At 34.8% G+C, this 72089-nt stretch overlaps 1 protein-coding gene across 1 annotated transcript; it reads right to left on the bottom strand.

Annotated features, from left to right (window-relative positions):
- Positions 1–30038: 30038 nt before the first annotated feature.
- On the bottom strand, positions 30039–32861 carry LOC149193308 (laccase-12-like). Its single transcript, XM_089406568.1, has 6 exons — positions 32575–32861; positions 32235–32386; positions 31894–32138; positions 31653–31781; positions 30630–31547; positions 30039–30447 (listed from the first exon to the last, which is right to left on the bottom strand). Exons 1-6 carry the CDS (start codon positions 32710–32712, stop codon positions 30263–30265), a joined length of 1767 nt encoding a protein of 588 aa, XP_089262694.1. The 5' UTR covers positions 32713–32861; the 3' UTR covers positions 30039–30262.
- Positions 32862–72089: the final 39228 nt, after the last annotated feature.

Genomic DNA, 72089 nt, shown 5'->3' with positions numbered 1-72089 from the left:
GAGAATAAAGGTAATCCTTACATCCATACTTCAAGGCCTGAAATTGAGTAGTACGTTAATCAGTTGGAATGGAAATAAAACACCTTGCAAGAAGCTAACGAATAAATCTTTTCTACTTCTCGTTTGTAGACTCCAGCTCCTCAAGAAAATCAAGCAAAATACAAAGGGAGGAAGGAACATCATCAACAACAGTAGGTGAAGCCAAAGATTTTAGAATCAGTTACAGTAAGAGGGAAAATTTGACTCCTATGATAGATGTGGACAAATAAAAAGAAGAGCATGCTACTATCATAATCAAATATTCACTAGCTACAACCATCAAATTTACAACATATCCTACTGGACCTTCATCATCACAAGGTCAGAAGGAAACTGAGCTAGAGTCAGAGAATGTGCAAACAGAAAAGGAGAAGATAGTTTTTGATAGGTACAGGGAGATTAAGCTTAGAAATGAGATTCTCAAAAACAGTACTTATTGTCAGTTTTGGAAGCAGACCTCCATCTCACAGAGCAGATTTTTGTCAGTGTTTGACACAAAGCATGGAAAAATGCAGATGGCCTTCCTTGAGGCCCAAATTCCACAGCCAAAAACAACAACAGAATATAAGAGCACCACATTTGAGTTTAGCACCAAAGACATTCATCCCATTGATCAAGTGGAGAAGCACAACCAAACTAGTGAAATGATATCTTGTACAGGTTAACTAACACTACTATGTCATTGTATAAGTTTCAAGTTTCATTTGCCAATGTTCAATGAAATTTGAAAATGGAGAAGATATCCTCCCAAGCAAATATAATAGGATCAAATCTTTGGAAGACTTGGTGCTAAAGATATGATATGATCGCAAAGATGTCAATGTTGTAGAGGAGATTATTGAAAAGAAGAACCTAGACATTGCAGCCTTGAGAAAACAGCTTAAGATTCCAGCCACAGAGGACCCATTAAGCAAGGAGATCGAAGAAAATGAAGCACAGAAAGCTGACATGATGAAGATGATCATAGAGCAGAACATATAAATTAGACAGATGGAGGAAGAGATGGAGAAAATGATAAAGGACAAAGAAGAGAGTCAGAGGATGGCCATTGTCCCCCCTCGATGCCATACCCATTTCTCAACTTCCAGCAACATGAACAACCACTACAGCCACTTCTTCCAATCATACTGCAAGTGTTGAACAGGTGACCAAGACACTGGAGAACATGTCACTCCAGTCAAAAGAGATCAAGACTTTGTAGGATCAACTCAAAGCTTTAGAATTACAAAAGGACAAAGTTGAAGCTTCTCAGGTTACTGAAATGCAGAAATCACAGATATTGTTGGAGAAGTTGCAGAAGGTAAAAATGGATACCTCATTTGGTTATACCTTGGACCAAGCCAAGGAAACCATTTGGATGAATATACTAGACTTTATGAATGAGATTTGGCCTTCTATCCAAATCATCTTTGAGCAAAAGGAGCTGATAAAAAAGCCATAGAAACCATTGTGTAGGGAAGGGAGAAGCTTTGATAAATGCCCATAGAAGCCTCCAATATTATAATATTCTTGAATTCTAAGTCAAAATATGAGCTTGAATAATTAGGAATTGGTGACAGAACTACCACTGTTTTAGAAGTGAAGAAAGTTTTGACCAAAAGAAACCTTATTGATCAGTTGGAAGAAAGATGTGAAACATTGGAGTTGCAAGTAAACAGGTTTACTAACAGAATTATAGCATGGATCCAGAAAGGACTACCTAGCATTTATGTAATAAATGAAAAATTGATCACTTAGGAATTCTATGTCCTAAAGATGAAAGAAATGGCCAAAAGTAGCATCAAATTAAGTGGGATTAAGGGAAACATGATGACAAAGGTGTTTTTGGAAACTATGTCAAATAATTTCTACATACAGAATGAGGTAAACCACATTTTTACAATCAAACCAACTTCTGCTAAATACACAAAGGTAGATGAAATTTACCAGAGGATAATAAAATTGACTGTACCAGATGAAAAGACATGGGAAGAACTGATCGATTTATTATAATAAAAAGGTAATTCAGGAGCAGTCAAACAATGGCCAGCACATCAACCAGCACGACAGCGAGTACACCAACGCAACACAATTTCAAGTTGACTCAACAACCGCATCCATTAAAAAAAAGCCACCTTCCCTTCCAGATGTCTACATGGCCTATTTTTCTGCCATATATAAATCATACTCTTTTTAATTAGGCTAATAATACATTGTGAGTTTGACAACGATTTTGTAAATGATTTTTGTAATTATCAGTATAAATACTTCACTGTTTCAAGTATTAAGGGTTGATTTCTGAATGTAATTTCTTTTGCATATTGTAATTTTCAAAGTGCTGGAGCATCAATAATAAAAGGACCTTTCACAAGATTCATGTCGTGTACCAAAGGGTGATGTTTTCCTTCTGCTTATTTGATTAAACATTGTTTTCCTTTCTATGTTATTCTAAATATCTGAATTACTTAACAGAAATTGTGATAAATAAGATTTATTACTTAGAGCACCCTATTTTGCTCGTTGGTAATTTTAATGTTTTCCACTTATGTCAAATCAAGGAACTCTTATTGCTCCTTGATTTCTACTGAAACTTACACTTCTGCTATTTCACAATTCATCTAATTTCTGAAAAGATCCAAATAGTGCAACTTAGCTTTCCCTGTGATAACTCCTCTAAAAAATGATGCAAAATCCAATTTAATTTATAGAATCCATGGCCCAATGGAATTATAACACTTAAATCAACCAAACCAATCAAATGGAAACAAATAAGTACAATCATAACTAGCCTAAAATTTACATAAAATAAAGCTAAATTTTATAGAGAGATCCCTCTCTGAAGCTGGCAGGGCTAGATCCCAGCTTCCAAAGTGGTTTTTTTTTTGTCCTATGTGTTTACTCCCTCAACCTAAAAAATACATAATGACAACAAATCCAAACTACTGCAAATCTGTATTGAGGTCACAAAACCATATAGTCTTCAACGCTACACACCCATGTGCAATTTTTCATATGTGAATAAATGGTGTCGATGTCGAACATAAGCAAGAATCATTGGATTACTGACCATTGAGGAGGTTGTTAACCAATGCGAGATATCCCACCTTTGATGTCAATGGGAATCAAGGAACTAAGTACATTCTACCAGCCATGAATGGATTTGTCGAAGTTGAATGGACTACAGAATTCATCCACCAAGAAACATCGATGTATTTCCTTAGAAGATGACAAGGATACCTACCATTAAGGCATGCAGGCTCCCAAGTACCTTATTTAACCCTAACTTTCGTCCTAGATGATTTGTTGATGTCGATGGGACAAGGCTTGTTGAAGGTGGGCCTTAAGGGATCCGACATCAACCAACACGAGTACAAGACATAATGACTTGAAATATACATGATTTGAAGAACTCATACGAATTTACAAACTTTATTGGGAACTTTTCCCACTAGTTACCTAGTTTTCAAGCAAAGTCCTTGTCGAGTTGTGCCAAACAAGATGGTTTTCACAAAAGGACTTATTTTTCTCTTTACTATTCTATTTATTTATTACAGTGTAAACTTTCCTTCTCTACTCTATAAAAGAAGCCCTCCTTTAAGTGAAAGAGTACTTTCAATGAAGCCATGTACAGATCAAGTAAGAAAATATATTCATGCCTAGATTTAACATATAAACTTTAGAAGGTACATGAGCATGAAAAATCAACAATTTTGAAAGATGTCATACAACGAGTATCTGAGGACGAGAGTGGTACTTTGACAGGATTATGATTTGGAACTAATGCTTGATATAATTGTGATGGTATTGGCACATTTATTCATTTGGACCACTCTAAAATCCCTTCTCGGTCATGCCAGGAAAAATTGGATAATTGGTCTCCGTAATGCATACGAGGCTTGTCGTTGGGCATGGTGAAAGTTCCTCGATCTCAGGTTCAACACGATTCTCCTCATCAGATTTGGTAAATGATTTCTCAATGTCCTTGGTAGATAGGAAAGAGGAATCAAGGGAGACTTCCAAATCCTTTTCTGACGGTGGAGAGATAGATAATTCCCAGAATGTGGTCAAGATGAACTCTTTGTGAGAGGGAGATATCCCAGCTACCGCTAGGATTTGAGAAGGTACTTCAAGGTACATTCTTCAAACTCTCAATCACTCCTAAATTTATCTTGTTGGTTGATGATCCATGTCTCGCAACATGAATTAGTACACAGGGGTTATTACAGCACCCAAAAAATGTTTTATCTTTAAAGAGATTGAAATTTTAATCTAAATGAATAAAAAATGCTAATTGTAATCAAACTTACCAAACTTGAACTTCTCGCTTACTTGGACAACCATACTTTGGAGTGACCCCAAACCTTATCTCCACCCTCTAGTTGCCCTATAACTAAGATCACACCAAAAGCTTGTGAAAGAAACTATTCTCTAAACCCTTTAGCACTTCCCTGGCAATGACGCCAAAAATGTTGGGTAAATTATATGTGTTATAACTGCAACATTAAATTATCAATCCGAAGTAGTAAGACTTATAGGCACAAGCGTAGGTAATGTAGGATCAGAGCATCTAGCCTAAACTAACATCATGAAATCTAAAATCTACTCCTAAATTAAGTACATAATTTCTATTCTTGAATTAAGTACGGAATACGAATCATTGAACAATTTTAATCTCAATCCAAGTAAACATAATCTCAATCCAACCAAAATTTAATTTCAATCCAAGTAAAACTTAATTTCAATCCCTGGGGTATATGTGAAAATCTAAAGAATCGATTCTTTGATCCCATCTAGCTCACACAATTACTTTTGAAGAACCTCAAAAGAAACTAAAAGACAAATTAAATCAATGTTCTCATGATTTAACACGCTCATATTTAAAACACTTTGAAGATCAATGTTTATATTCTAACTCGAAATCATTCCAAATAAACTGGGAAAGTCTATTCTATGCAAGCATCCTTTTATGAAATGAGTGATAACCTATAATCTCAACAAAACTTCACTACAGTCCTATGGAATATTGGGGCTATGTTATAACTCTCAATCACAAAATCTTCATTAATGAATAATGTTTTGCTTGGTTGTTTATGGATACTTCCTCGTAAAACACAACATTCAAGAACCCTGCGTTGTTGATAAGTGCACATAATTAACATGAAAAGACCATATTTAATTTGGATCAACAGGTTAATTTCACAATGTAGTTGTCCTGTTCAGAATTCATTGAGATTAAAAAGACATTCCTTTAAGTATTTTGAACCGAAGAAGTATGATGAAGGAATCATTCATACATAAGAAACACTAAGCATCAACATTCCTATGTTCGCAAGACTTAAGGGAATAACACTCTTCCAAATCCAAGGCAACCAAAACAAGTAATTTAAGTGTAGAATGTGAAATAGTAAATCTAAGATCTATTTGGAAAACGACTTTAAATCGAAATGAAAATCTTCTCTCTGTCTGTTGAATCAACATTTACCTGATTATAGCCTGAAAAACCATCAAGCATAGAAATTCGTTGTGCTCCTCAAACCATTTGAATTAACTGATCCATTTTAAGAAAAGGATAGTTATCCTTTAATGAAGCTTTGTTCAAATTTCTAATGTCCACTCAGAGTCTAATTTCTCCATTCTTATTTCTAACAGGAACTAAATTTGCAACCCAATTAGAATATCTAAGAGGGAGAATGATTTGGGCATCTATAATTTTCTTAATTTCCTTTTCTACAGTTGGTAGAAGAGCTGGATTGATCCTCCTAAGTTTCTGTTGATAAGAAACTACTTCTGGCTTTAAAGGAACCTTATGTTGTATTAATGAAGTATCATAGGTTTTTATATCAGCATAGGTCCATGCAAAAACATCCTTATAATTTTGAAGTAACTTAAGATATTGAGCTTTGATCTCAGGATCTAGAGATGCACATATTTTGATGTTTTTAATATCATCATTTGTTCCAATATTAATTTCTTCTATGTCATCTTGTGAAGAAATGGACTGAGGGTTTCGGTGGACATCATTTTGATCAAACAATTTTTCTAAAGGAAGGAGGCCTTTGGGAATAAAATTGTTAGACAATTGAATAATGTCATGATCAGCAATTTTTGAATTGAAATTTGAAGTACCATTTCCATTTGTATTTTCATTTATTTTTGTTCTATCTTCATCAATTTGTAGAACTGAAAATTCATCTATAACTTGCAGAAAAGATTTCAAATATTCATCATCTTCAAATATCTGCCAGTGTTTTAGATTGTCTGGGATGGATGGTCTGCACTTGACTTGTATTTGATAGAGTACATTGGTCTGACAGGAATTTTAAATGAAATAGCAGAAACAGCTAAGGCATATGCATGAATATTCTGATTTCTCGGAATATAAGTCAAATTAAAAGCATCAAATAAGCTTTCGACTGAATCCGCAACTTCATTTCGATAAGACCTAAGTCTAGGATGCTTAGTCTAGCAAATATTTCGCACTTGTTTGACAATACGTTCTAAATCAGTAAAAACACTTAATTTTTGAACCTTTAAGCTTTTGGCTAATTGCAGTCCCAAAAGTAAAGCTTCATATTCAACCACATTATTTGTAACTTCGAAGTCGAGTTTGCATGATTGGGTGGTATTTTCTTTTTTCTAGTGAAATTAAAACTACCCCATCTCCTGCTCCATGTTTTGTACAAGAACCGTCAAAAAATAGTTTCCATACATCAGTTTGATTTGGTACAGGACTTTCAGTTACATCTTCTATTTTAACTTGAGTATCATGTATTTGGTTTGAAGAGAGTTGAAAGCAACCAAAATCCTGATAAATTGCATAAATGGGATGGTTCCTTGGTTGGTCTTTTTTTCAAATAGTGTGCACAAATATTACCTCTCTGTATAGCCTTAGTTGTTCTCCCCCATAAACTAGAACAGTGGCATAAGACATATCCATCTGAAGAGTTCCCCATAATTTGGCACAACAAGACCTAGAAAGGAACATTCCAAATTTGGGAGGAATATATGTGATAACTATATCAAGCACTACACTTTTCACTAGAATTTGGGCAAGGGTGACTACTAAATCCTTAATCAATCCTAAGCAGGGCACCCTTTAGAATCAAAGGTGTACAAGTCATGATAGGATCTAGGTATGTCAAGTTTCAAATGGTCCATGATAGTTTTCGGCATGAGGCTATGTGATGCTCCAGAATCAAGCATACAATTATATAACATGGAATCATTTGTCTTAAGAGTTACATAGAAAGGAGGCACTATTTCATCTATCATATCTGAGCTAGGACCAAAGACAACTAGTGGTTTTTCATCTTGCAAACTAATGATATCACTTTCAGCATCAACCGAGGTGTTTTGTATCCATTTGGAGACATGATTTTTATACCCAGGGTTTTTGGAAAGTTTTGAAAGTGGAATTGGGATTTTAACTCTTTCTAACTCTTTTTCAACATAAATGTAGTCAAAGCATTTTTATCGTTTTGAGCAGTATTAGTTCACTGATTTAATGGTCGAATAACGATTTTTTGAGTTTTAGCAGCTTTGGTACGAGGTTTAATTATTGGATTTTCCTTAGGAGGTCTTCCAGGGATGAGTCTAGGCCTTAGATCATATCTCTTGTTCAACTCTGCAATTAAAAATTCAGAGAAGGCATGGTATTTAGAAACCTGTGAGGATTCTTGATCTTCTTGAACCTGATTTTGTTGTGGAGGAGGAATAATAACTGTTTAATTAGAAGAAGTATCCATGTTATTGATATCTTCAGTAATAGTCATAGTATTTTCATCGGGTTGCTGGTCATCTATCAGTAAAGGAGTGGGAACCTACTGACCATTACTAGGTCTCTGAAGAATTTGTAATTATGGATTATTTTTATACTAATCTTTATTTTGATTTTGGGGTCTAGTAACTGTTTGTCGAACTTTCCTAGGTTGAGTCTCAATCTTGGAAATTCTATTAGATAGATTTCTAAGAAGAAAAGTTATTTCATCTATTTTAGAATCTTCTACTTTAGTCTTAGAAGAACTAGAGGAACTAGAGGCCTCTTGAATATATTTGAGCTTTCTTTGGGCCTTTTCCTATTTAGCTTTCAAGGATGTCGAAGCAGCCCTATTTTCTTCCACCTCTATAACATTTGTTTTCATATCTTCAAGAGTCCTTGAAGTTCTCTATCTTAGCATTATAGCAAAATCATCGTCAAAGGCTTTAGAAAACCTAGACTTAGCTACTACTATAGGGTGTTTATAATCAGGGGGCATCTTATGATAAAGTTTATTGAACCTTTTGATAAAATCTGATACAGGTTCACCAAAATTTCTTTTAAGTTCTTCAAACTCGGTCAGAAAGTAAAGAGGATCTTTCTTTACACCCCATTGATTTTTAAATATGTTTGTAATCTCTTCCCAATTTCTAATGGAATTTATAGGTAATTGCCTAAACCAGATTCTTACATTTCCTTCAAGTGACTGTACAAACAATCTCCTGTAAACATTTTCTTGTTCAATATTCATGTTGTCTACAAAGTCTAGAAAATCTTAAAGATGGTCCTCAGCTGAGGGACGAGTTTCTAAATTATACATGGGAAGTTATTTCAAGTACCCAGCTGGGAATGCATCGAGGTTAGCAGGTAAGACTAAAGCTTCATATCTAGCCTGTACAATAGGTCGGAATGCCATAGGAGAAGGTGGTGTATGAGATGTTTGTGTAGATGAAGAAGAAGAATATGAAGAAGAGGTAGAAGAAGGTGATTGAGGGGGTGTGTGACTATGTGGAGGTGAAGAAGGAGGGGATCTCCTGAATAAATTTAAAGGAGTCTTAAGAACTAACTTTTGGACCTATGAATGAATACCGTCTTTTGTTTCAAAGAGTGGATTTGAATATACAAAGAGGGTTTGTTCAGGTTGTTCAGAAATAGAAGCTTCAGGTCGTTTAGAAGTGGAAGGGAATGAATAAATGGTAGGGGATATGAAATATGTGGGTTTGTATTCAAGTAAATGAACACCCAAGTCAGACTCAGTTTTAGGTGATCCTGGTGGTAATTGGGGTTCTGGATGCATTTCAAAAGAACGAATGAGGAAATTTGAATCTAAATCAACTCCCCTATCTAATAGTTCAGAAACCCTAGGAGGTATTTGTGTCCAATCAGGATCGGATGGAATATTACTAAAAGGATCAAATGATACTAAATCTTCAGACTGCAAGGCTGAAGAAGAAGAAGATGATGGTTGACGACTCCTTTTAGAACTGGATTTTCTAAATAAAAAATTCAAGATCTGACATAGGATTAACTAAGCCAGATTTTGAATGAGATCTGGTGTGCTTAAAAGGTGCCAATTTGGGCTAGTGGAGTCACTAGGTGAAGGATTTTAACCTTTTGAGACCTTTAATCACCTTAAAGGAATAGAATAAATATCATTGCCCCATGAAAACTTAATGAAATTTGAATCCCCAGCGACGGCGTCAGATTGATGTTGTATCTCTGAGATGATAATGGTTATCTATCATGCCGGAGCATCTAAGATAATTGTTTTGGGGGTTTTGTTTTAATTTGGAGGACCAATGAACGAAACAGATGTAACACTGTAATGCCTAAACTTTTGAATAATATTAATATCAAAGCAAAAGGCTTCTATAAAATTTCACACAGTGAAATAGCTTGTATGGTGGTGAGCAGAAACAAAAAATAATATGATTATCACAGTTTTCAAATCGAAAATTAAATAATTATAAGTATGAAAACCTCTGACCTATGTTCAAAAGGTTTAAGAGAATATGCTTAAGCTTACAAAAGATGCTGATGATTTATTGATTTAGAGGGAATTAATTAAACAGACAGACCATTAATTCATTCTCTTTATAGATTATCACTTTAGAAACGTATAGGAATAGATTGAAACACAATTATTCCTACCTGGTTTTCTCTGTAAGACATAAGAATATGAAGAAAAACATAATGAGTAATACTAGAAAAACTTACAGGAAACACAAACTGTGTAAAACAGAATTCATAATCCTTTTCTTTGTATTAAGGTTCCAGAAAAGTCAAGTACATCAAATGTTTAGAAATGCTTCATCAAGGGTGCAACCCATAATAACTCATGAAGAGAGTTATTTATACAACAGTAGAACTAAGAAAATATCCTAAACTGTTTTTACACAAATAGATTATTATAAAATCAAAATAATGGCTACTAGTTGATCTGGCACTATTTTGACGTTGAGCTGTTGGTGACTATTGCTAAAAAAACTAAAAATTGTGGAAGTTGGCTAACAGTTCCTCCAAAAGTTTAATGTTGTTTGATTTTCACGGTGGATGTCATATTTACTTATGACCTTTCATATAATACATTTCATCTGTTTGCCTTTCATCTGTATTTCTTTTTCTCCCTCCTCTGTTTTAGTCTTTTAACTGTATGTTTTGTCACATGTTTTTACTTTTACCAGTCACAGACTGTGTAAATTGTTTCTTTCTACTTTGTCTCTAGTTTAAACTTGATTTTCTGTTTGTACACAAAAATTCTACTAAATGAAGCCTTTGAATAGATTTCCTGAATATCTTGGAGTAAACAGGTTTTATAACTAGTATCAAAACTGTTTATCCAGTCTCCTGGTCTTCTAATCACCTGCAAAATTAAACAATTTATTAAAAAACACAGGTTGACAAGGAGGTGATAAATGGCTTCATTTGAGCTGAGAGGTCTGTGGACGGAGTCCTGGAAGTGTTTGGAAGGTAATCGAAGGTCAAATTGGGTTTCAGAGGTTTAGGGTGGCGCAAGAAGGGTTAGGTAGGTTTCACTGTGTAAATGGGCGAAAAGAGCGAAAACGAGGGTCTTTGGCATTTTAATAGGTAAAGTTTAAAATTTGCCATGGAATTCGATAAGTGAACAGTGGATGGTTTCGGCCTACGCAGTGAGGTGGTTTCGGAGGCCATTGCGCCGCTTTTGAGTGAAGGGTGGTATTTTTTGGAGAGCATGCGAGTTAACATAAAGCTGCCATGTAACCACAAGGGGCCCGAGAAAAACCATGAATCTCACGTGCTCTCGGGCTGGTAAAGGTTAGAGACCAGGAGCGCGCGATATGGCTGTGGGTCATTAGATCTGGGGGTGAAATATCTAACGGTTATCGCGCGGTGAAGCTGCATGGAGGGAAATCGCGCGGAGATTAGCAGGACCCGGGGGATAATTTCAAGTGATTTGTAATTAATTTAATGAATAAAGTGCATGTTGAAAATATAATAAGCAGGTTTAATATAGCGGAACCAGGGTTAAAAATTAGTGGGATTTGTTTAACCGCACCAAGGGTGGTTTAAAAGGTCTTATATTGGGAAAATGGTGAATATAGCGGAGTTGATTAAAATAAAGTGGGGGGAGACAAAACTTAAGCTAAAGGGTCTTTATGGGATTTTTAGGCATTTTGTTGGGAAAAACATGAGTGGCGGAGTTTAATTAAATAAAGCAGAGGGGGGATAAAAGTTAGGATAAGGGGTATTTATGGGTTTTTTAAGAAAAATAGGGAAATTAATAAGGGGAAAGTGATTTTTTCAAGGGGAAAGAGTTTCACACTAGGAAAAATGGGTTTTTAGGTAGGGGAATGAGTTTGGAGGGTAATTTGCTAGGAAAATGTGTGAAACCAAGGGGAAAAGTGAAAATGAAGGAAAAATGGTATTTTCATAAGAAATGATGGGATAATGGGAAATTAGTAAGTATGTAGTGGGGGATGAAATAAAATGAGGGGAAGTTAACCAAATCAACTTGTGAACATCTTTTCACTTTCATAACTGCTCCTGCACACTAAAACATTGGATTAAGCATGATAAATGTGCTTATGCTTCAATCAAATTTATACTTCTGCAACCTTTCTTCTACCTACTTGTCCTAACATTTTTTCTTCACTTAACTGGGTGCATTTAGGCTAGCAAACCCTTTTTTTCCTTTTTCTTTTGAAAAGCAAACTATCTAATTCTAACCTTATAACATCCAAGGGCTCAAATTAAACTGATGAGCTCCTTATTATTCTCTGCCTAACTACTGGTCTACCAAGATTAAACAGTTTGGCTAGATATTTATTCTCTAACTATAAACATGAAATTTAAAGCATGAACTAGTCAAGATTAAACTATTTGACTATCGTGGGTTGTGGCATTTATGAAAAGATGCACACAACCATTATTTTGCATAATAAAATAAAAAGTAGTGGCACTTGGACTTGCACACTTTCATGATCTGTTTTTTTCTTTTTGCTTTTCTCTCTAACCTAACATTTTATTTTTGCCTTCATTTTTTAGGGCATTTATTCTAACATTTTCTTTGATATGGACATATTTATCAAAATATTTCCTAACATTTTTATTCAATATTCTTTTTGTTCATATCCTAGCTTAACATTTTTTTTAAAATATTTTCATTTTGTGGACTAATTTATTTTAACTTATCAAAACCAAAAAGTGCTACAACAAATCCTAGCAATAGAACTCTTAACTATAAATGCTAATATTAATATTATAAACCCAAAGATTAATATATTAAACCCCAGGATTATAAATCATAATATTAAAATTATAAACCCAAGGATTCGTATTATAAACCCTAATATTAAACACTAATTTTGTAATGTCGCAATGTGGCGTTGAATAAATTATGATGTAATGTAGTATTATGACAATGGTTGACAGATGAATTGTTACATTGGGGAAATTATTGTCATAATGTGATTTTGGATAGGCTTATGTACCATTCCAATGTCACAGCGTTAAACCTTAATATTAAACCAAATATTAGAAACCCTAACATTATAAATCCTAATAATAAAAGCCACAAGGCCATAAACCCTACAATTAATATATTAAACCCTATGTTTAGTATATTAAAACCTAGGATTATAAACCCTAAGCTTAATGTATTAAATCCTAACCCTAAGATTTATATTATAAACCCTATTACTAATGTTATAAACTCTAAATTTAATATGATATACCCTTATATTAATATTTTAAAACTTAGGGATTATAAACCCTAGGATTTATATTAAATTAATCATCATCATTAACAATGGTTGACCATGGTCACCATAGATAACTGTGATTGACAATGGTTGAACATGGCGACCATAATTAACTATGGTGAATCATAGTCAACCATGGTGATCATAGTTGATGATCATTGACTTTGGTCAAACTATTGTTGACAATGTGTGACTATAGTCAAACATCACTGATTATGTTTTCAATATGGTTAAAAATTGTTTAATTATAGTTGTCCATGTTTACTGTAGAAATGTTGAATATATCTGATTGTCATCATGTTCACTATTATTATATATGGTAAATATAGGGTTGACAAAGTTTGATCATGGTTAACTATTTAAACATTGACTATCATTGTTAACTATAAAACTTTGAATATATTTATCTAATGTGATTAACTATATCTAACCTATATGGTTCAACATGGTGGTCATCTTGACTATTGTTTATTGTGATGTTGATATTGACTATAATTGACCATATCAACAATAGTGCGCCATAATAAACATGTATTAATGTTTAAATTATTTATAGTGACGACATTATAAATTTATACAGTAATGTATTATTAATATGTCATTAATGTTATATTAAATTCTTATTAAATACTAAAAACATATTTAAATATTATTATTTTTATTAATTAAATAGTTTAATAAATAAAAGTTTTAATTAATATGCATACTAAATACTTAATTTACCCTTCACTTAAAAACATATATTAAGATTATTTTTAAAAATATATAGAAAATCAAATTATTATTTTAAATAAAATAAAAAATTTAATGATAAGAAGTATATTAAAAAGTATATAATAAAGTATATAAGATTATTTCTTGCTAGGACCAAAATCAAGATCCAAAATGTTCCTCACATTTTGGAAAATGTTCCTAGCATGCTTTGTTTGTCTGGATTCAGAGATTCCTCACATAAATGGCTTGATTGAGGATTTAGGAAACCCTCGATCGAGCTAGTTGAATTTAAAATTCAAGCACTTAATTGAGCGTTTTAAGTGCTCGATCGAGTTTTTGAGGTCTTAAAAACCACAATTTTAGCTTCCCTTCTGAAAATTTTTCTGCAACACCATTTTGTACCCTAGCAGACATAGGAAAAAATTTGTACTTAGGTAGTAGAGGTGTTCATGTTGGATTCATGAATGAATCTCTATCCAATGGAATATGAGTTTGACATTTTCAAATTCACATGATATTTTTCGTCTAATTTATTTTAAACATAATGCCTGAATTTATTTTGAACAATTTTAAAGAGGCTGAATAAAAAATCAATAACATAAAATATACACAACTAAAAAATTTCATAAAGTACCACTATATGTGTTTACGAGTCCTCTATAAAAGGGTACTCCTGGTTTTCCAATTTATTTAAATAGTTGAAAAAACTCTTAAGCAGACATATATGTCTGCAAAATGCATTAAATATTACTTCACCAACTTTGAAAAATAAAAAATATATATATAATTTTGCATAAAAATTAGTTTTTTAATATGAAAAACTTAGTTCTCTGTGTAGATCATGCTTATATATATATATATATATATATATATATATATATATATATATATATATATATATATATATATATATATATTAAATTACACATTTACACTAAGTTATGCTACATGAACACACGCATACCTCATAAGATGTGCAAAAAATTGCAAGGACACGTATCACATTTAATGAAAAATTGAGAGATTTTATGACACTAAATTTTTTTTGCAAAAAATACCATTAAGACAACAACATAATTCTCCACATATTATATTTTTACTTCGAAACAAAATTCACAATGGTTATATGAATTTTGAGGTCTTCAATTCTAAAAAAAAAAAGAAATTGAAATTTCGTGGTTACATTTGGCCAAAAAGTATAACCCATCTCAATACATTTGACCCTATATAATAAAATATTAAAAATTATATAATTTCTACTTAAAATATATATATAATAAAATCAAATTAATTATTTTAATTATCAAAATTCTAATGTTAATTTGTTTTAAGAATAAACACAAATTTCTCATAAAATTATATTATAGGTTAATAAATTTATACGATTTCGCCAAGGACTTAGCACGCCAATTAAGGGGCATTTAGGAACTCTCTTCATTGAATATGACAGTTGCATTTAATAGTAAATGGCATTGTAATATGTAAATAAATTATATTTTATTATTTAAAAAAACCTATGCCTATATTGTTTTAAGTAATTTTGAATTGCTAGTTGCGCTGAAATTGGAGGAATTGAAATCAATGAAGATGATTTTGCAGAAAATGTATGATTCCAGTGAGATCTAGTTCACTACCCCTATGAACAATCAGCGACTACCTTTATATATTGAGAGGCTATGGATACAGGTCCTCCTTCCATTGATTACAGTAGAATTTCTCCTCCTCCTTCCACATTCACACTGATTGAGCTATAACACGATATACCGCATATGAAAACAAAATGAACTCTGTATGTTAAAACGATACTTTAAAGAGTGTTTTTTATTAATTTTGAATATATTTAGATAGTTAAAAGTTTGGCTAGCTTTCTCGATTGGTACAAATTTTGATAACATGTATTATGATATGCGTACGTTCACAATTTATGTTACCCTATGACCAATAAATTTAATGTCTCAACGCTAATATTTAAACCCCCATTCAATGGTTACGTTATTAAACACATCGAGCATGTATTTGGACCATAAGATAAAAAGAATTATAATTTAAAAACCGGATTCCTGCAAATGTTCATAACAATAAATTATGATTAAAAAATCAAATTCAACAACATGCAATAAGTATTCTCAGATCGCAAATGCAGATGCCACATACATTTTATAGACAGATTGCAGATGCCACATACGTGAACACACATCACTAAGTACACAACCCTTCACTTAAAAAACACCATTGATCGAATGCAAAGGCCATATCCATTTGGATGCCTGCAAAAATTTATAAAAAAATTGGTGGCTATTCAATATTGTGTGACAGTCAGTTTGTAGGTAGGGATTTGTTGTGCGAAGAATTAATAAATGAAATTGTGAGCAGAAGAATATAATTACCAACTTCACGCTCTCTCTAGCAGCAAATGCGAGGATATCTGTACAAGAAACAATGTTTAGGCAAACGTTTTATAATCTTTATAACCAGAGAAAAATAAGACTGAACACAAACACACAACGCTTACTCATTCGATTATCAAAAAGGGTTTTTTATACACAATGGAGAAGCTTCTCGATCTCTTAGACCATCGGTGGCGATGGCTTATTCAAGAAGCTAAATAAATATCCAGAAGCTCGGAGATGGATGGGCATTTAATATGTTAGGTGTTGGAATAACTGTTTATCCAACACTCCCCTTAATTCCAACCATATGACAAACACACGAAATACACTATAGCACAATACATGCGACACATATATATTCTTAATTGACATGCCTATTGGTCTAAGTCTCAACTAGGCTTACAACATAATCTAGATTTTTTATAACACATAACTTACTTCTAGAAAACTCAAATTTTTCCTTCCCAAGAGGCTTAGTGAATATGTCAACTACATTCTCATTTGTATTACAATATGTTACGGAAATTTCTTATGATTGGACCTTTTCTCTTACAAAATGATATTGTGTGTCTATATGCTTTGACTATATGTTACAGAAAGTTTGATGATGCTTTGATTATCACATCTGATCACTGTAGGTTCTTGATGACTTTCACCAGCATCTTCAAGTATTCTTCTAAGCCATATAGTTTCACATGTGGCACTACATAATGCTTTATACTCTGCTTCAGTTGATGACAAGGAAATTGTTGCATGTTTCTTACTGCTCCTGATCCTATATTGAAGCCATATCCAGTGGTGGATTTCCTCTCATCTGGATTTTCAGTCCAGTCAGAGTCAGAATCACCTATCAATTCAACATTACAAGCATTAGTATATTCAATACCAAAATTGATAGTTCTCTTTAAATATCAAAGGACCCTTTTTGCAGCTATCTAATGGCTTTCATGAGGCTTAGCCATGAATTGACTAAGTATGCCTACTGCATAAGTAATGTTTGGGCTAGTGGTAGTGAGATAATTCAGACTTCCCACTAATTGTCAATACAATGTTCCATTCACATCTTTTGTTTCATCTTCACTTCTCAACTTGATATTTTGTTCCAATGGAGTACTCACCGCTTTACATCCATTCATATGAAATCTCTTTAGTACTTCATTTGCATATTTTCTTTGTGTGATTAAAGTCCTTCTAGCGTCTCTCCATACTTCAAGACCTTGACAATAGTGCATCTGACCAAGATCCTTCATCTCAAATTCCTGTGATAACTTATATCTTTAATTAGTTTATCAACACTCCCTGTTATTGTTAGATCATCAACATATATAGAGAGTAATACTATATCCCCATTTATATATGTCTTGACATATAAATTAGGATCATTTTTGCTTTTGTTAAATCCTTGTTGAAAGAAGAATTTGTCGATTTTCTCATACCAAGATCTCAGTGCCTATTTTAGTCCATATAAGGCCTTTTTTAACTTGCATACAAGATGTTCTTGTCCCTTCTTTACAAATCCTTCTCATTGAACAAGAAAAATATCTTATTTTAAGTCACCATTTAGAAAAGCTAACTTCACATCTAATTGATGTAGCTTCCAATCATTTTTAGTTTCCAATGCTATCATTATTCTAATTGTATTCATTTTTGCAACCGAGGCAAATGTATCTTCATAATCTATACCTTCTTTTTGCGAATAACCTTTTGCAACCAATCTTGCCTTATACTTGTCTATGCTACCATCAGCGTTAAATTTTTTCTTGTACAACCATTTTGATCCTATAGGAACCTTATTTTCAAGTAATTCTATTAATTTCCAAGTTCCATTTTTCATTATAGAGTCGTATTCTTCTTTCATAGCTTCCATACATTCTTTATGATTTTTAGCTTGCTCATAATTTAAAGGCTAAAAAACAGTCATTACTTGAGACATTAAAGCATAATCTTTATACTTGATAGGGGCTTGAATCTATCTTGTTGACATTCTTAGAGGTTCATTACACTGTGGAGTACCTTCTCCTCTTCTTCTTCTCTGTGGACTGCCTTCATCAGTTCTTTGTGGATTTTGACTCCTTGACATGTCTTTTGGAATGTCCATGTGTTCTTTAGCTTGAGTTGATTCCACAACTTCTTCTTCTTCCTTAAATTTGTCTTAAGGAGGTTGTCATACATTATGTTCATCTTCTTTTATTTGTTTATCTTCATGCTCATGAAATATAACATCTCTACTTGCAAATATCTTGTGAGTACTTGGATCATACATTTTATATGCTTTTTTATCAGTGCAGTATCCAATAAAAACGCATTTGATGGATTTAGCATCTAACTTTCTCCTATGCTCTTTAGGAATATGAGAAAAGACCTTGCATCCAAATATCCTTAAATGACTAACTTTAGGTTTAAACCCATAAAATTCTTCAAATGGTGTTTTGTGCTCAAGATAATCAGTAGGGCTTCTATTTTTAAGATATACAGTTGTATTAATCGCTTCAGCCCAAAAACTATTAGAAAGTATTTTACTTTTTAGCATACTACGAGCACATTCAACTAATGTTCTATTATTTCTCTCAACTACTCCATTTTGTTGAGGTGTATGTGGTACTGTAAATTGTTGCATAATTCCATTTTGTTTGCAATATTTGATAAAATCTCCTGAAGGGTACTCACCAGGTCTTTATCTGATCAAAGAGTTTTAATGCTATTTCCTATTTTCTTTTCAACCATACTCTTGTATTATTTAAAGTATCCAAACACATCACTTTCGTTTCTTATAAAGTACACCTAGATGTATCTTGTGCTATCATCAATAGATATAATAAAGTAATATGCTCCACCAGGTGACTTAGTTTTCATTAGACCACATACATCAGTATGCACTAGTTCAAGTATTTCACGTTTTCTTCTATTTTCATGCACATGAAATTCTTCCCTATGTTGTTTTCCTAATGCACAACCTTCACATTCAAAATTTTCACCCTTAATATTTGGAAGACCTTCTACCATCAATTTCTTTTGTAGTAATATTAGGTCATTATGATTTAATTGTCCATACCTTTGATGCCAAAGCTTGATGCCCTTTCTTCATTACATCCAACTTGTATAATCCTCCAACTCTCATTCCTTTTGCAGCAACCTTGTAGTTGTCCCGCACATCCTTTACCAAACAATGTGATTTCACAGATTCAACTTTTAAATGTTGATCTGTAATAGTAGAGACTGAAATTAAGTTCTTCTTTAATCTTGGAACATACACCACATTTTGAATTTGTTTTTCTTGTCCATTAGGCATCATAACACTTGTATCACCATATCCTTTAATTTCATGTGATCTATTATCTCCTAAATAGATGTGTCCACCATTATTAATCTCATGATAAGTATCAAACCAATCTCTTTTACATGACATGTGTATTGATGCACCAGAATATATAAACCAAGCATTATCATCATCAGTTTCTACTGATAAAGAAGCATTGGACACAAACAATTTAATATTGCTAAAGTCGTGACTAATTGCTTCATCTCTATCAACATAATTTCCTGAATTCCTTCTTTGTTTAAATTGATCAGACCTTCTTTTCATGCAATTCTTAGCAAATGACCAGGTTTTCCAAAGTAATCACACACATCATCTCTACTTGATTTGGCATTTGTCCTTGGTAAAGGTGTACCTTTAAATGACTTTACCTGTGGCTTTTTTCCTTTATTTTTCTCCCATTGTTTTCCTTTGAAGGAATTCTTCCCTTTGGCCATCAATGCTAAATCTAAACTAGGAGATTTTTGTTTAAGACTTATTCTCCGCTTTCTTCCTGCATAAGTATACCTGCCAACTCATCAAAAGTAGGAGCCTTCTCTCTAGCTGAAAGACGAGTGATAAACATTTGATATTCATCAAGCATTCCATTTAATGTCACAGTAACCAAGTTTGTGCTAGATATTGTTTCACCAATGTCACTTAATTTATCCTTTAGATCCTTAATTCTAGAAATAAAATTACTTACACTTTCATTTTCTTCCATCTTAATTGAAAGAAGCTTACTCTTTAAATACAATATTTGATTTGTAGGCTTCGTCTCATACAAATTTTTGAGAGTGTCCCATGTCTCCTTAGATGTTTTGCACTCTCTAATGTGTGGAGTAATATTTCCCTTAACAAACATCCGCAAAAGCACCTCCGCTTTGTTTTCCCGTCGCTCCCAATATTGAATTGCAGCATCTGTGGCTTGAGGGGATACTGGCTTGACTTCAGCTCCAGACACAATCGTCCATATATTATAGCCTTCCATTAAAGTCTACAACTTAAACTTCCAATTTGCATAATTTTCACCATCTAACTTGTTAGAATCTGATAAATAAGATTATGCTAATACATTTGCCATTATCAATATCCTTATGAATCTTTAAATACCAACCACCAAAATACAAACTTTTCACAACTTTATTTATTTTATACTCAATCACAAATAATAACACCTCACCTTTTTAAATCTAATTTTTACTTACTCCATACCCTTCTCTTCTTCTTTTTGTTTTTTATTACTTTATTTCATAATCACAAAAAAACACAAATCATAACCGTACTCTTACTTCAAAGAATGGATCATTACACTCTGCAACACTTCAATGCATTCTCAAAAGACATCTCTGCAACACTTCAACACATTCTCAAAACACATCTCAGACGACACAAAATCATATGATTAATTTAGTTTTGCACCAAAATCGTACTTTACCAAAAGAACCATAAATAATTCATCACAAAACCAACAAAATAGTATATCATATGTTAAGCTAAATGCTAGATGAACATCAACAATTATATCCATTAAAATTTTGGTGGCTTGCAAACTTTCATTCATTCGAATGCTTGAGCAGAGTAATAAACTAAACATTTGTTAATTTAAAGCAACTTCAAACACTACAAGAAATAAAAGCGTGGACCTTCCTAACGCTTCTCCAGCTCGGCCCTGGCTTTCTTCAATGTTTTGCTAGACACTCAAAAGCAAACTCCTCGCCTTGGTTTACTCCACACATAGGTCTAAGCTACTTTTATACAACTGATACCTTCCACAACATTTCCTCTTTAACCTACACACAATAAAATTTCTTTAGGAAGCTCTACTTACAACAAAAACTCGTACACACGGTGATGTAGGAATCTCTTCCTTCAGCGATTTCCCACACTATCTGTACACAGGAAAGAACTCTTACGCTCTTCACGAGAAGCTTACAGCCAATATGCCCTCCACGAGAAGCTTGTTGCACACATACTCTTTGCACATACCCTCAATGATCTCTCACTCTCACTCTGATCACTCACACAAAAACTCAAGCTCTTGAGAGTTACGTCGCTCTTATACCAAATCAGAGAATGCAGACACAGAACTAAGAACTGAACACGGAAACAATAGGAAAATAAAATTTGCAACAAATTTCTCACGTTTTCACTCTTTTTGCACACAGTAAATTACTCACACTCAACTTCTGGCCAGTATGCCCTCTACTAGTTCTTAATGTGTTGCACACGCACTCTCTCCAACACTTCTCAACAATCTCACAACTCATGTAGCACAATGACTTCCCTGCAACACTTCTCAGCACTCAACCTTGCAGCACTCGACCTTGCTCTGATACCATATCAGAGAATGCAGACACAACACTAAACATAAACACACAAAGCTTACTCATTATATTACCAAAGAGGACTTTTTATACCCAATGGAGAAGCTTCTCGATCGCCCAGACCATCGGTGGCAATGGCTTCTTCAATAAGCTAAAGAAAACTCTAGAAGCTCCGAGATGGATGGTCATTTAATATGTTAGGTGTTGGAATTACTATTTATCCAACACTTATTTCGATGTGTCAATCACATCAAATTCGTGAAGACAAATCGTGAAGTTTATAAAGACATAGTTGGACTATCTATACAATATTGTTGGGTGTGGAGCCTATAAAAACATAGCCATCACATCGCTGAAACCGCGCCATTTCAAAATTGAGGCACTCTAGCTTATAATTGCATAGCATTGAATTAGTTACAGATTGGGTAGAATAGAAGATCAATTTTATCGTTTCCACTGAGAACAAATACGCCATAAATGAATGAATGAAGATCATAAAGCTTCTTCCACTTCTGCTCTGCCTGTTCTGTAATGAGTAATGAATAATTGTCATAATAATGCACTATAGGTTATTATTGCATTTGCATTGAATTTGTTACAGATTAGGTGGAGTAGAATACTAGTATGTGGTTGATATATGATGAAGGCTTATAAATTAATATTACTATTATTAATAATTAATATTATTTTTATTAAATTTATTATATAAAAAATTAATATAAATATAATTAACTACTTATCCTTATTATTTATTAATAATATTTTATAAATATAAATAACTAATTATTGTTATTATTATTATTTTATATTAACTAATTAATTAATATGTTTATATTAAAAATAATTAATATAAACACTATTGTGTGTAGTTTTCTTCCAGAGTTCTTGCATCCATGATTGTTTGTATTGACGTTTCGAGCCATCCACCATGGCACATCATCAGGATAGATCAGAAATTGTGTAGGATATATCTCATTAGACTTTGAATAAATAGGGTTAAGAGATGTATAGGGAATGGAAGCCGACCTTGGCTGAATTTGTTTTGTAATATTAGGGTTTAATTAATTAATATTAATTAAACATTAATGTTTAAAAGAATGATATAAATTTTTATTTAGTTTTTTATTTGTAATTAATTATGCTTGTTTTTATTTTATAATTAATTTTATTTTAGTTTAGTTTTGTTCTTGATTATTTAGAGTAAAATGATTAGTTAGGTTTGTTTTTTATTTTATAATTTATTTTATTTTATTTTAGTTTTGTTATTGAATTTTTATTATTATTTTTTCCTTCATTAATTTAGAGTAAATTAATTAGTTTGATTCTAATAATAATCTTAATGTTAATTAATACTAGTTTTTTATTAGTGTTTATTTCTAATAATATTTTTGTAATTTTAGTAATTTTTATTATATTTCTAGTTAATTTAGTTACTTGTTTAGAATCCTGTTGATTAATTTAGTTAATAATAATTAAACAATAATATTAATGTTAATATTAGTAATCTAAGATTCATAGTTTTTAGTTAATGATGTAAATTAATGGTTTTTAATTTTAAGAGTTGGAAGTTAGGTTAAGTGTCTAGTACTAGTGTGAAGTGTGGAGGAAGGAGGTAGGGGAGGGAGATCCAACTCAGTGGGGGAAGGGTTGGGTTGGGTTGGGAGAGGGTGTTCTAGGACGTTAAAGTAGGAATCCAATTGTCACTTATTTTCCATCCTTCATCTTGATTGAGGTTGTTAGGGTTTCTACCTATTTCTATGGCTTCTCTTAGTTTTCTATGGTGATAATGATCTATTTTTGCTACCACCTTAGAGTTTTCAATGCAGATGTGATGATTGGCTTTACTGGAGTTTTCATCTAGAGCTGAGGTTTTTGCGCGGTTATGTTTTTAAATCGGTAGCATGTTCTTGAATTCTAGTATGGATAGATCAACCAGTTTCTCCAATGTATGTTTTTCCACAGGAACACCGAACCATCTAAACTCCTTTGTGGAATTTGGCACCAACAGGATATTTGACCGATTTTAGGCATCTGATGATGGTGTTCATGGGTTTGAAAGTGGTTCTAATTTTGTTCTTTTTTAATATATGCGCAATTTTATCTGTTGTGCCTAATATGTAAGGGAGGTGTACCTTGCCTAAATGGTCATCTAGTTGTTTTTTGTTTTTAGGATTCTTAGCATTCTTAAAGGATTTGATCACTTGGTGTTTTTTGTATCCATTTTCTATGAATACATTCATAAGATGATTATTTTCATCTTCAAAGCGATTTTCATCCGAAATATGAATGGCCCTGGTTGCTTTCAAAGATGAGCACCCATCTATCCTGGACCAAAGTTCTGGGTCGATTTGTTTAGATAACCTAATATTACAAAACAAATTCCGCGAAGGTCGGCTTCCATTCCCTATACATCTCTTAACCCTATTTATTCAAAGTCTAATGAGATCTGTCCTACACAATTTCTGATCTATCTTGATGATAAGCCACGGTGGATGGCTCGAAACATCAATACAAACAATCATGGACGCGAGAACTCCGGAAGAAAACTACACACAAAGCACTAATTGCAGAAGCCTCAAAACAATAATAAATACTACTTTTTAATAATTATAGTAATTAATATTAATTAATTAATTAATATTAAAAAGCCTGTAAATAACATTTTACCCAGTGAATATGAACCCTTAAATTAATAAACCTAAGGGATTGATATTATAAACCCAAAGGATTTATACTAAAAATTGAAGGGATTATAAATCCAAGGAAATAATGTTAAACCCAAGGGATCAATATTATAAACTCAAGGTATAATAAACCTAAGATAAATATTATAAATCCTAAAACAATCATGGTTGACCATGATTGATTTTCATATTGAGATAATCTTTTTCACAATGCAACGTTAGACCATGGTTGATTGTGATTGATTTTAATATGCAGACAATCTTTGTAACAATGCGATGTTGGACCATAGTTGATTTTCATATTGAGAAAATATTTATCACAATGTAGCGTTGGATTGAGGTTGACCATGATTATAAACTCAATGGATTTATATTAAACCCAAATATTACTATTATAAACTATATGAATAATATATACCCAAGAGATTAATATTATAAACCCAAGGGAATAATAAACCCTAGGGATTTAAATTATAAACCCAAGATATATAAACCCTAAAATAAACATGATTGACCATGGTTGAGACAATCCTTGCCACAATGAGACATTGGACCATGGTTAACCATGCTACACCATGATTGATTTTCTTATCAAGACAACCTTTGTTACAATACGATGTTGGACCATGGTTGACCCAGGTTAATTTTCATATTTAGACTATCTTAGTCACAATGCGACATTCGATCATGGTTGACTATGGTTGACCATGATTGATATTATAAACCTAATGGAATAATAACTATAAACCCAAGGGATTAATATTAAAAACCCAAGGGATTACAAACCTAAGGGAATACTATTAAACCTAAGGGACAAATATTATAAACCCAAGGTATATAAAGCCTAAGATAGATATTATAAACATTAAAATAAACATCGTTGATAATGGTTGGGCATGGTTGATTTTCATATTGAGACAATCCTTGTAAAAATGGGACATTCAACCATGGTTGACCATGCTTAACCATCGTTGATTTACATATCAACACAATCTTTGTGACAATGTGACGTTTCACCATGGTTGACCATGACTGACCATGGACTACCATCTTTGATTTTATAAAACATGGTTGACTATGCTTGATCAAGGTTAACCATGATTTACCATGGTTGGCCGTGGTTGACGATGATTATCATATTGAGACAATATTTGTCAATGCAACATAAATTATAAACCCAAGGTACATAAACCTTAAGAAAAATATTATAAACCCTAAAATAAACATCGTTGACCATGGCTAAGCATGGTTGATTTCCATACTAAGAAAATATTTGTAACAATGTGGCGTTGGACCATGGTTGACAATGCTTGACCATGATTGATTTTCATATCGAGACAATCTATCAAAATGCGACATTACACTATGGTTGACCATGGTTGATTTTCATATTGAGACAATCATTGTCACAATGGGACATTCGACCATGGTTGACCAAGGTTGGCTATGATTGACCATGGTTGACCACGATTGATATTATGAACCTAAGGGAATAATAGACCCAAGACATTGATATTATAAACCTAAGGGAATAATAAACCAAATGGATTAATACTAAAACCCAAAGGGATTATGAACCCAAGGGAATAGTATTAAACCCAAGGGACAAATATTATAAACCCAAAGTGTAAACCTTAAGATAAATATTGTAAACACTAAAATAAACATTGTTGACAATGGTTGACCATGGTTGATTTTCATATTGAGACAATCCTTGTCACAATGCGACTTTGGACCATGGTTGACCAAGGTTGATTTTCATATTGAGACAATACTTGTCACAATGTGATGTTGGACCATGGTTGATTTTCATATCAACACAATCTTTGTGGCAATGAGGCCTTTCACCACAGTTGACCATGATTGACCATGGATGACCATGTTTGATTTTATAAAACATGGTTGACCATGGTTAACCAAGGTTGACCATGATTTACCATGGTTGATGATGATTATCATATTGAGACAATCTTTGTCATAATGTGACGAAATTATAGACACAAGGTATATAAACTCAAAGATAAATATATTAAAGCCTAAAATAAACATGGTTGACCATGGTTGATTTCCATATTGAGACAATCCTTGTCACAACGTGACACTAGACCATGGTTGACCATGATTGATTTCAATATGCACACAATCTTTGTAACAATGTGACATTGGACCGAGATTGACCATTATTATTAACCAATGGATATATATCAAACCCAAAGATTAATATTATAAACCATATGAATAATATATACCCAAGGGATTGATATTATAAACCCAAGGGAAAAATAAACCCTAGGGATAAAAATTATAACCTTGGGATATATAAACCTTAAGATAAATATTATAAACCCTAAAATAAACATGGTTGATCATGGTTGAGACAATCCTTACCACAATGCAGCATTGGACCATGGTTGACCATGAAACACCATGATTGATTTTCATATCAAGATATTCTTTGTTACAATGCGATGTTGGACAATGGTTGACCATGGTTGTTTTTCATATTGAGTCAATCGTAGTCATAATTCGACATTCGATCATGGTTGACCATTGTTGGCTATGATTGACCATGGTTGACCATGATTGATATTATATAAATGTAAAAATTGCATGATAGGTGTATGCGAAAAAACATGAAAAAAAATTCTTTAAGTGGAAAACAATGATGAGGGTGTATACTATGTACAGATACTCGAAGGAATCTATTCAACTACATTACAACAAGAAGAATTTTGGGAGTCATAAATAATCCTCTTTGAGTGATATATTATATGTAGGGAGTCCTTGGAATTTACTTATTGCTTGACACAAAAAACCTGATAGCTATCTGAGGTGGTTGATTTCAACCCAGAATAGAGGAGCGTAGATACATATTCATCTATAATGGAGGCCTGAAATGAGCGAAGTGAAACAAAGATCACTAAATTGGTGATTAAGCACTATGTTGAAGGGGAATTACAATCTAGATTGTAGTCAATAGAGAATAATTGTGCCCATGAATTCTCTAGTGAAATAAATTTCCTTCTAGATGACCAATCATGTGACTCTTACAACTATGTAGCTGAATTATTGTCCCTTCTCCTATTTCTTGAACCTCATGGAAAATTGTGGCTTCATTCCAGCTGCCACTAAAGGCATAAATGCCTGCAAATACTATCCTCAACTTCCTAATGAATGGCAAGCCAAAGGTTGTAACCTTAAAAGTCAAATTCATCATCAATCAAACACTAACCTTATTTTACTTGAAGAAATACAACATCTCAAAGCTAAAGTGAATGAACAAGAAGATGATATTGATGCCATTCTTCAGCAACTTGCGTTATTGCAATTGAGAGAAATTAATATGATCACTACAACACAATAAGAAACTGTTTTGGTGCCCAATCTCATAAGATGTCAATCAACCCCCCTCCCTAATTTATGAGCACCATTTGTAAAGTTGTTTTTCTATTGGGAAATTTTGTCGAACTTATAGTTGCAGAGTAATTAGTAAGATGTATGTAACTAGCAAGTTCTTAGAAGATACTTTTAGGTCTCCTTCGTTGTTCTCTCTTGAAAAACTTGAATCTTGGCACAAAATGTAATGTTTTCCCAAGTATTTTGTTGTGATAAGGCATAGATTTAATAACAAAATTACTCATTTATGTCGAAAAAATACTCAAGATAGTATGAAATTTTAGATTCTAATCTTGTGAAAGATTCTATGTGATCTACAAAGTTGGTTCAAGTTTAGATACTTCTTGAGATAGTTTAATTCTTCCAAAGATTTCCCTCCATCTTCAAAATGAAAAATAGTTTAACAAATTAGTTTAAGAAAATAAATATTACAAATTAATTAAATGTGTAAATTCTTTAGATATATAAGATTTTATATAAAATAATAAAATATAAAGTGATTCAATAAATACACTCAATACAATATATGCTCAAAACAATATTAAATTTTATATTATAATCTTTTGAAAGATTATATGTGGTTTATAAATTGGTTTGAGTTTGAATATCCCAAAAGTGACTTCCATCTTCAACCCCTCCCTAAGAGAAACGTGGTGGAGATTGAATCCCACTCAAACAAACTCATTTACACCTCAAATATATATATTTAAAATATATTTAAAAATAAGAATAATAAATGTTCAATTTTATAAACATAAATATTAACTAACTTAACCACAAACATCAAAACACTTATCTCATTATACATCTCACACTGCTAAGATTGAAAAAAATCAGAAAATTTAACTAAACTATAACTTTATTTTAAATTGTTATTATTATTACTAATTATAGAAATATTAATAGGTGAGCTAATCATATATACATCTAAAAAATCATGCAAGAATATTTTTATGCATGAGATTGTTAACATATAAATAGGCTTTGTTACAAGACTATGACCAGTATTATAGCTTACTAATAGCACATGCCCAAAAATAATCACTTATCTTCATGTGAGATATGTTCATATGATATTTTTTAAATTAATCAATCTAATTAAAAAAGAAGAAATGACATAACTACTTTTGAGATAAATCTTAATCTTTAATTGTAACCACTACTTAGAATATTATGTGTAGGTTAAAGCCCTACAATCCACCCAATAATTATTGATAATTAAATTAAAATTATGAAAGTCTTATTTCAAAATAAACATGTCTATCTACATAATTAGAAATATATGTATGAATAGTATAGCCATATAAATCAAATTGTTGGTAAATGTCAGTAAACATATATCCATTCAAGTTGCTAAAATAAATAAATAAATTCTTAAAAATTAACTAAAGTATAACTTTATTTAATGATAAAATAATCAAAATATAAGTTTAACATATATACTTCTTAAAAAAGACATATAAGAGAATGATTAATTATAAAGATTCACTTTCATTTTATCATGAAATTATTAATATGTAAATAGAATTTGTTACAATATTATGGGAAAATACAATAGTTTATCAATACTATATGCCAAAAAAACCATAATTCATTTGATATGACACTTACTCATATGACTTTTCTTTAAAATTAATGAATTCAATTAAAAGGGAAAAAATGACATAACTATTTTGCATATAAATCTCAACATTTTATTTGTATATACTATTAGGAATATTAAGTTTTCTAACAAAGTTTAATTATCGTCGTCCATTTAATAATTATTGATAATTTAATTAAAAATGTGAAAATCTTATTCTAAGATTTTTCTTTTTTCTCTACCATAAGAAAACTTATAATAAATTATAATAAATTAGTTACCAACTTACCATAAGTAGAGGAAAATGAACTCTTAACCATAAATTTTTATTAATATAAATTCTTCTAACTCAGAATTTAATATATTAATATAAAATAAATTTTGATCTCAACCTTAAGTTTTTATTAATATAAATTCATCTCACTACCAGATTTAATATATTAATTATAAAATAATTTTTGATATAAATTTATTAAAATGCTGACGCTTCAACTGAATCTCGAATTAACCTGATATCAACAGAAATTCTATTCACGACTATTAATATGCTCTGCGTAGAAAATATAAAATCCACCATTAGAAAATCTTTGAGGAACACCATGATGACAAAGTAAAGCTCTCAGATATGAATGATAACAAAGGTATGGCTAAATACAATGTAATAGTTGTTCTTTTAAAGAACATAAAATGGAGCATTCATTTCCAAAGGAAAAGAATTGGTCTTCTCATGAATGAATAAAAACGATGAGGACGAATGGCGTTACAAAATCTTTATTTCGACGGGAAAGGAAAAGTATATGGTGTACGAATGGCTTTGAGAAGTCCTAAACAAAGAGTTTAATGTGACTCGAATAAAGCAATTAACTCGTTGTGCCGCTGTCGACGTTGGGTAAGATAAGTTGCTGGTCAATTTCTGAGCACCGTGGAAGATCTCGCGGAGGCCGCTGAAGGCTTGATCCATAATCTGGTCCATTCTCAACTACAAAGGCCATGGCCAAACCCCATGTTATGTGTACATCCAGATGGCAATGGAACATCCAGACACCTGCGTTTTCAAAACAAATGAGCAATTAAAAACAATTTAAATGGCTCTCATAATCCATGTACACACCAACGATATAAAGTGTATGATGAAACTATGTATTCAAAAATTTGACACCAACAATATTAATGTGTCAGATGAAACTCAGATGAAACCATGTAGATGTATGTAGTATGTACGCTCACCAGGGTTGTCGGCTACAAATCTTATAGCAGCCCATCCATTGATCGGAACGTTTACAGTGTTGCGCTTTGGGGGATCAACCAGGTTGAAGTGTTTAGGGTCTCTTCTCGGATTATAATTGCCAAATCCTGTTCCTACGATGTAGAAGTCATAGCCATGGAGATGAATCGGGTGGCTTTCACCTGCAACGATATTCGTTCCCTGAAGTATCACTTGCACCGTGGTGTTGTATTTCAGCACTTTCACTCTCGTGTCTTTTACAGGAGACCACAGGCTTTTGCTTATGTTCTCTGCGGTATAATCAAATTGCACCAGAGGGTTATCCGGGAAGTTGTCGGTGAATACGCCTTTTATGCCGAAATAGTGTGCTTGAAGCATTGACACCGTTGATGGCAGAACAAAAGAAAAGTTATTCATACTTGCTTCCGATCTTGTTCCATTGAACAACCCAATTCCCACAGTGTACAGCAGATTCTCTTTAACGGTCTGAGGGACAGAGACTGGGTGCTGGGGCGAGGCCAGGCTTCTCAGAGCGGCGTTGAACTGTGTCATAGATTTAGTGTCGTTAAAGAACGGTAAATCCGGCATCTGTGGAGATGAGGACGTGGAGTTAACTCCAACGTATTCCAAAATGGCAGTGGTTGTGGTGTTATCGAAGGGAACTCCTTGCCCACTGGAATATGCGCGCGCAGCCATGTAGTAACTGCCTATAGATTGATCAGCAGTAACAAGTACGTCTGTAGTCTGCCCAGGGCCGAGCATCAGAAAATTGGTCTGAACAGGCTTTGTATACAAAGCATCCACAGCTACAACGGTCATTGAATGATTTGCCACCCCAAAGAATAGGTCATTGTTCAATGCAGCATTGATAACACGTAGAAGATTGGTTTCTCCTGCCTTCACTCGAATACGAGTAGTATCTGCATGAACAAGAATAAGATATATCAGCCAGTCCAATAATTCAACATAACAACTCAATTAGTAAATCGATAAAGATGAGATCAGATACAACAAAAGTCGGATACCTGAAGTAGAACAATCGTATAAGTCTCCAGGCTGGCCATTTATAGTATAAGCGTCTGAAATGTTGGGGGCACCTCCTGTGAGTATCGCTTCATTCACAACATCAATGGGATTTGAATTCCACCATTGTCCTGTCAAAGCACAAACGAATTACAATACATATTATGATCAGTTTACCACTCTATTATTTAATTAGATATTACTGCTTCAAAACAGCACATCTGTATCGTTAAAGTTGCATACCCAGAATGATGGGAAACTGTTTATCCGGGACAGTATAGGGATAAGCAGTTCCCCTCTTGGGATAGATAATTAAGACTCCATAGACTGTAGCTCTAAGCCATGAGCTATGAGCATGCCACCAGAGAGTCCCTTCTTGGCCAGTTATGTTGAATTTGTACGTGTAACTTCCACCAGGGCGAATTGGGCATTGGGTCACAAACTCAGGTCCATCAGCCCACCCTGTGCGGAACTGCCGTATTCCATGCCTGCAAATATATAAATATGGAGTGTTATTCATAAGAAACGAATTCATCATTATTTAATACGGAGACAAGAAAAATAGACCATTACAGATTACAGACCAGTGAATGGTGGCGTTATACTGGGCCTTGTTCCGGACTTCCACTATAAGAGTGTCTCCATTGTGAACGTGAAGTGTTGGACCGGGAAACTGTCCATTCACTGTAATTTTGTCGTGTGTTTCACACAGCCTCGTTACGGACAAGGATTCAATCTTCAGCCAGTTAACCATAGATCGTCAGTTTCCTTTGAATAATGTTCTAAAATCCTAACTCTGGGGCACAATATTAGAAATTGAATGAAATCAATCATGTAGCCAAAAACACCGTTCAATATTCATAGAGTAATTAATAAAATCAGTCATATAAAAAACGCTTGGCTTTCAAAAATCGAGACACTTACATCAAACGTGTATCGATGTATGCTTCCCATGGCTGTAATAGCGAAAAGGTTCAGGCACACCACCAACAGAAAAATTAGCTTCGCTGAAAATGGCAACATTTTGATGACATGAGGTCGATTCAACCCTAATTCCGCCATTCTATAGCCAATCTCTTAGTGCTATTAGCTAAGAAAACCGATCTGTATTTCCTCCGCTTCGTAATTAAAACTGTTTGAACTGAACTCAACTTCCCCAAACTTTCGCAAACAGCAAGCCGACTCTGTCCAAATGAATGAATTCGTGACAAATAAAGAAATGACTGGAGAGGAAATGAGCCCCATGAAGATTTATATAAGGTAAATTGCCAATGGCAACGGAGGCTTCTTCTACGTTTGGTAATAGTTGTTGGAGGATTGTGATCCTGGATCAGCCACTGCACACAGGAGAATTACGACGGGAATGGCAATAATATGAGTTGTAATAGTCGCCTAACCGACAATATTGACCAAGATCGCCTGTATTGCACCTGGATAGGGAGAGTGGTACGAACATTTGATTTTATTGGATTTACCTTTAATTCCGTGTGGATGAAAAGTCAGATGCTCCACGCCTAATTCTATGCGTGTGTGTCTGTTTTCCATAGATTTAGATTTTCCACCTTCTATATCTGGATAAAAAAACCTGTGACCAGTTCTCCATCTCAGGGTTGACAGACATATCGAACCTTTCATTATGCATAGTTAACGTAACCACCTCGGAATCTGCTGACTAGATTCCCTCTTGCGAGGATGGTGTTGTCAACTTGTACCATCCAATGATGAAGACGTCAAAAACATTTAGGATCTGTGATAACTACGGTATAGACTTATCATACCTTCTATCTATCCCACATGTGTTGGGAGGGAATAATATATCATGGCAGGGAATAATATCATGGCTTTTGGTGGGGAGACAGGAGGAAGGATCATATTTGATAAAATTATTTAAAACATTTTTAAATTTTTGAAAATTTAAAATGACATGTTTTCAGTTATTCATATTTATTATTAATATTATTATATAACTACATCCAAATAATATAGGATTGAATTTTAAATTTAAATTAATTTATACTATTTATTAAATAATATATTATTAAAAAATTTTAAATATATGTTACATAACAATATTTAAATAAATTAATAAATTATTTATTTAAATTTAATGTTAAAATATTTATTTAAATTTAATGTTAAAATATTTAATAAATAATTAATAGTGAAATATATATATATTTTTTCACTATGGAAACAACTTAATTGATTATTATGGGAACAACTTAATTTAATTTACTATTGTTATATAATATATTATATAGGAACATGAAATTCAAGATTTAACAACAAAACATTAAAATATATTTTCATCACCAACAAAACATTAAAATATATTTTCATTATTAAATATTATAAAGTACTATATAGGAACATGAAATTCAAGATTTAACAACAAAACATTAAAATATATTTTCATCACCAACAAAACATTAAAATATATTTTCATTATTCAATATTTGTTAAATATTATATATTAAATTTTATATCAAACACAATAGTAAAAAAATTAAAACACCTTTTTCATCTTATTTTATATTAAAAAACACTTCTTTAATTAAATATATATATATATAGAGAGAAGATTCATAAAATAAATTCCCTTCAAAATAATTCATAACTTCCATTAAAAGTGACTCATAACAACATCACTCAAACAATTTGAAAATGAAGAAAACAAACCAAATAAATCCTACATAGCTAAGGTTAGTGTTAATGTAAATTCATTCCAAATGATGGAAATTATAACACATTAAAATGAATTGGAAACTTAAAAGTGTTTTTAAAATTTTCCATCATATATATATATATATATATTTGGAATTAGGCACTTGGTATTATGATTATAGAGAATTACATATGATGATAGAGAATTACATTAACCAAAATTTCTTATTATTTGTTTGCTTAAAGGAAAACTATACCAATAACATAGGTTTAATGTTTTGAGGTTGTTAAGACCTTGTCTAATGAAAGCATCTCATATATAAAACTCGTACAAACGCTAGTTAGTCCAGGTCTTAATATACAACAACATAGTTAAACAAAAAGAATTGCTAACACTATAATCAAAATACCAATGAACCATAACATCTAGTGTGTTAGGCCTCCAAGCATATGTGTTTGTTGAGCACCCTCCTCATCTGAGGAGAAGGAGATGTTAGTTGATCTCATAGCTACAAATGGTAGCTTGTGATCGATGTTTTCAATCTTTTCCTCTAGTTCTACTTAATTATGATCAAATTCTCCTATTGATTGTTTGCACAATCAATGAGTACTTGACCCATAAGGATTTTAGTGTGCCAAAAAACATTGATAACTTTCGTGTACCAAGAGAAGTGTGACAAGGTAGAGGTCTCAATGTCAGGGCTCTAGTCACAGGTGGCAACGTCAATGTGGTGATCAAGACTGAAATGAAAATCATGGCACACCTCTACTTCTACACACTCATTTTCCTACCAAACCAATTTAGGAATGAGTTATTAATAGAGAGCCACATATCCATAGGCATGAACTTGGGCACAGAGTTGAGAAGTAGAGGTAATGTGGTGGACCATCTGTGCAAAAATAGAGGAATGCATAGCTCCTTCCCATCCTAGACATCCTCTACATCTAGAGGTTAATATTTCATGAGGCATGACTACAAAGAGAGGTAGAATAAAGGTCAGAGGGAAATGGAAAGTATCATAGGAGTAAAGAGAGTCATGGAAGGGCAGCGAAAAGGAAGGAAAGCATAGGTGAGGCAAGGCCAGCCATGGAGATGTGGCCAAGAAGCTAATAATACAATGAAAAACGAAGAGGGGAAAGAGATGAGCAACCCAAATAGAGTGATTGATCGTGGTAGAGGAGGGTGAGAGCTAAAGAGTGGAAAGATTTAATGGGAGAGAATAGGGTACTAGAGGCAAATCCTCACCAAAAAACGTAAGAGAGAAATGCGAACCCATAACCTAGTGAATCTATAATTTAACAAACCCGAGAAAAAATGGATAGACAAGTAACAAAGTTGGGTAGAGAGAGCATTTACCCTGAACGGTGAGACAACCACAGAGAGGCCAATTCCAAAAGATTTGATGGAAATAGGTGAAGAGAAATTGCTAAATGAGATAGCAACACCAGCAATTATCAACATGATAAGTCTTGAGCATTGTGCAAGCAATGGATTGTGTAGAGTTTTTAAGGCCACAAATATAAACAACATTAAGTCGATGATTGAAAGGCCAAAAGCAGTAATTATGTTGCCAAGAGAGGGAGTGGAGTTGATACTGCCAGCAGAATTGGATTTTGTCTAAGTTCTGGATGCCATAAATCAAAGGGGCATAAGTCCCCGTGGTTCCTGTCTCATGTATTGAATAAGAATGTGAATCAAGAGCAATTATCATTCCCATAATGGGTCAAGTGTAATAGAGAGATGTTGCAATAATATACCAAGATATCCTATACTTTATAGTGTTTTCCACCTCCCACATATGACATTTACACTGCCAAAGAGTGCAAGTTATAGCATGTGATTTGACTTGAACACATGTAGAATGTCAATTATCATGGGAGCTATAGATCCTTTGTATTCAAGTTGTCATAATCATGAGGGAGAGAGAACTAGTTCTAGGGAACCCTTCGTGGGGAATTATTACATTCTATTATTAAATTAACATAATTCTATGATTAAATATGGTTGACATTCAAAGTAAATATTTAGAAAATGTTGAAAACGATATTTATTTTCATATATCAACATGGGATTTTGTTAGCTTTCAATGCCAAGAGGAGATTCGCAGCTTTATGAGTTAAACATTAATATAAAAAAAATGAAAATCAATCATTATAATTTAGGGAAAATTTGAGGGGCTAATTTTCCTTAAAAATCAGTAATATTATATATTGTCTAATATAAAATAATTATAAATCCAAACATTTTTACAAAATTATCATCAAACATTTTAAAATTTGGATATTTGGAACTAGTAAGATTCACCAAGGTTGCTAACATTTAAGATAAACTTTCATCCTTAAAATTTTCCATGTTCTAAATATGGTTACTTATGTTGAACTATGACTTTCCATAGCATGCCTTACTGTGATTCAACATGTCTGAAAATTAATGGACCAACTATATGATGATATCATAACAGCTTTTGGAAATGGATGAGGAAGTTGACCTATTGTGACTATCTAACTTCCAAACCATCATCTAAGAAAAAGGAACAAACAGAGGATTGGAGATAAGAATAAAAGAAGAGGACAAGAACCAAGGGGAGAACAGATTGTGAAGCTAGGATGGAACAAAGGAACAATCGGTTATGTCTAGTGGTGAACATAAAATACATATGCAAAGTCACACTACATAGTAAGAATGTACATGTATTGTAAGAACATATTGATGTGTATATGAATCATAAATGAAAAATTGTTGTTGACTCTTATATTATTTCCTGTAACTCTCAGTTCCTCACTGCATTTGCTAATTTTTAAATTTTGTTAATAAAAGCATACAAGTAGTTGTGCACTCTATGGGCAGATATTGTGTTCTTATAGTTGAATATGTATAGGATTATATGGTCCCCTATTTTAAGTGGTATCAGAGTTTTTTTAAGCTCCCGATATTAGTTTCATGTGAGTTATTTTATCACGCATTGTTGTGGAAGGAATTGAGAGGATTTGTTTAGCATAATTGCTGGAAGGCAAGTTATGAGAGACCAATCCTAGTCAAGGCCTCTAGATGTTAGTCAAGTAGAGGGTCACTAGACAATTTGTAGAAATTTCATGATGTAGACAAGCATGGGGAGATTTGAGGAAATGATAATTGGATGAATTGAGTAAAATAATAGAGGATCTAGAAAATAGGAGACTTGGTGATGTTGAAGCAAACCCAAATTTGAAAGATGGGATTGAAGAAGAGATAAATGCTAAGAAAGTGGACTTTTTATTATGTTTTATTCATTTCTAAAGGACAGAGGTAGCACAAAGGTGGAAGTTCCATGACATGATGGTAATTTAACGGCCAAGACTCTCATTGACTAGATAAGGGAGCTCGAAAGGTACCTTGAGTACGAGAATGTTAAAAACCTTAATTACATTTGATTTTCCTTGAAAAATTTAAAGGGGCACGCTACACTTTGGTGGAATATGCTACAGAAGGACATTGTAGACAACTGGTAGGAGAAGATTAGAATCTAGAGGAAGATGGTGAGAAAAATTAAGGAGAAATTTCTATCTACTAATTATAAAAATAATTTATGTAAGTAAGTAAAAAACTTAAGGTATAAAGAGTTTATTGTTCAAGAGTGTAATAACCTAGATTTTATCCCCGCATTCCAATATATATGTACATATGATTCTTAGGCTAGTGAGATGCATTTTGTTAAGACCTAAATGCCTTTATGTATAAATTTATAAATCTGTTGTGCAAGTGTACATGTGTATTTTAAGGCTAGGGTGCTTGTTTGGTTAGATTTGAGATCTTATGAGCTAAAAGGCTAGAAATCCTATCAAATGTAACCTATAAATTCATATTTATTAATAGATGACACCATAGTCGTATACCACAAGACAAAAATAGTACGGGGGAGAATGAATCCACGAGAGTGAAAGGTGAGGGGTGGAACCAAGACATGGTTCCTAATCCAAATAACTATCAATGATATAATATTCTTAAAGTAACTTTATGGGATGATATTGCAATATATTTTAATACAATATTAGTTATCCCAACTGTAAATAAATGATAAATGGATCCTTCATTTCCATCAAAGGTTATTAGGGGATAATTATGGTGCTGTTCCAGGGAGAACTAGAGGACCCATGGCTATTGTACCCTAAGGACCCTAGTGTATCTTGGTATGATTTCACATCTCCTTGGGTCTCCTAGGGAAAGGATGAGTCCATGGAGGGAGAAGTGTAGGTATGGGTGTACCCATATGGCCCTAAATAGTACTTGAAGACTATTGAGGGAACTTGGAACTTTTGGAAACCATAGGGTGCTTAGACATCTTTGGCCAACAAAGTTGGAAACCCACGGATGGGTTGTGGCACACAAAAATGGAATAAAAGTGTAGAGAAGGGGGTGCACTACCTTGGGTTGTGTGGTCTTATGGGGATGTGAAGCTATTAGTTTGCCACTACTTGGGTTTGTTATCATGGCCTTATTCATGTTCAACACTAGTTATGTGCCATAGATAGCTTTACGTAAGCCATTGTGTGTGTGGTCATGGCCCCAACTCGAGGGTGACCCATTGTTGAGATATTAGGAGCAACGTGGTCTATGGTTGGGTGGTATTTCCTAGATCTGCACCTAGTTAGTGAATTTTATCAATTAAGTTATAAAAATCTATTTTATGGCATATTTGTAATCTATCGTTTAGGGTTTTTCATGCATGGAATTCTGTTGTCCCTCCACTATCTCTGTGTGTGTGTGCATGAGCATGTAACATTGTATAATTATGATATCAGTGTTAGAGTTAGAGCATCACCCTAGAAGGGTGGCTAAGGGGGTGTTACAAGTGGTATAAGAGCCTAGGTTGCAACATTGGACTTGTATGGGCCAAACACAGAGAGAACAAACATGGACTATAGGGTATATCTACAACATGAGGGCTTCACTCAACGAACCTTCAACATATCACATGCATCATGGCATATTAAAAAATACCCTTAATTTGAATACATATTAGAAAATACCTCTAAAAATCACGTTATTTAACCCCCTACCAATACGAACCCAATACACCTTCCCAATTTAAAAAACCCATAATTTCACTAAATATTATAGGTATCCATTTTTTCATTAACATTTTTTATACCCCTTTATAATTTTTCATTAACTTTGAGCTCCATTTTTTATACTTGTCACTATAAAAACCATTTACCCCCTATATATTCTACAATATATTATCTCATTTTTTCTTCAATATATATCCTCCAATATGAACCCACCTGGTATGGTATTGCTCCCCTAGTGCAGCCCCTTTGATCTACAAACTATTTGAAAAACTATCCAAACCATTTTTTATTCCTTGAATGTTATAATTTCAAGTTTCGTATTATTCTAATGGCTATTTGAAGTGGTAAGTTGGTTTGTATGTTAATTATGAAAACTAGGATTGAATATGTAATTCCTATGTGCAACGATTTTATTTTTATGCGTGATAAATGTTTGGGAATCAATGAATGGCATGACGTGTTTGAAAATATCCTTGAATGATAAACAATTGCATGGATTGTTATAATAACAAGGGGAGTTGTGATGCAGCAAGTCCATGCCAACATGTTGATTTGAATGTTATAATGGTTTCTTTTCAAATAAAGGATACCTCCTACAAATTACTTCAAAACGTTGACTTGCTCCATGAGAGTAACCCCATGCTTTAGAGTGATCAACATATAGATCTTCAAGAACTCTAGGATTCTTATGAGCCTTATGTTTCCAAAAACCCTAGATGCATAACTAGCTACATGAAATGCCACGAATTGACAAGAGATATTTGCCTTCAAATAAGATATCATTTCTAGCAAGCCAGATGTTTCACACAATTTTTCTAGAGAAAGCCCTATTCTCGTTAATAGGTTCATCTTCGTACCACCCTTTAAAGCATTTAGAAATACCACCTTCTACTCAATTCTTATAAATAGTTATTTCTTTTTTGTAATATCTATATTATTGTCATTTATGTGTTTACAAATAATTTGCCTCATTGGTATGATAGTCTCACCTTGCATTTGAATAGACTTCATTTCAATTTTATCAGAGGATGAAAATGGGAATGTAACATGTTCAAAGACATAGCATGCTTCCTTTGAAAAAAATTTCCAACTCCAAATTTACTCATGCATCAAGAACTCATTGAAAATTTTACATAATCATATCAAAGCTTGTAATTGAAACAACCTAAAAAGGTTATCATCTCAGACATAATTTCTAGCTTCCATTTATGTCAAAATAAAAATGTGACTTTAGTTGGTAGAATATCAAGATACTATTAAATCTAGGAAATACTAAATAGATCTACAGAATTGACCACAAAATTGGAATTGGTGTATTTAGACATAATATAATTTAAAAAGATCAAATCAAATCTTAGTCTTTGGACATTTGAAAAGGCAAGTGGAAGCATGTGTTACTGGTTCATGAGGTGGTGTTGATCACCAAACTTTATATTGTTATCAAACTTTGTACATAGTGAAAAACAACACACCCTTTATAATAAAGCAAGCTCTAAACATGGAAAAAATCCATTTTAATTTTAATATAGAGATATCCTTCCCAAAGTATTTTTTTCACAAATCTATTAGTCTATCAATCTCTTTCCTCAAACGTTATCACTTTATGATAAACAACACAATGGAATGGAACAGATGGGAAAGATAAATGTGAATCACATTTTATTAATAAGATTTACATATTTATAAATTTCCTTGTGGCCCTTGGTCTTAATATACCAAGTGGTATCTTCGACTCCGGTGACTGTTCACATTCCACACCAAATCATAGTGGATTAGTTGTCTAACATTCCCCCCCTCTAGTTCGAAAGGGTATATATGATTCCAAGAAGAGAGCTATAATACAAAAATACAACAATGCATGACAATAGTAGGTTGAATGTTCTCTCCGAGATGATTGCATAAGGTGGGATAACTTGAGGTCTCAATCGATGATGGTTTAAGGATGACCACCAACACTAGAACACTTAGTGTAGTTCCTGGAACTCTTCCAAGTATGGCAAGAAGTTGAAGTCTTCTACTAGCGTATGTGCTCCCTATTATTTCGAAAATGGAGATAATTGGGGTCTCAACCTAGAACGCTTGTCTCTAGCTTGAACTCTAAATTTGGGAATGATTGTCTTTGGCAGAAGGTTTAGGCAACAGGTTCAAGTCGTGGCTTAAGCTCGCTTGATTTATCTTTGAAAATTTTAGATGACCATCAATTCTACCCCTTTTAGATACAATGTGAGACTATGAAGAGATCTAAATTGCAATACTTTTCAATATTCGAGAACAAATCATGTTGTATGAGAGAAATATTTTTTTGGTCGTTGAAGCCCATTGTCAGGATGCGATCTATCCAAGGTGAATATTTGTTCTTGTAGGAGGCTTGTTTTTAAAGCATCTGTTTGAAGAATGAGTGTGCTAACCACAATGATTGCACGGATGAAGATCAAAACAATGATCTTTCATATGGCCAACTCTATCACAATGTTGGCATTTCACAATTTGTTGTTGTGGAGTGGGAACAAGTGAATATGAAATATCATGCAAAACCCCATCGCTATGAAACTAGATGGGCTTGGAGTAGTCTAGAGTGTGAATAGAAACCTCCTTATCATATCCAAGACCTATTTTATGCTTGTTTTCGACAAGCTCTTCCCAGGATCTGATGATGGGCTGGGGAAATGCAGGGTAAATTTCAACATGCGCGTGCAACTCTACTATTTCAATGACTTGATTAGGTTTTGGAAGTTGATAGTAGTTTTTCTCACATTCAAACAGCCAATTGTTTAAAAAAAAATAAGTTCAGAATGATGCTTGGGCTACTGTAACTCATCTTGTTGAAGTTGAGACTCAAGCTGCAAGAAATAAATCTTATCTTGTGCATTTTGCAAACATATTTTAATGTCAATAAGTGTTTCTTTACTAATTTTTACTTATAATGATCAACAAAGTGTATTAGATTATTTCGGAACTCTAATACCTTAGTAATTCTAGGATATCTCAGCAAAAAATAAAATCCTAGAAATGCACTACTATCAATTCCAAAATCTTATTCTACTATGAGTTGTGAGCGAATTCCGAAATCTTCTTTTACTATGAGATGTGAGCAGAGATGGAGCTAGGCCCTAAATAATCAAAATACTTACAGCAAAATTCTAATATATATCTATAAACATGTTAAACAATAGAGACCCATTATACCAAGGTGCATGTATAACCAACACCAACTTCGCATCATTCAACGATCAACTCAATTCAATAATAATACAATACCAATGAAAAATATAGGGGTTCAATGCACCACAGGCTCACATTACACCATTACATAGTATTCATACACTGGATGCAACATACCATATGAATCGAGTGCAGCACATAGGAGTAACATTGACTTTGACTTCACCATCGTTACAACTTACTAAATTAAAATACCATATCAGTGAGCATTGCAAAGGTTTCTTTATATGATTAATGCTGGTCGAGCCCAATTTGGATTTAAGAACTGGTAAGTTTCAACAACTAGCTTGGCATAGCAACAAAGCACGTAGGTGATTGGGCCCTCAAAAACCACTTTTGTCAAGGCACATCTCTAAAGTAGTTTTCCAAAAATATTTTTTATGTGTACACTCATCTATTGGCTTCCTTTATAATTTTATGCATATTGAGGGTTTGTGGATTCTCTTTCAAGACAGTCGTGCCTTGGAGAGTATTTTGGAAGTTGTGACCTTGCTTGTCATGAGTCTTTCCTAGCTACCTCTAATAAATTTTGAAACAGACCCACTCTTTTAATTTTAACTTACAGGTTGGTCAACCCTAGCCAGTTCATTCAATGTCGAGCGGGGCACACTACATGTTACTTCCTACCAAGTTCTTGATTTATTCCTTATTTTCCCAAAAAGTTTGACCAGACAATTCATTGATCTGGGAATGACGAACTTTTAATAATTCTTAAAGACTGGGGATAATATTGCACTCCCTTCACCTTCAGTTGGATGATTGATGGTGCCTAGTGCTATATATATGAACATAAACAAATTCGAATGTCTCTACCATCAATTGTACAGTTGGCTTTGAGAGAGAGACTCATTTGCAAAACCAAGAATCTTTAGATAGATGTGAGAATTCACAAATAGTTTCTCTTTTTATCATAATAATATAATCTCATTTTATTCTGAATCAAAACAATAACAATTTTGACCAATCATGATGCTCATTATTGCAATAAATGGAATCATTGTGGTTGATCATCACATGACTAGTTTTGCTAAGAAACCAACGATAGATGCTTACTAGAAAGGTGACAATATATGTGTCTTGAAGCGGTTGGACCCACGGAGTTTACTCATAGACAAATTAATTATCAACAAGGAAATTTTTTCTCTCCTATTGAAAGTTTATGTCTTCTATTCTTAGTCTTGTTTGACGCAGGTACTACAATCCCTCATTTTCTTTGACAGTGGATCAATCGACATATCTAATATTTTGAGGGCTCTTTGCAATGCGAGATGTGGAAAATTCATCAAAATGAAAGAAATTATTTGTGATGATGGATAGACAAAGAAACGGTTACCAAAAATGCACACCTTGGGACCGGGAGTCATTTAAGTGAATGCATAAATTGCAGGGATGAGAGAGAGAGACATATTCTTCTTCTGGATTGCACAAAAACATATATGATAGGATCATGTGCATTTGGTAGCCACGATGTATGGGTGTGTTTATGCACACCTTGGGTTGTGTGGTCTTATGGGGATGTGAGGCTATTGGTTGGTGGCTACTTGGGTTTGGTACCATGGCCTTATTCATGTTCAACACTAGTTATGTGCCATAGATAGCTTTAGGTAAGCCATTGTGTGTGTGTTCATGGCCCCAACTCAAGGGTGACCCATTGTTGAGAGACTAAGAGCAACATGGTCTATGGTTGGGTGGTATTTCCTAGATCTGCACCCAGTTAGTGAATTTTATCAATTAAGCTCTAAGAAACTATTTTCTGGCATATTTGTAATCGATGGTTTATGGTTTTTCACGCATGGAACTATTTTGTCCCTCCATTATGTGTGTGTGTGTGTGCATGAGTGTAATATTGTATAATTATGGTATCAGTGTTAGAGTTAGAGGCATCACTCTAAAAGGGTGGCTAAGGGGGTGTTACAAGTGGTATAAGAGCCTAGGTTGCAACATTGGACTTGTATGGGCCAAACACAAAGAGAACAAACATGGATTATAGGGTATATCTACAAATGGGGGCTTCACTCAACGAACCTTCAATATCACATGTGTTCATGGCATATTAAAAAATACACTTAATTTGACTACATATTAGAAAATACACCTAAAAATCACATTATTTAACCCCTTACCAATACAAACCAATACACCTTCCCAATTTAAAAAACCCATAATTTCACTAGATATTATAGGTATCCATTTTTTCATTAACATTTTTTATACCCCTTTATATTTTTTCATTAACTTATAGCTCCATTTTTTATACTTGTCACTATAAAAACCATTTACCCCCTATATATTCTACAATATATTATGTCATTTTTTCCTCAATATATATCCCCCAATATGAACCCACCTGGTATGGTATTGCTCCCCCATTGTAGCCCATGTGATCTACAAACTATTTGAAAAAATATCCACACCATTTTTTATTACTTGAATGTTATAATTTCAAGTTTTTTAGTATTCTAATGGCTATTTGAAGTGGTAAGTTGGTTTGTATGTTAATTATTAAAACTAGGATTGAATATGTAATTCTTATGTGCAACGATTTTATTTTTATGAGCAATAAATGTTTTTGAATCAGTGAATGTCATGACGTGTTTGAAAATATCCTTGAATAATAAACAATTGCATGGATTGTCATAATAACAAGGGGAGGTGTGATGTAGCAAGTCCCGCCAATGTTAATTGAAGAAAATAAAATCCACAAGTGGAATATAACTCCTATAATAGCACCTTGCACTATATGATCATAATTAGGCTCCTCATGCGTCCATGCAAAAGTTTTTTTTGTCAATGCCCCTGCAAGGGCTATGTTTTTAGTTTCACCGTACTATAAATTCCATTCCAAGGATGGCACAAGTGTTACACCTCCTCCCACTTTAATCGTCACTTCTTTGCATTTGTTTGTGACGATATTGGTGAAAAACTAAAGGAGATAATTTTGGCGGTTGTTAGGGAATTTTAAAAATTAAACAAGTACTCCAAAAGAATGTATATTCTCTCACCCAACCTCATCCTTTTGTGCCTGAATATGTACTTCCTTTCCCACCTCAGAATTAGTTTATGGCATTGCAACTACTTCTTACTTGAGAAACTAATTGATTTTGTGTGAAATGTTAAAACTAAATTGGTTGTCATATGTGTGGGATATTTATTGTCCTAGAAATAAATATTTTGGAAAATTTAGGTTTGTTGCCTTAGAAACAGAAATTACAGAACAAAATAGAAAAAAGAAAAATAACAACGAACTAATTTCTTACATCCCTAAACTTTTCCATGAGCAAAATAAGTATTAAATTTTCTAGACTACTTTTTCCTTATGTCCAATAAATTTTGAATTTGGAAACTCCCAACACTTGTATACTATTAGCACCTTTTTCCAAAGTGAGTTTAAATAACAGAAAAAATGCATACAACTCTATTCTAGTGTTAGTTTCAGGCCAACATGTTGATTTGAATATTATAATGGTTTCTTGTCAAATAAAGGATACCTCCTACAAATTACTTCAAAACCTTGAATTGCTCCATGAGAGTAATCCCATGCCTTAGAGTGATCAATATATGGATCTTCAAGAACTCTAGGATTCTTATGAGCCTTAGGTTTCCAAAAACCCTAGATGCATAACTAGCTACATGAAATGCCATGAATTGACAAGAGATCTTTACCTTCAAATAAGATATCATTTATAGCAAGCCAAATGTTTCACATAATTTTTCTAGAAAAAGCCCTATTCTCGTTAATAGATTCATCTTCGTACCACCCTTTAAAGCAATTAGAAATACCACCTTCTACTCATTTCTTATAAATAGTTATTTATTTTTTGTAATATCTCTATTATTGTCATTTATGTGTTTACAAATAATTTGCCTCATTGGTACGATAGTCTCAAATTGCATTTGAATAGACTTCATTTTAATTTTATCAGAGGATGGAAATGGGAATGTAACATGTTCAAAGACATAGCATGCTTCCTTTGAAAACAATTTCCAACTCCAAATTTACTCATGCATCAGGAACTCATTGCAAAATTTACATAATCATATCAAAACTTGTAATTGAATCAACCTAAAAAGGTTATCATCTCAGAAATAATTTCTAGCTTCCATTTATGTCAAAATCAAAATGTGACTTTAGTTGGTAGAATATCAAGATACTATTAAATCTAGGAAATACTAAATAGATCTACAGAATTGACCACAAAATTGGAATTGTTTTATTTAGACATAATATAATTAAAAAGATCAAATCAAATCTTAGTCTTTGGACATTTTAAAAGGTAAAGGGAAGCATGTGTTATTGGTTTATGAGATGGAGTTGACCACCAAACTTTATATTGTTATCAAACTTTGTGCATAGTGAAAAACATACACACCTTTTATAATAAAGCAACCTCTAAACATGGAAGAAATCCATTTTAATTTTAATCTAGAAGTATCCTTCCCAAAGTAATTTTTGCACAAATCTATCAATCCATTAATCAGTTTCCTCAAACGTTCTCACTTTCTGATAAGCAAAAAAATGGAATGGAACATATGGGAAAGATAAACGTGAAGCACATTTTATTAATAAGATGTACATACTTATAAATTTCCTTGTGACCCTTGGTCTTCATATACCAAGTGTTCTCTTCGACTCTGGTGACTGTTCACGTTCCACACCAAACCTTAGCAGATTAGTTGTCTAACATTCCCCCCCTTATTCTGAAGGGGTATATACGAGTCAAAGAAGAGAGCTATAATAAAAAAATGCAACAATGCATGTCAACGGTAGGTCGAATGTGCTCTCAGAGATGATTGCATAAGGTGGGACAACTCGAGGTCTCAATCGATGATGGTTTAAGGATTACCACCAACACTAGAACACTTAGTGTAGTTCCTAAAACTCTTCCAAATATCATAAGAAGCTAATGTATTCTGCTAGTGGATGTGCTCCCTATTATTTTGAAAAGGGAGATAATTGGGGTCTCAACCTAAAACGCTTGTCTCTGGCTCCAACTCTGAATTGGGTATCATTGTATATGGCTGATGGTTTAGGCAGCAGGTTCAAGTTGTGGCTCAAGCTTGCTTGATTTATCTTTGAAAATTGGAGATGACCATCAATTCCACCCCTTTTATATACAAGGTTACAATATGAAGAGATCTCAATTGCAAGTCTTTTCAATATTCAAGAGCAAATCATGTTGTATGAGCGAATTATATTTTTGGTCGTTGAAGCCCATTGTTAGGATGCGATCCATCCAAGGTGAATATTTTTTCCTATAGGAGGCTTGTTTTTAAAGCATCTATTTGAAGAATCCGTGTGCTAACCACAATGCTTGCACAGATGAAGATCAAAACAATGATCTTTCACATGGCTAACTCTATCACAATGTTGGCATTTCACAATTTGTTGTTGTGGAGCAGGAATAAGTGAATATGAAATATCATTCAAAACTCCATCGCTATGAAACTAGATGGGGTTGGACTAGTCTAGAATGTGAAGAGAAACCTCCTTATCATATCCAAGACCTATTTTATGATTGTTGTCGACAAGCTCTTCCCAAGTTCTGATGATGGGCTTGGGAAGTGCAGACTAAATTTCGGCATGTGTGTGCAACTCTACTATTCCAGTGACTTGATTAGGTTTTAGAAGTTGATAGTAGTTTTTCTCACATTCAAACAGACAATTGTTTAAAAAAAATAAAATTTATAATGATGCTTATGCTACTATAACTCATCTTGTTGAAGTTGAGACTCAAGTTGCAAGAAATCAATCTTATCTTGTGCATTTTCCAAACAGATTTTAATGTCAAAAAGTTTGTCTTTGCTAATTTTTACTTATCATGATCAACAAAGTGTATTACATTTTTTCGGAACTCTAATACCTTAGTAATTCTAGGGTTATCTTAGTAAAAAATAAAATCCTAGAAATGCACTACTATCAATTCCAGAATCTTCTTTTACTATGAGTTGTGAGCGAATTTCAAAATCTTCTTTTACTATGATCTATGAGCGGAGATGGAGCTGGGCCCTAAACAATCAAAATACTTGCAGCAAAATTCTAATATATATCTATAAACATGTTAAACAATAGAGACCCATCATACCAAGGTGTATGTATAACCAACATTAACTTCGCATCATTCAAAGATCAAATCAATTTAATAACAATACAATACCAATACAAAAGATAGGGGTTCAACACACCACGGGCTCACATTACACCATTACATAGTATTGATACACCGAATGCAACATACCATATGAATCGAGTGCAGCACATAGGAGTAACATTGACTTTGACTTCACCATCGTTACAACTTACTAACTTAAAATACGACATCAGCGAGCATTGCAAAGGTTTCTTTATATGATTAATGCAGGTTGAGCTGAACTTGGATTTGAGAATCAGTAAGTTTTGACAACTAGCTTGGCATAGCAACAAAGCACATACGTGATTAGGCCCTCAAAAACCACTTTTGTCAGGGCACATCTCTGAAGCATTTTTCCAAAAATCTATTTTATGTGTACGCTGGTCTACTGACTTCCTTTATAATTTTATGTATATTGAGGGTTTGTGGATTCTCTTTGGAGACGGTCATGCCTTGGAGAGTATTTTGGAAGTTACGACCTTGCTTGTCATGAGTCTTTCCCAACTACATACAATAAATCCTAAAACAGACCCACTCTTTTAATTTTAACTTACAGGTTGGTCAACCCTAGTGAGTTCATTCAATGCCGAGCGGGGCACACTGCATGTTACTTCCTACCAGGTTCTTGATTTATTCCTTATTTTCCCAAAAAGTCTAACCAGATGATTCATTGATATGGGAATGACAAACTTTTAATAATTCTTGAAGACTGGGGATAATATTGCAATCCCTTCACCTTCGGTTGGATTATTGACAGTGCCTAGTGCTATATATATGAACATAAACAATTTCGAACGTCTTTACCATCAATTGTACAGATGGATTTGAGAGAGAGACTCATTTGCAAAACCAAGAATTTTTAGATAGATGTGAGAATTCACAAATAGTTTCTCTTTTTATCATAATAATATAATCTCAGTTTATTCTGAATCAGAACAATAACAATTCTGACCAATCATGATGCTCATTATTACAAATAAATGAAATCATTGTGATTGATCATCACATGATTAGTTTTGCTAAGAAACCAACAATAGATGCTTACTAGAAAGGTGACAATAGATGTGTCTTGAAGAGGTTGGACCCACAAAGTTTACCCATAGACATTAATTATCAACAAGGAAATTTTTTCTCTCCTATTGAAATGTCAAGTCGTTTGTTCTTAGTCTTGTTTGACGCAGGTACTACAATCCCTCATTTTCTTTGACAGTGGATTAGTCGACATATATACTATTTTGAGGGTTCTTTGCAATGCAAGAGGTGGAAAATAAAGCAGAATGAAAGAAATTATTTGCAATGATGGATAAACAAAGAAAAAGTTGCCAAAAATGGGCACCTTGGGACCGGGAGTCATTTAAGTGAATGCATAAATTTCAGGGATGCAGAGAGAGAGGCATATTCTGCTTCAGGACTGCATAAAAACATATATGACAGGATCATGTGCATTTGGAAGCCACGATGGACAGGTGTGTTTTGGTAAACCTTCAAGTCATCAAGTACTCTTGTGAATAATACCTTTTACCTCATAGAAAGATCAACTACTTTGACATTTTCCAAAGACTCATGAGTAACATTATATTCACTTGATGGAATTTCATCTATTTTTTTAGTCAGAGCTTTTGATCTGTATAGCCTAGGGGATACTTTTGAAAAGTGAAAAATATAAGAATCAAATCCAAGATCCACCCCTAGCAAGCAGGTCGCTTCACCACTAAGCTATACCATCCATTCTATGACAGACATAAATCAAGCTTCGGATTGCAAGTTCCAACAAATACATATATGAAAGAACATGACTTAAGTCAATGAAACAAAAGAAACTGTGCATATAAGGAAAAATTCCTAAGCAATATTATAATTCATCACTATATTCCTTAGGCATTGATGGCGTCAAATGGTGAAGAAGAAGACTCGTCTTTAATGTTGATTTTGATACATTCTATTTGTTCCTAATATTTCATAGGAATTCAATCTGAAAAATTTACAATCCTATATCTTATCCCAACATATTTACAATGTATATACTTCAATCCACCATTTCATTTGCCATGAAACCTATCAAACTTACTAGAAAAAGCAATTAAGACATACCAGTGGACATCTTCATAAAATTTATCATACTTGTTGAGAAATCATATAGAATTGTTGAATAACATGTTACATAATAGGAAAGCTTTATATATTGATTCATGAAAGTGAACAAAAAATATAAACATGGATCCAAACATGTATGATCTATTCTTATGGCCCTATGGATACCCAAAAAATTACTAAAAAGACTGATTTAGCAATACCCAAATAGGTTGTGGAGAAGAAGATGCATCAGGTTATCAATAACCCATATGAACTAAAAGGAAAATATCCTTAAATTTAGAGAAAATATTTTAGCCTTGAGGCTATCAATGCATCATGGATGACTCAAAAAGGGTATTCCTTTAGGAGCCAGAGTTACCTCATATTTTCCACTACAGTCATGAAGGCATTTTTATACATGATGGAGCACTCATTAGAAGACACCGAAGCCAAACAAGATACCTATCATAACAACCAGAAAGATAAGGCATGAACACACCTTATAGATAGTGCCACAACACATTTTTGCAGAGCCCTAGTAACTCTCATTGAATGTACTTTATAACAATCTCCGTGTAAATCCTTTCACCCACAAAACTATGATCAATTCAATCTCCCTACTTATACTTCACACAATAATTTTGTAATAAGTTATAAATACTCTACTCCCTTCTATAATTAATGTATAATATAGCATTTGCTTCATATAACCATTAGATTAGGCAACATAAATAGACAATAGATACCACAACATGCACTTGTACCTTGTGAATTTCATCAAGCGTCTCATGCCAAAGCCCTACTATTAGGATGTTATTTTTCGAATCCAATAAAAAAAATTAGTTGATAAACATGCAAATAATATTTTCTTGGTACTCCTGAGCACTATACACATTTTTTATAGCCATGCAAAATAAACTAGTTTTACCTCGAAGTAGGAATGGGTAGGGATATTACTCATAGCTATTGTGGGTATAAGAATAGGACACGGTAGATAGGGTCAAATTGAAAGTGGAGAAGAGAGAAGGGGTTCCCATTTCCCTTCAAAATCTAATCTCATAGGGAAAATAGATGTGGAACCGTTCATAGTTGAAAGACTAAAAAATATCCAAAAATCCCATAAAAACAACAGTTCCAAGCCTTTGAGGGGGAGCGGGCCCAATAGCTTAAACTTCATTTAGAGAGGCTGCATGTGGCATGGAAAAAATAGTTTCACGACAACTAGTAACACTCCCTATGCCATACATAGTGGAAAAGCTGGAGGAAAGGCCTCAGATGGAGATTAAAAATGTTGAGGTAAACAACATGTTTTCATTATTTTCATAATGAAGCTTCAATGACAATGAAGTCTGAGCGAGGAATATTAAATATATTAATATAGGATATCAATAAGTCACACAATTTTTTTTTAAGAAATATAATTAAAAGAACACCCTAGTTTTTCATCGAATAAAAACTCGTGGTGGTCATTTGAGGACTCACTTGCATGCATTACAAATGATCTTGTTCTCTTGCATAATCATTTTGATAGTTTGAGAAGGAGGTCTCCAGGAGACCCACGAGCTGTCTAAGCTCATCTCTCCTATAACAAATTCTTTAGAGCTTGTTTCCCATATTTCATATTTCCACCGGCCCCATATTTCTTGTTCTCATTGGCCACTCCTAAAATCAATTCTTGTGTCAAATGCTGTCCTCCTCCAAACATTTTTTGCAAGGGAAAGAAATGCATCGATAATTCTCCCCTTCGTAAACCTTCCACAAATTTTGAAGGAAATTTATTCAAATCCAGGCCTTATTGCAGGAACATGTGCTTTCTAGTTCAAAATTCAATTGCAGAGAATGGTACCTACGAGAATGGAAACCGTACAAAGTCCCCATTAACAAGAATTCGACATACAATGCCAGAATATCCACACGATGATTCAGGATTTCACAGTCATTTCTTATGTTGGTCTTTAGGTATTGTGATAAAAATTTAGATGGACTTCCGAAATTTTATGAGAAAAAGCAATCGTTGAAATAAATACTGGGAAAAAGTGGTTGATAAGTACCTCTTAAGTAGAGAAGGTTATTATCTTATGAGGGAATGAAGCACAATTCAAGTCACTCTGCAGCCTATAATAGGAAACCCTCAGTGGAGGCCTCTTCATCTTGTTTGATTTCTATGGTGTTTATAGAGGATGTAGAGTTTGCAGAGGAAATAGAGCTTCAATAACGGAATATGAAAGGAAAAATCAAGGATTTGAGGCTTGTTGTTGGCTATGAAACTAGTTCTAATTACATTAATTTTCTCAGCCATCCACCTACTAGTAAGAGAGCCATGATGAATCATGTCTTTGTCTCTGATACTGGAAACAACCCTTTCGAAATTGGGAATGAGAAGGATAAATCTGAAATCCTATTTATGGGACTTCATCTTTTAGTTGATGTTATGTTTATGCTTTTGGAGAATGATGAGGCTGGTTTTCTTGAGAAAAGTCTCGCAAAAGAAAAAGAGCAACCGACATGGAAAAAATTAAGGAAAACAAGTTAACAAAATCCAAATATGCCATTCGAGCAACAAAATTATTTTCATTATTTTCCATATGACAAGGTACATCATTTAGAAACCTAAGAATTTCTAAAAATAGTCTGAATGGTAAGATGAGAGTAAAAAAGCAACCTCCACGGAACAAATTAAGGAAACCAAGTTAACAAAATCCAGGTATGCCATTCGAGCAACCAAATTATTTTCATTATTTTCCATATGATAAGGTATATCATTTAGAAATGTAAGAATTACTAAAAATAGTATAAAGGTAAGATGAGAGTTTTTGTGCCTTGCAGGAATACCATAACCCCTGAGGGGATGGCCAGGATTTTGTCGAGAAGATATGTGCTACAATATATTTTGATTCTTCACCTAAATGAGCCGAGTTCATGCTTCAATTGAGTGCTTGGTTGGTTAGTATTGTTTCGTTCTACCATCCTTATGACTTTCCTTTAGGTATCTTAGAAAAGATAAGCACCAGTAAGGAATAAAGTTAGCAACCTAGAATAGAAAACAGAGAAGAAGGAAGATAAGCATATGCCAAGAACAAAGCCAATATCCTTGAATAGAAAGCAATATGTTCAGAAAGATAAGCACCTACCAAGAACAACTCAAAAAACAAAGGTGATAGCTTGGAATAGAAAATCATCTACTTTGAGCATCTCCTTTCTGATAATAAGGAAATTGGGAGGTTGCAAGGTCGGTAGGCAGGCAGTGGAGATGAAACTTGCATGGTTGCAAACTTCCACAACTCATGGTTGCAAATTTCCATAGCTAGTAATGGCATACAACTTTATGACAACTGACAACTCCAGATCCAAAAGCAATCCAGAGGTGTATTATGGGTTACGGACTCATAATATTAAATGATACAAACTAAATCTTGTTGTAGATGGGATTAATTCACTTAGGCTTAGGGGAACATAACATAGAATCATGTTTTCCATGTTTATGCTAAAGTACGACCTGGATATGAGGCCAAATAAAATCTCCAAATGGTTGTTTAGATAGAAGAGAAAATTTTGCATTAGTTTACTTGGAAACTTTGGTTAAAAGCAAGAAATTTGCGAGAAATTTTCATTGGCTTCCGTGTGCAAATAATATGAATGCAAGAAACAATTACTATAATCCCTATAGCCCCCAATGTGGATGGGACTAATAAGATAAAACTAGAATAGATTTGTACCTAGCCATCCAATTGTAAAAGGTCGTAAAATAATGTTTTTGGTTTAGATTCAATAATATATTTCAATGTATGTTGGTGCACCTAAAAGGAAAAATCTCTCTTATACATGAGATTTATAATGAAATATCCAACGAGAATTCATCTATGAAATTGGTAGCCCTATATAGAAAAAAATATGGGCATGATAAGAAAGAACAAAGGTGGGCTTCCATCCTTGAACATGCAACAAAAATAATTTGTTGGGAGCTTAGGGTATTGCTGTATTGACATTTTTTTCCATGATATTGTTATATCAAGGATTGATTACTTGTAATATTCATTCCCAAATCCACATATATCTAATGTAGAGAATAAATAATATTATGGTGCATTGTAGGATTGTAGGATTTGTTTGGAAATGACAATGCAAGATGGCTTGAACAAAGATATATATTTCAACTTTTTCTCAAAACATATCTTTATGAAGACTGGGAAGTTGATGGATGGAAGAAATTAATTTTTGAAAGAGATAATTCTATTACTTCTTATTCATGTGCAAAGGACCATTGCTTGAGATTTTGGAAGCCTTATTAACTATATGTATCTATTGAAACCAAATTTGATCTGTGTATTATAATTTTAGCATTCTAAATTACTCACACCAATTGCAAAAAAAATTTGTATCATGGAATAGCATAACCATATATTATGGAAAAATGGGTTAGTATTAAGAAACTCTTAACTTCTATCATCAAATGAAGAGACACTAGTCTTACAGACACGTACAGAAAAATGTGGAAATGTAAAAAAATGCATGTCAAGTGCTTGGGAAAAATAATAAAGAAAAATTCCTTAAGTGGAAGATAGTGATGATGACATATACTGTGCACAGAGACTTGAAGAAATCCATTTAGTTATATTACAACAATAAAAACTTTGGGAGTGATAAATTATCCCTTTAGAGCCATATACTATACATGGAGAGTCCCTAGAATTTTCTTATTGCTTGACAGAATGTGTAAGATACCAAACATCAAATTTTTTTAATAGTTCTAGCACACCTAGTGTTCTAATTAAAAAAGTGCTTGTAATTAAAAACACCGAACATAAGGGGATATGAAAATGTGGCATCTTATTTATATTAATAGCTGAAAAAAAAGATACATGCCCATACAAATAATATTAGAGCCCCTGCAAATGGCATGCACGACTGCTCATTAAAAGGCTAATCTAAGACATTGAAGCACCTTTGTGAATCCTTGCTGGATCCACCAGAAAAATTCACCCCAGGGTTTTCATCCTGGGATCAAAGTGGAACTGGCCACCTCAAGTTCTCAAACAAACTCAGAATGGTCCAAATGCCTAGCTCCTATATCCTTTTATAGGCTTGAGGGACTCTCTAGAAACCTTATTTTATTATCTTCAATCAAAAAATGGAGGAAAATACTGTGGTAAATATCAATGGCAGATTCCGTCCATTTTGACCATATCAAGAAAAGGGAGTATTACAAATCCTCCCACCCCAAGATTGCTTTCCCTCAAGAAATCCACATCTATCCATAGTAGATGCATTTGTATACTGATATGAAGATCCCATACAAACTAGTGTGATATGCCATGCCTCCATTCTAAATGATCTTGAATGGATCCTTCGATATGTGGATCCCAAAACATCCTCCATCCAATCTTGCCCTCAATAGATTCACCTGGGTCCCAATGCCACCTAAGTCTTGGGACCTATGGCTTATGATACCACCTTGACCCTCCATCATTGTCTATGCCTAAGGGCCCATGCTGTGATATTCCCTTTGCTAAGAGTATCCTCCTAAGAATCGTCCCATCAATAGAGCACCAACTCATAGTCTCTCGCCAATCCATCCCATGGGAAGGATGAATACCTGCACATGGAATCAATCTACTTTGTCGATGTTGCTCGATGCCTAACTCATGTTGCTCCACTCGATCACTCAACATGATCCATTTGGAAAAAACTACCCTACTCTCCCCAGTGTATAAAGGTGGGTTGATAGTGTTGCAAGATTTATCTATGCACTCTTGTAGAGGGTTGCTTTGGAACTCCCAAATATACTCCTCTTGTTTCCCTGTGAGGAACTTGAGACATTCCTCTAAACTAGACAACTTGTCCACTGAGTTGGCACATACCCCTATGATTTCCTCACTTTTTCTGTTTTCCTGTGAGATAATATCTCAGGATATCCAACATATATGCTTCAACATCATTAGATATGCCTTAAAATACATGATCTTCCCCAACAGTCCTCTACTAGTGATTTTTTTTCCCTCCTAAATGTCTTTGTACCTGTTTGCACTGAATTCCCAACTATCACAACTTCAACTTGAGCCTTTGACCGACTTTCTTGGAATGGTTCATATTGCACACTATGCTTGTCATGCTCCCCCTCATGATCATGCTCATCATGTGGTTCACTACTGCTGGCTCCTTACTCAAGTTTCCCTGGCCTCCTCTATCTGTGATGACAATATGTTGTTCATCCTCTCCAATTGTCAACCATACATGCATTGGTGGATTTCTATCTATACTTGGTTGTTTATATTCTTTATGGACGTCCTCTTGGAAACCTATGGACTCATTTTTATAGGATTCTACATCATCAACATCATTAGGTAGAATATCCTAATGCACTTCTGAATGCTTGTTAACCCACAACTTAGTCTCCCTGAATAATATCACGTTGTTGTTCAACATCATGGAAATTAATAGATCCAACTATAGAAGACTCCCCATGATTTGAAGGAATCTCCTTTGTTTATATCCTTGTTGCATCCTTCCTATCACCTGGACATGTTGGTTAAGTGCCCAATGTCCCTGTAGATAAAGAATAGTCCTCTCCTTGGTTCAAAATTGCTACAAGTTTTATTTCCTTTGTTTTTGCTTTGTCAACCTATCCTCTTTAGCTCCTTCTTAGTTAGCACCCTTGTGATAATTTTTATGTTTTTCATGACCAACCATTCAACTTGATTATAGGCGACTAATGATGCAACTAGTTCCTTTCTGCAAATGGTCAACAATTTGGGTCTTAGTATCTTGTAGATGTCAACATCTCCTTCTAAGAACAAGGACACAATCTTTTTCATGCTTGTTTTGAAACAGTATAGATGAGATGACGTAATGTTGGTGTAAAATTTTTGGAACACCTCAAAGGTTAAGTCATCACATTCCAAATTCAACATGAATGTCCCAAGTGGAATTCTGCTATTCGTTCTAAGATTTTACACCACTTCTAAAATGTAGGAAGTATCGTGTTATTCAACCCTTGAAGGGTTTCTACTATCAACTGAAATATTTCACTCATGATATCATTATTGTAAGGTGGTAGAGGTAATGTTAAAGTTATGATCCTGCTAAGACAACCTGACCTCTTCACAAGGATTCCCCTAGAGTTTAGGTTGTATCAACGCAAGTATGGATGGCTTGAGAGCCCAACTAAGCTTCTTTCATTCTAGTTGCCCCACCTTGGATATACATGTGTTTAATTCCTCTAATTTAGGAAGGACATCTCCTGACCTCATAAACTAGAAGTCAAATCCAAGTGCAAAGATCTAGTTCCCCACTTCTTTTTCTCTTTGTAGGTTTCTTGGTTGCTTGTGCAGAAAGATAGCATGGACTCTTTTTTAGAAGGGCCCATTGTTCAGTTTTCCTAAAAGACCAAGTGGAAGTTTTTTTTTCCATATCTCAATGTCCTCTAGTGCCTTCTCAAGATCCATCTTTCCACATGCAAGGATATGTGATATATTTAGGTAGAATACACTAGATCTTTTTCCCAATCAATTAAAAAGGCACCACAAATAAAATTTCCCCCCAACACACAATGATAAAAATATTCCTCTACAAATAAAGTTCCCCAACACCGTGAATCATAGTACATACCTTTGCTAATGTCAGCACACATCACCATCACGTAATAGCACATTAAACCCAAAATCACATCCCTTCATAAATGAAATGGACGTGTTTTTTATGAATATCTAGATAGCAATTTTCAAGAGCGGTGGCATCAATAATCCATCCAATTATAGGACCATCATGATAAACCCTTTGTTTGCAAAGCTATTTGGAAGCATGCTAGAAAATTAAATTAGCAAGTGGGCAGAAGAAGGAGTTAAGTGTGCTAAAGGGCAAGTAGGTTTTAGACCTAAACATTCCACAGTTGATCATTGTATAACTTTAAGGCACATCATTGAAAAAGTTTGGGAGAAAAAGGAAGAAGTCTTTCGTTGCTTTCTTGATTTCAGAAAATCATTTGACTAAGTTCCTAGGGATAAGATTTGGCACAGAGGAACTTGGGATTACTAAACATTTGAGAGCCATTGTGCATAGACTTTATGAAGAGGTGAAAGTCAAAATTATAACTTCAGTAGTCATTTCTAAAAGTTTTAGAAGCGATATCGGGGTCAAGCAAGGTTTCCCATTGTCTCTTACCCTTCTTGGTTTATATATCGACAAGCTTGAGGAGTGGTTAAATTCACAAGGGGGCGATGGTATCTATTTGGGCAAGTTTGTTATAAGGCTTCTTTTATATGCAGATGACCTTATTCTGATTGCTAAATCAAATCTTGGTTTGCAAAAGCACTTACTATCCCTTGAGAAGTTTTGTAGAAGTGTGGGGATGCAAGTCAATATCAACAAAACGAAAGTACTGGTTTTTGCTAAGAAAAGAAAACATAACTAGCATAGGTTCTACTTTGAAGGCAACACTCTGGAAGAAGTTGCATATTGCAAATACCTCAGAATTGACTTCAACAAAAATATAAGCTGGGATGGTTGTAAAAAAAAAATTAAATTTGGGGGGATGGAAAGCATTTTATGATTTTCAAAACAGGTGTAGAGAGGCAGAGTTATGGGACTGGAAAACCACTCAAACTCTTTTTGGGATTCTAGTGATTTCGGTGATTCTCTATGGATGTGAACTATGGGCGAGAAGTACATCCAACACGCAGTGGAGACAAATTGAGAAAATTTAGAAGCATTTGATTACAAACAAATTTTAGATTAAAAGTGTAGTGCCTTATGCTATCTTGTTAAGTGAAACAGGGGTTGCTCCTATTGAAGCATGCTATGGTGTGAGTCATAAGGTATTTAAGAAAATTTGAGCAAATGGAAGAGGGTAGATGGCCTAAGGTTGTTTTGACAGATTGTGCAAAAAAAAAAAAAAAACTTGGATGCAGCAAAATAAGAAATGGTTTAGTAAATGGGGTATTTGCTTGAATGTGTGTCCCATAAATAACAAAGATTTAAAATCTTTTGTTATGGATAAGTTCCACAAGCATATTTGGGATAAGGAGCTAGGAAGAAATAAAAAATACTATATTGAAGTGTTTAATCCCACCCATAGTCATCAACCAAAAGAATACATAGAGGTCAATATCTCTTGGAGAGCCAAAATTCTTATTGCTCGATGAAGGACTAATTCTTAAAAACTTCGTTGTGAAACAGGGCGTTGGAAAAGGCCAAAAGAAGTGTGGGAGGAAAGAGTATGCATTTTTTGTTCTTCTAGAAAAGTGGAAATAAAAAACATTTCATTTTAGAATGTGAGGTCTTCAAAGAAAACAAGGAAAGTTGTGTAGATATGGTGACATCTAGCTCTTGGGATAATCTATTTAGTGGGGGTTTTGTCAAGACGATGGGAGCATTTATTGTGAAGATTCACAGAAAAAGGGCCAATACATCAAGAAAATGAAGAAGCAATCTGTCCCATAGGGTATGTTTAGCCTCGTGGATGTTAAAATAATGTCTTTCTTCTTTGGTTCTATATTCACAGAGTAGCTCAACAATATCAAGTTGAATAGAATTTGACCCAATTGATGTGACAACACTTTGTCCCAACACTTGAAGAACCACCCGAAGGTATCGATATGCATAAGGATGAGAATGCACTGAGAAGATCATTCAGAATTCCCAAGGGTTCTGCTACCCATTAATGAAGGTCATACCCAGGATTTCCTTCCACTAGCAATACGGACTTCGCTCAAGGATTAATTCAATAGATTTTAGTCTCCCCTGGATGAGAACACGCCCCAAAATATAACGATTGTGACCTTAATTCACCTACCTTCGGCATCTCATCTCTGTTAGGAAAATAAATATTTATACTTCCTTCTACAATAGAATGATCATGATATTTGATCCTAGTTAAAATGAATTTGATCCATAGAAATTAGCCTCCATAGTCCATTTGATCTACTAGTGAATAGGTGAATATCTCGGTCTATAATTTAGTGACCAACTTCAATCGCTCACAGGTATAAACACTTCTTTGACCTCCACGCACACAACCCTTTTTTCCCATGTACATGGCTTTAACATAAAACGTGTTGAGATTAATGAAGAAATGTCATAATGGAGTGATGGTTCAAACTGAACCATAGATTAAGAGTTTGTTCCTGTTTTCTAGGGTGTTGTTTTAACTTTCATAAATGTGTGTTTCATGTATATATTTCTCATGTAATGAATTGTAAGGCAGAGTGTGTTCTGCAAAAGCAGTCTTACAGGTGGTGTTCCACACCTATGAGCTGCTCAGGTTTCTTAATAAATTTGATTCGTGTATCTTTGACATGGTATCAAAGCTTCAGGGCTGAGGATGGCCTGTAACCCTGAGTGGAGGAAGAAATCTGACCAGTACTATTGGAGGGTGATCAACGTATTTTTAATGGTGATAGCCTCACCGATTTAGTTCTGGTCTTATGCGTTTTTATTTTCAAGAATAGCGCGAGTGCACCATTGTTGAATCACGCCGACCATGAAAGGTGGAAGGATGACAAACAAGATGACGATGAATTTCTGCATCTTGAAAGGACATTGAAGTGGCGGTGGCATTCTCAGGATTGTTGCGGAATTGAATTGGATCGCAACGCACTTGGGAATTAAATACTTTTCTTTGGATCGTCGAGGTTCAGTAAGAAGTTAGGAATCTATTTAAAACTTGGTATTTCATCATGGAGCTTCTCATTAGCAAGTGAACACTTTGCATCAAATAATTTTGAACTTTTCGGTCTAATGGCTATCTTCAACCTTAATTGTTTTACTCTAAACAATCTTCAAGATATTCTGAAGTATCAAAAAAAATATTCACTTCCCTTGAATTTTTTTTCTCCCCGTGCCTTCCTCAACTCTTTTTGTTTTTCATCGCCATGAGAGTTCTTCCTCATTCCATAAGCTTTGTTTAAATTTTTAATGAAAGACTGAACTAGAAATTGACATGATGGACTTCCTTTGCCTACAAATGCATCTTCAATTTCCAATGATTGTAAAAAAACCCCAATGGACATGCCATTTTCTGTCATAGAAAATTCCACCTACACAAATAAAAGAGAAATTGATTCATTATAACTTTACAAAATTCCTAGAAAGGAATTTAAATTATCTAATTTACATGATTCGTAATAATATCCTTAATTTGATAATTGTATACAATGTGTTCTACATTTTAGGAAACAAAATTATCCTTGATAACATCTAAAGCTGCCTTGTAATTACCTTGCTACTTAAATCTCAAAAGTCTAATAAGAATTACTCATTGCCAAGCAAAATATTTCTCAAATTTTGTTTACCTTTGCAATGAAATTGAACCAAGAATATAAGTCTATATCTTGACATGATTTCTAGCAGTTTAGTAATCAACTCTATAATTTATTGCAGGGCTTGAATACATGCATGGTATGCAAAAGGAAAAGGTTCCATGGGTTCTTACATGAAGGCTACTAGAAAAGGAAACCTTCAAGACATCAAGTACTCTTGTGAATATTACCTTTTACCTCGTAGCAAGATCTACTACTTTGACATTTTCCAAAGACTCATGAGTAACATTATATTCACTTCATGGAATTTCATCTATTTGTGTAGTTAGATATTTTGATCTGTATAGCCTAGGGGATACTTTTGATAAGTGAAAAAAATAGGAACCAAATCCAAGATCCACCCCTGGAAAGCAGGTCCCTTCACCACTAAGCTATATCATCCATTCTATGACAAGCATAAATCAAGCTGCGGATTGCAAGATCCAACAAGGACATACATGAAAGAGCATGACTTAAGTCAATTAAACAATATAAACCATGCATATAAGGAAAAATTCCTAACAAATATTATAATTCATCATCTATATTCTTCAGGCATTGATGGCGTCAAATGATGAAGAAGAAGGCTCGTCTTGAATCTTGATTTTGATATATTCTATTTGTTCCTAATATTTCACAGGAATTCAATCTAAGAAATTTAGAATCTGTTGACGGTGCTGGATCGGAAAACATGTCAAGGCAATCTCCCCGGTAAGAAGTCCCAATTATGCGCGATACTGTTTGGTGTAGGAGTCCCAATAGTGGGTCGTAAGGTAATGCCTTGACCACAATGTCACATAGAGGCAAGTAAGATAACTCTATTAGTAGCAAGGGTGTGACTGTTGTAGTGATTCAAGGAAGGTGAATGAAAGGTTCTAACACAAGTGGGTTGGGATGAGTGTGCCCCTTGACAAATTGTATCAGTACTCAGTTGGGAAGGGAACACACGAGTGAAAATGCATCACAAGTTAGAAAGCAGAGCAGTCAAAAATCCGAGGTGATGGTTAAACCAAGAGCACATTTGCAAAAGGATTCATATAATTTCATATGAATCAGTTCATACACAAATACGTAAGTTAAACAACATATATTATTAAGGCAACTAGAATAGTCCAACTATAATAAAAACATATGCATGAAAATGTGTTGAATCTTATTATATAAAGAAGTGTAAGTCCCAATCATACAATACATCCAAGTAAACCTGCTAACCACAACAATGAAATGTTACAACCACATCCACCTACTCCTCCAAAGAGATGAACTAGCTCCGTGTAGTGGAGAAGCCAAGGCGTGTTACAATTCTGTCCAAGCTTTCTTCAAGATAGTCTTAATAGAAGCTTGGCTGACCAAAAAGCCCTTCCAATGAGTTATGAGAGACTATTTATAGCAAAGGGTGGGGTGACCCTTGACATTCCCCTTTGTGATAGTTCAACTACCCTCATGACTCTTTACCTACTCTATGACTGTTACATCCAACTATTGACACTTGAATTACACTTGACATGACTCAATGTTACAATGCACATGTACTCATGTGAGACAACATGGCTTGAGCAAGCCAAGCAAGACATCACTGACACTCAGTCCGTTTTGATGAGACCAACTCTTCGACATGCTTGTGATGGTGAAGGTGGTGAGAGGATGCCAAGCTTGGTCATCCGTGATGGTGTGCATGCACTTCATGGTGACATCTTGCTGAAGTGAACTCTTGCCTCCGTTGCAACCAGTGCATTGGTTCGGCCCCTTCATCCAACTTGTCTCCTATCATGTGCATGGTCTTCTTTGGTATGGATGAACTAGAAACACACTGATGCATAGTGTCCATGATGATCTTGAAGTGTGTGCTAGTGGTCATGCGCTTCAACTTGCCGAAGTATATGTTCAACTACAGTTGGACTTGCTTCTTGTCTTCTCCTTGGTGAGTGTGCTGAATGGATTGGGTTGCATGCGTGCACATAATAGCACGCATGCTATTGAATCCCTTGCATGTGATCAACAACACTACTCACCATGTCTACTCCTTTCCAGCTGTTGGGATGGATCTTTAACTTGTACAGGCACAATTTTATCTGTGATTTCATGTTGCGCCCACTGTTGTTCCTGTTCCTTCTGCAACTCACTTGTTCGTCTATGCAGCTTCATGTTCTTTCTTGAGTTGTTGCTTCAGCACATGCAACTCCTTCTTTGTTCCATTCCCTGTCTTCACACAATCATCATGTAGCATCGTCACCTCATAGCCTGAATCACCAAAGTTGCTTTCATCATATTGAGTTTGAAACTTTATTCCGCCCTTGTGTTGTAAAGAACCTTCCTCTTGTATTCATTGCATTCACGACATTCATTGCGTTCGCTGCATTTGGTATGCTGCCTTCAGTTGTTGTTCATGATGCTACTTGCTGTGATGTTTTTGTTGTCATATCTTGATGTCCTTGTCTACGAACAACCTAATATCTTCATGAGTAGGTAAGCTCATAAACATTTGATCGACTACATCCCCAGGTGTGCTTTGAATGGTATCTTCGACTCTGACCTATGGAAACCATTGTACCTATACTACTGAGAGACAAATGAACACTTGCAGTACCTGGACACATGGAAACACTCATGGAAAGCAATTTGTCAGTCGAAAACCAAAATGAACTAAAGAACTGACTTGCAACATACCTGTGTGACTGATCATGAAGGTTGCGCAATTTCGGCCGGGAGGTTGGGATACTAACTGCCAAGACCGCACAAGGCATAGTATGGGCTACTGGGAGACTGAATGGCTGCTGGAAATATGCAATGCACAGTCCAGTCTGGATGCTGGCTGCTGGGATTGTGCAATGCACAATTCCGGCTGGGAAGGGTTGCAGGCCCAGGGACTGATTTCCACAATTTCCTGGGCCAAGCAGTCATTGTCCTCTAGAAATGTGAAAAATAGTCCTGGAGGCCAGTGCTACAAAAAATGCACATTTCTAGAGAGGAAGGTAGAGCCTTTCTTCCCCAGATTGCGCAATGCAGCCTTGGTGAAGGCAGAGTTCGGGACAAGGTTGGGCCGACTTGCCGACGGGCAACTGAAAGAAAATAAGAGAGTGAATGCATGTTGATACTGAGTGTAAGCATAAGTAAATGATCATGCATGCAAATGATGAATGACATATTTAGACAATGGAGCAACATGCATGTGGGTGAGTCGAGTTGCCAAATTGGCTACCATTCGCGAAAAAATAGTTTCATGCATGCGACAATCGTGAGATGTTAACGAAACCTGAAACGGTGCTAGGATAAGATAATATACATGTAAAATACAACAGGCGTTCAAAGAGATCAAGCAAACAATACTCATACAATCGAAAACACAAAAAGCAACAGAAATGCAACACAAGGCATGGGAAGCGGGCTTACCCCAAAGCAGCTGAGTTGAATGTGTCGACTACTCCTAGATGTGATGTGGGATGCCAGAGCTGCAAGGTTGATGTGAGGAATGAGCTCTATAACGTTTGGCTGATGAGTTTTGACAACATGGAGGTTGTGACGTGCATGCCACAAATCTAGAGAAAGTGACACTTGGTGGGAGGTTTCTGAAATAATCCTTGCATGTAACCTCCAACTGTTAAACATAGATCCTTGAAACAAGGGATGCCTTTGCATGTTGCCTTGGGAGAAGCAACCCATGCATGCAAGTTTGTTTTGCTGGGTTCAGGAGGGAACCGGTCAACTCAGCTACACATGCAAGAGGTTGTTCGACTGCTTGAAGGAAATGCACGTTTTTGGCTGGGAGCTGGCCTGACTACCTAGGAGATTTGTGCAATTTTTGGGCAGCGCAGCTGACTACTGCCCAGATTTGCACAAATACTGGGCTGAGTAGCCCTGCTAGGGAAAATTGTGCAAATCCTACTGGGAGTGTTGACTGGCAGAATTGCATAATCTTGGAGCCGAGCAGGCTGCCAAACATGATTGCATAATTTCTGGAGGGAAGGTTGGTTGCCCTCCAGAAATGCACAATTTTCTTGGGGAACTTGGTCAGCTTGTAGCTAGACCAAGTTCGGGTGAACATCCTGTGAGAGGAATACATCAAGTTGTGTTCAACAGGCTGGCTTTGTGCAAAAAAAACATTGAAGCTTGTGAACTTGATGAAGCAAGGCAAGCTGCTGTGAAGGTTGTAAGGGAGGCTCCAAAACAAGGCTTAGGAAAAAGTTTGGAGGGTGGTTCTAGCCACTACAACACTTGGTGACACACTGGTAGAACTCCAGCTCTCTAAATGGACCTTGTTCATGAAAAGAAAGTCTAACACCTCCAGAAGTATTGTTCAGTTCTCAGCTCCTCTTAGTTTCACATTATTTTGATTGTAAGGTGTACATCTTCCAAGCTCTTGGTCGATTGACACACATTCCAAGCCAAGGAAACACATTTGTTTCGATTGGGGTTGAGGGGTATATTGGTGCACAAGCAGTATAGTTGTCGAAGTCTTAGTTTCATCTCTGGTGTTGCTCTGCTGCCAGCAGACCTGGACAGTACCCCAGCAGAGTCACATAGGAACATAAGCATGGCTCCTCTGCCTGCGAGCCTAGTTAGTACCCCAGTAGAGTTAGTTGCATCACCTCTTTGCACAGGAAGCCTTTCTATTATTTCACCTTATTCATTTTCAATTTTTTTTTCAAACTTTTTTTCACTATATATATATATATATATATATATATATATATATATATATATATATATATATATATATATATATATATATATATAAATTAACTGTGCATATCACTTATTCATTTCAGAGGCAAAAGAGGGATCTCAACTTATTAAGAGAAAAGAGGTTATTCCAGTAGAGAAGTAGTTTATTGTATCTTTGACATGCCTATTAAGGTTTCCCCCTCACCTTACTCTACTTGACTAAGCTGACAAGGGTTAACCCAAATACAACCAACTAGATAAGGTGACACTAGTTGGCATGCAAGCGTTGTGTTTTCACCAGGGTTCACTTCAAACAAGATGGATTTTCCTTCAACGTATTATGGACTAAAAGTAACAAGCACATCATACAGAGGCAAGATGATAGATAACCAAGTAGTGATAGTTGTACAAGCCCTCTTATACTTTACCCAGCTCGCTTCAAGAGTCATACATGGTTTCATGCAAAATTACCCTATGAACAAAACAAGCGAACTATATGAAACAAGTGAACTCACAAACACAAAGCAAGGTAAGAGCACAAGCAAAAATGGAAAAAAAGCAAGTGAGAAAACAAGAAAGCAAACAAACCAGCAAACAAAGCATGTAAGCAGACAAGCACGCAAGCAAACAACTGGAAGAAAACACTACTCCTACTCCTATACTAATGGTGCATGGGCCTGATCACATGAAGTGATATTTCCAATGCAGCCACCAGCGCATTGGTTGATCGATGTTGGTGAATGCTTGGTCTGCAAGCAACTCGGTTTTATGAACCAGCAAGCAAGAAAGACATAACAATGAAGACAACCACACTTCATGTTTCAAATGTCCCACAAGACATAAGTGGGTATAATTTCATGACGAGCAGTCCGTGGACTTATTGTGGTGTTGTGTGACACTACATGCAACTTTGAAGCACAAGAACACTCTTGACTGTGACATGTAAGAAAATGAAAGAAACAAAGATAACTTTCATCGCGAAAGAGTGCTTGCAATGTAAGGTTCCTCCAATTCATGAGCAATGGGATCATGCAGTTCAAGTGAAGGAAGTGTGATCTGTGTGTGAGATGGATCTTAAATGCATACAGATTAGTGATGAGGAGCCTTGGTTGATTGAACAGTTTCATGATTAGAAGTGAGACTAACCCCAAGAGAGCGAGGGCTTGACATAACCATAAGCTCGAGCTGAAGTGCCTTGATGGTCTTGGGTGTTTCAACTTCATCATCAGGTAAATCATCATAAACCAATGGCTTCAAAAGATCAACTGTGATAGAGTCATGATTGTGATAAAAATGGAAGTAAATGGATCATGACCTTCATGATCAGAAAAATCAATGATTCCATTGGCATCCTCATAATCAGATGAATCAAACAGAGGGGTAGATGAAAGCCAAACAAACTCATCCTGTGCGTTTCCAGAAAATACAGATGAAAGATCAAGTGGATTTTCAATGAAAAGATTATCCTCTTCGTTCTCAAATGATGGACCAACGTTCGGTGAGTCCTTGCGAGTGATTAACAATGGGTGCATCCATGGATGAAGACACACATGCGAAATCATGGATGGTAGGTTCACCAAAGAGGTCAGGAAAGAACGAAGGGGGCTCGAATAGAAGGGAGTCATCCTTCGTCGAGCGTTGATGCTAAAGCTCCCACTCATACTCTTCATGGATGACAGCGTAGGTTGGTTGTGCAACACCAACTCCATCTGTGGGTTGTTCCTCAATCACAAGTAGTGAAGAGTCCGAAATGGACGAAAACAAGATAGCATCATTTAGAGGAGCACCCAAGTGCGAAGACAAAGGTCGTAGAAAAGAAAGCATATGAGAACTTGAAGGACTCACAACCAAATTTGTGTGAAAATTTAGTGAAGTGATGTTGGGAGAATATGAAAAATGAGTAGGTGTGTGAACCTAATCCTCAACATTACTGAGCAGTGGTGGAGTTGTTGAATGAGAGGGAGGTGTACAGTTAGTCGAGACAGTGACCTTATCCACATGAGATTGGATAGCTCCATCAATGAAGAATGTTGAGCGAGGCTTGATTTCAAACTTTCTCTTAGGATGGGCAGATTTCTTAAGGCAATACTCAAACTAGTCCCAACGATAAGTTCATTTGGCTCCTCGGAGCTTGAAACTGCAAGTCACAGAAGTGCTTCCAAAAATCAATAACTGATTCATGTGGAGCCCTCCGTTGCTATAACAGTTTTCGGTCAAGATGGTCTGGATCAAAATGATGGAACATGTCTTCAATAAGATCACAGAAGTGCTCAAATGAGTGCACGATGTCAGCTGGTAGGCTGAGCAACCAACTAAGTGGAGATTCACGAAGTGTGTATGCAAGCAGCAAGCCGGCCTGTTTGTAAAAAAATCATCTTCCTCATGAAGCATGGAAAGAAAGTCATGTAAGTACTCAAGCCAGGCCACTTCGCCTTCACCATCATACGTGAAAGTGGACAAGAGATCGAAAAACTTCCCCATGATGGAGACATCTTCACGATTCGAAAAACACCGCAGGTGAAGAAGAGTGCAAGACTCCATGAAAGATATGCAAAGGTCCAAAACTAGATGAGAGGACACAACTTGTCATTAGGCCCTCCTTATAGCACTAGAAATATTGACGGTGTTGGACCCGCGAACATGTCAAGGGGATCTCTTCGGTAAGAAGTCCTAATTAGACCTCAAATTGTTTGGTGTAGGAGTCCTAGCAGAGGGTCGTAAGGTAATGCCTTAACTGCGATGTCGCATAGAGGAAAGTAAGATAACTCTGTCAGTAGCAAGAGTGTGACTGCTGTAGTGAGTCAAGGAAGGTGAATGAAAGGTTCTAACACAAGTGGGTTGGGATGAGTGCGCCCCTTGACAACTTGTATCAATACTTAGATGGGAAGGGAACACACGGGCGAAGATGCATCAGAAGCTGGAAGAGGTTGACAATATGAAGTGATTGTTAAACCAACAACACATTTGCAACAAGATTCATATAATTGCATACGAATCAGTTCATACACAAATACGTAAGTTAAACAACATATATCATTAAGGAAACCAGAACAGTCCAACTATAATAACAACATATGCATGAAAATGTACTGGCTCTTATTATATAAAGAAGGGTAAGTTCCAATAATATAATACATCCAAGTAAACCTACTAGCCCCAAAAGTGAAACATTACAGTGACATCTGCCTACTCCTCCAAAGCGATGAACTATCCCTGTGCAGTGGAAAAGCCAAGGCACATTACAATATTGTCCAAGATTTCTTCAAGATAGTCTTAATAGAAGCTTTCCTTACTAAAAATCCCTTCCAATGAGTTATGAAGGACTATTTATAGCAAATGGTGGGGTGACCCTTGACATTCCCCTTTGTGATAGTTCAACTACCCTCATGAATCTTCACCTACTCTATGACTATTACATCCAACTATTGACACTTGACTTACACTTGACATGACTCAACGTTACAATTACATGTACTCATGTGAGAAAACATGGCTTGTGCAAGCCAAGAAAGACATCACTGACACTCGATCTGCTGTGATGAGACCAACTCTTTGACATGCTTATGATGGTGACGGTGGTGAGCTGATGCCAAGCTTGGTCGTCCGTGATGGTATGCATGCACCTCACGGTGACATCTTGTTGAAGTGAACTCTTGCCTCCATTGCAATCGGTGCATTGGTTCGGCCCCTTCATCCAACTCGTCTACTATCATGCGCATGGTCTTCTTGGGTGCAGCTGAACCAACAACACACTGATTCATAATGTTCGTGTTGATCTTCAAGTGTGTGTTGGTGGTCATGCACATCAATTTTCCAAAGTACATGTTCATCTACAGTTGGACTTGCTTCTTGTCTTCGCCTTGGTGAGTGTGCTGAATGGGTTGGGTTGCATGTGTGCACAAAATAGCATGCAAGCTGTTGAATCCCTTGCATGCGATCAACAACACTGCTCACCATGTCTACTCCTTGCCAGCTATTTGGAGGGATCTTTAACTTGTACGGGCACAGTTTCATCCGTTATTGCATGTTGCACCCAATGTTGTTCCTGTTCCCACTGCAACTCACTTTTGCGTATGTGCAGCTTCATGTTCTTCCTTGAATTGTTGCTTCAGTGCATGCAACTCCTTCTTTGTTCCATTCCTTGTCTTCACATGATCATCATGTAGCATCGTAAACTCATAGTGCGAGTCTCCAAAGTTTCTTTCATCATCTTTGGCTTGCAACTTTGTTTTACCCCTCTGTTGTCAACAACCTTCCTCTTGCATTCATTGCATTCGTTGCATTCATTGTGTTCACTGCATTCATTGTGTTTGCTGCATTCAATATGCTGCCTTCAGATGTTGTTCATGATGTTGCTATTGTCATATCTTGATGTCCTTTTCTACGAACAACCTGATATCTTTGTGAGTAGGCAAGCTCATAGACATTTGATTGACTGCATCTCCAGGTGTGCTCTGAATGGTATCTTCGACTCTGCCCTATGGAAACCATTGTACCTACACTACTAAGAGGCAGATGAACAATTGCAGTACCTGGAGACATGGCAACACTCATGGCAAACAATCTATCAGTCGAAAACGAAAATGAACTTGAGAACTGACTTGCCACATACCTATGTGACTGATCATGAAGGTTGCTCAATTTAGGCTGGGAGGTCGGGAGACTGACTTCCAAGACCATGCAAGGAACAATATAGGCTACTGGGAGACTGACTGGCTGTTGGAACTATGGAATGAAATGTCCAGTCTGGTTGTTGGCTATTGGGATTGTGCAATGTGCAATTCTAGCTGGGAAGGACTGCAGGCCCAGGGACTGATTTGCACAATTTCTTGGGCCAAGAAGTCACTGTCCTCTAGAAATGTGCAAAACAAACTTGGAGTCTAGTCCTGGGAAAAAATACGCATTTCTGGAAAGGAAGGCAGAGCCTTCCTTCCCTAGATTGCGTAATGCAGCCTTGTTGAAGATAAAGTCCGAGCCAAGGTTGGCCTGACTCGCCGATGGGAAACTGAAAGAAAATAGGACAGTGAATGCATGTTGATACTGAGTGAAGCATAAGTGAATGATCATGCATGCAAATGATGAATGATAGATTCAAAAAATGGAACAACATGCATGTGGGTGAGGTGAGTCGCCAAATCAGCAACCATTTGCGGAAAATAGTTTCATGCATGCGACAACAGTGAGATGTTAATGAAAACTGAAATGGTACTAGGACAAGCTAATATACATGTAGATGACAACAAGTGTTAAAAGAAATCAAGAAAATAGTACTCATACAAGAGAAAAAAAAAAGTGACAAAAATGCAACACAAGGCATGGGAAGCAGGCTTTCCCCAAAGCCGCTGAGCTG

This window comes from Pinus tabuliformis, chromosome 2_2, assembly GCF_031772625.1.
Source record: "Pinus tabuliformis cultivar Carrire ecotype Pingquan chromosome 2_2, CPIR1, whole genome shotgun sequence".
Classification (NCBI taxonomy): Eukaryota; Viridiplantae; Streptophyta; class Pinopsida; order Pinales; family Pinaceae; genus Pinus; species Pinus tabuliformis.
This window is presented reverse-complemented; position numbering and strand designations above follow the sequence as displayed.

Excerpts from the sequence above, each read along its gene's own strand:
- LOC149193308 (XM_089406568.1), bottom strand. The coding sequence starts at position 32,712 with ATGGCGGAATTAGGGTTGAATCGACCTCATGTCATCAAAATGTTGCCA. Across the intron at positions 32,139-32,234 it reads TATAACGCCACCATTCACTG|GCATGGAATACGGCAGTTCC; the intron begins GTCTGTAATCTG and ends ATATATTTGCAG. Across the intron at positions 31,782-31,893 it reads ACAGTTTCCCATCATTCTGG|GACAATGGTGGAATTCAAAT; the intron begins GTATGCAACTTT and ends GTGCTTTGACAG.